Source organism: Scleropages formosus, chromosome 6, assembly GCF_900964775.1.
Source record: "Scleropages formosus chromosome 6, fSclFor1.1, whole genome shotgun sequence".
Taxonomy (NCBI): domain Eukaryota; kingdom Metazoa; phylum Chordata; class Actinopteri; order Osteoglossiformes; family Osteoglossidae; genus Scleropages; species Scleropages formosus.
In genome coordinates, this window is record NC_041811.1 from 20,197,515 (window position 1) to 20,269,603 (window position 72,089).

Here is a 72,089-nt window from a genome sequence, read left to right on the forward strand (position 1 = left end):
TACAACTGGAGCTAAGAGGGGGAGAGAAGATGAGAATGAGGGGGCCCTGACCATCAGAACATGGACTTCTGAACGCGAGTACGTTTTGAAGAAAAAATTTGCAGTTCCAGTGAAACATCTGAATACCGTTGGGCCATACCACAATGGGCAAAATGGACAGAGAAGTGAAAACAAAACATGTACCCTACATTTACTTATTTAGCACACACTTTTCTCCAAAGCGATTCCCAATGAACTCTATGTAGTGTTGCCAGCACACACACCTCATTCACCGCGGTGACTTACACTGCTAGATACGCTACTTAAACTGGGTCACTCATCCATACATCAGTGGAACACACTCTCACTCACACATTATGGGGGAACCCAAACAGCATATCTTTGGACTGTGGGAGGAAACCAGAGCACACAGAGGAAACCCACACAGACACAGGGAGCACATACAAACCACACAGACTGAACAGGGATCGAACCTGTGTCCTCTTGCATCACTCGGGTTGTGTAAGACAGCAGCGTTACTTGCTGTACTACCGTGTTGCCCCAACATCTCTGGAAAGGGCCACAGAAGAGCTGGGAAAACATGCCTGCTGATTTCCTACTCAGACTTGTTAAGCAAATACGTAAAGGACAAAGCTCTCTCTCTATATTGTGAGATGGGGCTAAAGAGAGTATGTTTGCTTTAGTTCTCCATTATGCTGACTGTCTTAAAATGGTAAACTGGCAGCTCAATACGGAAAAAATAAATTACTGCGCTCGCTTTGTGCCACCTTTTATCATAGCAGAATTTATAGGAGAGTCAATCGTGGTGATATTTATAAAGACACTATGCAGAGTGTGCAGTTTTAATTTTTTACAATTAATATTTTTTTCAGTCCTACTTATAACAGCTAAGATCACAGCTAAAGTGGCGGTGACATGAACTGCTCAGACTTTCAGAATTTAGATCAGCAAACACAAGGCATGTTAGACCCAGTGTTAGCATTTAGACCTTGTGAAGGCAAGCAGATGATGAAGCTGCTCAGCTTCTCCAAACTGCCCTGGCACTACATCAGCACAAGTTCAGGACAGCTGTCACAGACTCACAGAGCAACATGGGACAACACTTAGAGGTGAATATTTTGCATCTGACAGGGAGATTATACAGCTTTTGCAGAGTGCTATTATTACTTCCATCAGCTCATAGAAATTATTGGTCCATTTCCTTATGACGAAGATAACTTTAACTAATTTTCTGCACAATTTTATTACATCACAAGAAAAGCATCGCATTATTGAGCTTTTAGTCTGATCGAGTGTTAGAACTTATCAGACACCCTGATGGAACTGTACCAGAGGCAAACATGCTGATGTTATCATGTTGAAGATGCCACTGTTCATCAACAGAAATACCTTCCACTCCACCCCACTAGGTGGGACCCTCATCTCTTGCATGGGAATTCATCTCTGGTTACCCCTTTGTTCATGAACCCTTCTGACTTCATGCTGGTGCTCAGTGTTGCAATAGTCTGTCTCCTTTGTATTTTTTTTTTGTTTCCTGTTATTAGTAGACTTTGACTAAGCGTCTCTCTTGTGATTCAGTTGCACATAGTTCTGAAATGACAAATGTTTGACAAATATCTGAAATGTTACCTTTTTGGTCTTCCCAGCATTTGGTTTTAGTCACCTTACCGCTATACCTTGTGGAGTAAAATTGTCAGCAGACAACAAAACCACAAAGGAACAAATCAGGGAAGCATTCGAATGACACTAGTCTTCCTGCAAGTCTACATTTTGTAGGACTAACCATGATATTCTGACCAGACCAAACAGCATTACTAGAATAGGAAGGGTCTGTTAAAAAAAAACAAAACCAAAGAAAAAAACCCAAATAAACTGAGTGACTTCATAGTTGCAACATCATGTGTTGCTGTTTCTTTTTCTATATTACTGTGACCTATAGTGTTGCTGCTGTTACTAATCAAGAAGAAGAAAAAAAAAAACAAATACAATTTCCTGGTGTGGAAAAATTAATACATAGCAGGATTTAATGCTGTGTGTGCTCACCTTTAGCAAAAAATAACCACTTTTCTCACCCCAAGTCCTGCCAGTGGGCTCAGGCCACTTACACATTTAACTGACACTTTCTCCAAAGCATATTACACTGTTAATGTTACAGTTACAACCTTACGATTTCTTACCCATATATAACTGGGTAATTTTTAGGGTAAATACCTTGCTCAAGGGTACTACAGCCAGAGATGGGGATTAAACCTGCAACCTTTGGATACATAGGCAGTAACACTAACCACTACACTACCAGCTGTCCCTACTTTCCCATCTCTAAGTGTCTGTTCTTTCTGTAGAAACAGAAGAGTGACTATGCAGAACAGTGCAGCAGATAACAGTAAATCATTGTGGCCAAGAGGAAGGCAGGGGCTACAGAAACCTAAAGCAGAAGAAGCAGTCAAATCAAGTTAAAAGTGATGGTATGCGGATGTAATAGTTGATAACATATCACCAACCCCTTTATATACTTTACAAAAACCAAGTTTTCTAATTCATTCGGTCTATTTATCTCATACCATTTAAATTCACCCATGACTTACTTTTCTGCCTTTACTTTTAGGGCTAGACAGATTCTGCAAAACAAGAATAACTCCCACTGTTCATAGACTTGTACGCTGCACTACACACTTTTCTATATTGTACAGGGAAAGTGAATTATTGCAGGTTAAGAAACGGATTTCGGCCAATTCAGTACCCATTTCTAAGTGGGATGATCTGTGCAGACCTTTATAATCCATACTAGTGACAAATACTTAAAAATATCAGCCATAATATTGGAGTCAAGCCGAGCCAGTGTCAGGGCAAGACTAATGCTTTTTTCAAGGTTTCCTGTCTGTCTTAACTACTAAACACCTAATCAATTTAAATGACAGATTAGAGTTGCTATGGCAGCAAATCTGGATATGAATTTATGACCCCACTTAAACCTCCCTGGAAACCACTGTGATACCTTTGCCTTTTAAAGGATGGCTACTCAATAAGCACACTAATTTTATCAAGATCCATTTCTAGCTGCCTTTCCTTATTATATGTTCTAAAAATTTGGATTAAGTTTGGAGAAATTTCTTCACATTACAGAAATTTAAGATGCCATGAAAATATGCTTTATCTTAGACATCCAATCAATTTTTGAAATGGTGTTGCATCATGTTTTAGTCCATAATGCATAACTTCAAAGTAATACAGCCTCAAAGGTATCTTAGACCTTCTTTTAACATTACACTGCATGTATATTCACTTAAATGGAAAAAGAAAGGAAGAGGCAGAGAGCCATGAAAGAAAGCAGTTTTGAGGGAAGCTGCAGTTGAGAAAGACAATTGTAGTCACAGGGAGGAGGTTCTTGCCTTAATTTTGTGCGCACCTCTGGCTTGTTTTCCAGCAGTTTGGAGGCGATTCACATTTACTTTAGGAAATGCAGTTCTGTTTTTTTCTGTAGGTCTGCACTTAATGATATTTGTCCCCCTTTCTAGGCTGATAGCAAACATTTTGCCTCCTCTCATTGTCCAGTATGTGAAGAACTGGATCAGGACCATAAAACAATCTCCTCTTATTTCTATGCCTGATATAATTTGATAAACATCATCCAGGCACTTTATGCCTTCACATACAATCTCTTGTAATACATCATCCTTTGCAGTAAAATTAACCTATAAATGTCTCATTCATGTTTACCACTTGGAATTATCAGGAGAATATGCAAAGGACATGATTAAATAAGACAGCAAGACAAAGAAATGTTATAAATACCTGTAAATAGACTTTTTTAAAAAAATTCTAGAATGCCCTCGTGGGCAGCCCCTGGCACTTGGATCCCCAGAGGTTTTTTTTTAATTTCCTTGCCTTTCGTTTGGGAGTTTTTTGTTCCTTTCCTCAGTGGCCAGTAGGCTTAATTACAGCTTTAATAATTACATACTCATTGGAGTAATTTAATGTATAGCCAACAATTTATCTGTATTATGCCTCTAAAATCCTTTGTTCAGTGCTCTGTGCCACCGTGTGAGAAGACTACTCTATGAAAATAAATTGAAAAGGTATTTGAAATTTTTTTTTTTTTTTCTGAACCACTTATCCCATACGGGGTCACGGGGAACCGGAGCCTACCCGGCAACTCAGGGAGTAAGGCCGGAGGGGGAGGGGACACACCCAGGATGGGACGCCAGTCCGCCGCAAGGCATCCCAAGCGGGACTTGAACCCCAGACCCACCAGAGAGCAGGACCCGGTCCAACCCACTGCACCATCGCACCCCCCCTGCTATTTGAAATTCTTTGAAATTAAGTGTTAAAAATGAAACTTTTACATTGTGCTATATACAACACATAGAGCTCAAGCCTTTCTTCCAAAAAAGTATGGAGAACTTATCAGTGGATCGCTTTTTTGATTTGAAGGCTGATTATGCCAGGAGTCCTTTCTTCTACCAGATTGCATAGAACTGTGAAATAATAATACAATTAAATACTAAAATAATTAGAATTGATTTTATAATTAAGTCAACAAGTAGACAAAGATCATATATTGACATATTTATGTTAAAAACTGAGTGGCATATTGGTGTGTCATGTAACGCTGGTGTCTCACAGTTTCTACTGATTGGACTATGTTCAGAGAAGCAGCAACCTATGACCGTTACACAGACATTCATATGTAGAAACAGTGACTGCCTACATTAGGAAATGTACTGGTGATGTAACTGTCACCAAAACCATCACCACGCAGGCTAACTAGAAACAATGGCTGACAGGGAAGGTCCGCACACTACTGAAAACCTGCGGATGCTGCTTTCAGATTAGGGGACCAAGCAGCTCTAAGAACAGCCAGGACCAGCATGTCCTGTAGCATCAGGGAAGCTACATGCCGGTACACTCAAAGGATAAAAGGACACTTTAATGAACACAGAGACACATTGAGTCTGTGGCAGGGAATCCAGACCATTACTGATTATAAGCCCCTACCATAGGCCTGCGACAGGAACATCTCTCTGTCAGATCAATTCAACGATTGTTATGTGTGCTTTGAAACGCTGAACAACACACCTACACTGAAGACAGCTGAGGACCAGGTCCTGTGCCTGTCTTCAGCCAGCGTGAAGAGATTTCTACCTTGGAACAACCCCCGCAAGGCTGCTGGTGAGAATAATATACCTGGCCATGTTCTAAAGAACTGTACAGAAGAGTTTAAAGGTGTCTTCATAAGCATCTTCAACACTTCACTGGATAGAGGATCAATCCTCACTTCTGACTATAGTACCCTTGAGGAAGATGTTTACCCTAAGTATGCTCCAGTTAAATTACCCAGCTACATAAATGGGTATATAATTGTAACCTGACCATCATAAGTCCCTTTAGAGAAAAGTGCCAGCTAGATAAATAAAGGTAAATCTGATTTACAGGTGGCAGTGGCACAGCAAGTAGCACTGCTCCCTCACAGCGCCTGGGTGATGCGAGAGGACATGGGTTTGATCCCTGCTCAGTCTGTGTGGAGTTTGCATGTTCTCCCTGTTTGCATGGGTTTCCTCCCAAAGACATTTAGGTTCAGGTTCACCCAGTGTGTGTGTGATGGTGTGTCCTACTGATTGTTTGGATGAGTGACCTATTGTAAGTACTGTGCAGTACTAGCAGTGTAAGTCACCTTGGTGAATAAGGTATGTGGGCTGAAAACACTACATAGAGTTTGTTGGAACTTGCTTTGGACAAAAAGCATCTGCTAAATGTAAACGTGCAGTTAGTGATTTGTAAATAAAGTGGTGAAACACTTATTACAACTGGACAACCTTGCTTAAATAAGTTACTTTTTGAAGTGTTCTTATGAGTGATACAACATTGTTTCCATCAATTCAAAAACCTCAAAGGGTCATGACAAATATCATGTTGCTGTATTTCTTGCATTGAACATATATTACTTGAATTGCTTGCACAACATAAACAGCACGGCAACAACCTCCTGAAATAATGTAGTTTAGCCGAGAATTCATTATGGCGAGAAATAAGTTTTCAGAGGATTGTAAGTGCATGTAGCAAAAGATCTTCTTGCCAGCCTGCAGACTGTTGAGCAAAATCAGGCTGTAGGTATCATTTACAGCAACAGCCATGAGGAAGCCACTTTAATACCTTAAGCTCAACTTATCCTGAACCCTGTATTTGTACTTGCCATTACTACCTCATGTTGGACAGACAATGCAACATTCAATAGCTTGACAGCAAATAACATGTGAATGTTCAAATCACATTTGAAAACTACTTTACAAAAATGTTGCGATACTACATGAAATGAACAGAGCACAAATTGATGCCATCTTCCTTAGGCAAATGTATGATAAAGCTATGTAAAAAGATGATAAAATAATCAGGTTGTAAATCAGTGAAAAATATTTGATTGTATAAAAGATGTTAAATTTTGTTAATATCTTTTACATTTGATATTTTCACATTATGGCGTGTCACATTATTATGAAAGATGAGTAAATAGCTTTGCATGGTTTAAACTGTGTCATCTCCTCCACAGATTTTCAGCAGAACTTGGCGATAATCCCCAGAAGTTTCAGACTAAAATTAAACAGAGAAAAGTAAATTAAGATCAACAAATTTGTGGCAAAAAAATCTATATTAATGTAATGGATTAGGCTATAAGCAGTAAAACATGGCCAGTACATCGTTATTACAGTTAAAAGTTGAATGGTTACACAACCGGTAAGTATTGGATGGACCTTAAAAAAATAGTAAATGTCGATCCAACAAAACCTAAGGAAGTAAATCAAGAGATTACTTTCATTGTATCATTCATTGCATTGCTTAAACATGATTACTGAGTCATCACATTTCTCTCCCTCCTTCTTTCTTTCCCACTCACTAACAGACACACAAAGAGAAAAACAGTGTCAGAAGGTATTACGGCTGTATATTAATTTATAAACCATTAACATGAGACCTTTAAGGAGTTCCATAATTACTCATATGGTGGCTAGAGATATGATTAATGTTAAATGTATTTGAAAAAAGAAAGCATAAATGAGTATGATAAATTTTACATTTTAGGAAACCCAAGATACAATATAGGGCTATTCAGCATATGGCTTGCTCTCTGGAGTTTATCGAAAGCATTGCTACTCATCCCAGAATGTATATTCAAAATCTGAAAATAAATTAAATTGTAATTAACCTCTGTTCTATTATGTGAAGAATAAATGTTTAAAAATTTAAATATATTTTAAATAACAGGCTGTAGAGTTTGGCATTAGGAGACGGTATTTTACATTTTCTGCACATTTCATAAAGCACTGACACTGTGGAGCACCGAAGTGATGGATGTCATAGTATAATTACAATTTTCCTCTGTCATGTTTGTAAAAGCTGTAATTGCTTCTCTGTCAGAGAGGACAAATGTGACAAGACAACTGTTTCAATCAGTTTTCCCGGGGCACGGATACTCACTTCTAGGGCGGAGTGCAGTGATTGGCTATAGAGCTTTTTGAATTCAGCTCTGATGTCCAGCATGTCAATCTCAGAGCGGCTCACTATTATTCTGGCCAACATGTTCTCATTTGTTCCAAGACCCTGTGTGATGCCCACAATACCAGAAGATTAGTGTTCATTGTGGGCAAGCCCTAGACTACAGGCCATAAAGGCAAGCATGTGATAGGACACAATACCAACAGCTCACTACATCTGAGTGGTTCTGCGAATGCAGGAAGAAATGAATGCATCACTTGGCAAGAGACTTGCAAACGCAAATCCTCTGGAACAGGGATCAGTTTACAATGAGATGATGCAATGCTATGGCCTCTTGGATACATACCTTCATACCTTTGTGCAGCCTTTCAGCCAGGTAGGCTGGTGTACTCTGTACACATTTCACTGGGAGGGGTAACAATCAGCATGAAGAGGTTTTTAGTAAAACACATGATTCACACTTATCTAGCCCCCCACTGCCGAACCAAACACTTTTAGTACACATTACTTCAATAAATACTATTTCTCATTTACAATGTATATATTAATCAGACCATATAATATTAAATTTTCATGTACTGAAAAACAAGTAAATAAATTTCAAGTAAACTACTGGCCAGCTTCAGTGTCAATTCTTTAAAAACAATTAACCTGCATGAAAAAAATTCTACACAATTTTTGAATCATCAAAAGCAACTGGAAATACTGACAAGTAATATCCACTTGATATCCAAAACAGTTTAAGCAAAGAAAACTGATACCAATGGCCACCAGCAGATCTTCTAATTTGCCCGACATCTCGCTCTTAATGCTCTTCTCCAGTGTCTTCCCACTAATGTTCTTGTACTCGATCAGTACTAAAACAAATAAACAACATTAACAGCTTCCCAAATCAGGAAGCTATGAGTAAAGCACAGATCAATGACAATGTACTGATACTTCACCCTGCCTCAGCTGAGGTATGCTTCTGTGGCACAAAATGTCAATAAACTTGCTTTCATCTGTCCCCCACTTCTTCTCCCCTGCCTCATACAGCACCTGTGCAATGTAAAGCAAAGAAAATATGCCTCCCAGTGAGGCAAATTACATTACTCCATGATTTTAGGGTAGTGAAAAAGTTTTGAAATTACTGGAACACAGGAATATTGTGAAAATGTTCTGTTTCCTCAGCTTTTACTTGTACAGAATGTGTACAAAGCCACAACTGTTGTAACAGTCACTTGCCCACTGCCACACCATCACATTTACAAAAAAGCAAAATGGGCCTCAACCCAAAACTTATGTTGTTGGCCAGGGTAATAAGTCCAAAGAGTACAGCGCTGATGTATTGTGGTTACTTTACCTTAGCTTCCTCTTTAGCCTTCCCAACATCCACAGTAGTGCGTTCATCCCTCTGTCCCTTTTGATGGTTAAAAAAAGAGGCATTATATACAAAAAATACAACTGCACTATAGTAATCTTAAGCTGGAAGTCAAAGAGGGAAAAAGCATCAACAATCAATAAATTACTGAAGACTTGCACACCCATCAGGACAGACCTCGGCCAAGGCGAGCAATGCCTTCCCATAATCCCCTGAGACTTCATTATTTAGGTCATGTGTGATCTTCCTCCCAGTCTCTGTGGGGGAAATATTTTTAATGCCTCATACTGGCATTTAAATAACATCACAATAACTGCATAATACAGTAAAAACTGCACACCTGCCAAATAAGCATCAGAAAGGGCTTTAATTTGTTGGGTGGATCTTGAGGCAAAGATTTCTATCAAAGTACTGTCAGTGGTTCCAGCTCCCTATAGGACAGAAAAGAAATTGAATTCTTACAGTGTGTAGATAATTTACATTCTCATTTACAATTTGTACCGCATCCGAAAGTACAAACAACAAACGTGACAGGAAACGTATAATTTTCCATAAGGCTGAAATAGTTTTAAAATGTAAACAGAAATGCTTTAAGAATACATCTATTTTAACAGTAATAGGCTCTTTTGAAATTCAGACCACCTGTCTGTATGTGTAAATGTAGGAAACACATACTTTTATGGCACGTATCACCTCCTGACAATCATACACAGCTGGTGGTGTGATTAATGCAACAAGCAAGTCTTTAAAGTCCCCACTGGTGTCCCCTTCCAGGTCTTCTTTAAGGGTCTGCAGTAAATTGAGTTACATTTAAATCAATCAATATCAATCACATGTTTGCATAAATCAATTCTTCTTCTTATCATCATCATCCTCAGCTGATGGCTTTCTCCAAGACCACTTATGACTTTAGGTCTACTACACTAAGCTACTTACCATTATTTACCCACTTACACTACAGAGTAATTTTTACTAGATCAATTCAGGGAAAGTACCTTGCTTAAGAGTATTACAGCAACTGCAGAAATATAAACCCAGGTCTTTGGGTTAAGGAAGTGACTACAACCACTATGCTGCCTGGCTCCCACTGAAAGAAGAACAGTCTTACCCGCCCTGTTGCTTCCTGATAAGCTTTACAAATGATTTGACGCTGTTTGTTGGTCCTCCCAGTTAAGACATTAATTAGGTTCTTTTCATCAGTGCCTGAAAAAAATGATTATTTTATTTATTTATTTTTAATAAATCACTGCTTTGCTGGTGTTGTCGTGCGCTGTTCATTTGATACATGGGAAAATATCTTGAAAGAAATTGTTTTACGTTCATATTCATTAAATTATCTTTATTTAACTACACAAATCACAGGAGGGGTTCAATGAGTTTAAAAGTATAAGCAAAGATATAGGTAATTAACTACAAATCTGTATATTCATATGGGAGTAGGATTAAGATTTCAGATCACTGTTATAAAATCGGCTTCATCCTAGAACAAGAAGCCCACGTGAGTCCGAGACATGCGTACCAAGGCCCTCAATAGCCTTCCGCAGAACTGCAACATCTTCGCTTGCATTAAAGTTGGACTTGTCTTTAATGCTCCCTCGGTCTGTGGTCTGGAGAAGAGAATTATAAATACATAGGTTTTTCCTCACAAGAACACCCTCCAGATATATTTTGCATGAGAAGATCCTGACCTGCTTTGTTGAAGACGACGGAGCATCAAGAAGGAGATCCAAGTCATTCTGTAATTGTGAGTCATAGTCTTACTTCAAATAAGCTATCAAAATCAGATTCACTGAAATCTCTGACTATTTCCAAGTAAGGAAAATAAGTCTTTTCATGCACCAATGGGTAATAAAAATGAATACATTCAAAAGCGGTAGCCTGGCTTTGTCATTTTATTAAACACAAGACTGGAATATACATTACCCATGTAGATGCCATTCCAGAGCTGATGATTCTATTTCTCACCACCTTCTGCAAGTGAATTACAAAGTACATGAATAAATAAAAATGCACTGAAGGTCATCTTTCAACTCATATTTCCACAAAAACCGGTATTTCTGCCTTCTGCTTTGTTTTTGAGTGTTTTTTTTTTAAACAAGACAAACACAATGACAATGCTAAGAGAAATATGAATGTCAGGGACCATGATTCATGGCATGAATCTTGTACCTTATCCAAACGCAGTTGAAGCTTACCTTCCATTTAGAAAAAAAGTATTCCTGCCATTTGAATATAACCTTCATCTTGTGTTTTTATTGTTATGTTTTCAAATACGTACTGTGTGAAAAGAATAATGCTGCCCTCTCTACTAACGTCTCGTCACGTCTGCACCAACAAGGCTTCATTTGAAAAAGTCGAGGGAAGGAACCGTTTTTAGCTTCGTTTTCACCAACTGCCCAAGTCAAGTGCAACAGTGGACATGGAAAACGTTTCCGAAAAAAGCGCCAAACAAGTTTGAAAGACAAAACAGATATATGACAGAATACAGATTTATTGAGCTATCGTCGACGAGGAGGAGGAAAAACGCCTCAGTAGCCACACAGCCCACGCGTCACGAAGAGACGGGGCAACTTTTAAAAAACGAGCGAATGGAGACTGGACTTAATTCAACACGCACCATAACAAAGTGTCCCACACTGAAAAGGCACCTACGTTCAAAACTTTTTTGACGGCTAAAGTTCTGTTTAGTACATACACAGTTCTTACCAGGTCCGAAGTGAACACAGCAGTTGTGAGTCGGACTGGAGCCACACCTCTTTGGAGCCTTTCAGTTTCCTGAAGGGAAGTGAGCTCAAGGCTGCAATGCCGATGTGGAAAGAAGAATGGAAGTGCTGTACGGGCGCGCTATTGCATACATACACACGACACGACATACACGTTCACCTGGCACCCTAATTGCACACATTTACAAATGTAATGTTTCATGTCACGGTAATGCGATAGAAATAAAATCATGGAGAAAATTAATGCCACCACGAACATTCTCCACTAGTATACACAGTGTAATTTTGTCTTTATTTACCACAGCGCTGAGGTAAAATTGTGTAAATTAGTGTAAACAGTTGGGTGAATGTAGGTGCTTGTTTATAATTCTGTGTGTTCTTTCGTGTTCTACGGGTTGTCTCATTGTTTGCACTGGGTTCGCCAGAAGGATTCTGGGAATCTGACTGGAGGGGGGGGCAACCATTGTGGGGAATGGAGAGGAACCGGGCATCTTGAAGGGGCACACGCATATATTTCAATAGTTTTCCGCTGTACTGTTTATATACCATGAAGATAGCTATTAAGGATATTATAATGTTGAAAGTTGGTACAGAACCCTATTTCAAGAAGCGCAGAGAGGACTGCTACTCAGGAAATTATTCATTGCTGGTATTACCAGTGGTAATCTTTATTATAAGTTATGGGTTAAATTAACTGATAACCTGTTCCTATGATGCCGAGCAAGTGGAACCAGAAGTGCCCCAGTAATGTTGCAACAACACCACTGCTATTGTGTAAGATAGAGTTCCCGTAGTGCTACGTGACTGAGTCTCACCGTCTCCGTGGCACAAGTGAGAAAAACTTTTGACCGAGTTAACATCCACAAAGCTGCTGGTCCGGACGGAATTTTGCGGCAAGTTTTAAAAACATGCAGTGAGCAACTGGCTACTGTCTTCACGGACATATTTACCACCTCCTTAAAAAGCTCAACTGTACCCACCTGTTTCAAAAACACCACCATCATCCCCGTTCCTAAGAAGAACAGTGAGCTGCCTTAATGACTATCGCCCAGTGGCACTGACCCCTATTGCAATGAAATGCTGTGAGAGGCTGGTGCTGGGACACATTAAGGACACCATCCCAGACACTTTCGACCCACTGCAGTTTGGAGAACCACTGAAGACGCAAGATCACACACACTTCACACCACTCTGGCTCACCGAGATAATAAAAACTGCTATGCAAAGCTATTATTTGTGGAGTATAGCTCAGCATTTAACACCGTCATCCCAACCAAGCTGATCCACAGACTACTAGATCTGGGACTGAGTGCCACATTGTGCAACTAGATCCTAGATTTCCTCACCAACAGACCCCAGCACATATGGATTGGCAGAAATGCTTCCTCCCTACTGATCCTCAACACTGGCACTCCACAGGGAAGCGTCCTGAGCCCGGTGCTGTATTCCAACACCATTATAAAGTTTGCCGACGATACCACCATTGTGGGTCTGATCACCAACACCGATGAGATGGCCTGAAGAGAGGAGGTGAGGCCAACCAGTCTCTCAATGTCAGTAAAACTAAGGCGCTGGTGAGTGACTTCAGGAAACAGGAGATGGTTCATGCACCCATCTACATAGAAGGGGACATTGTAGAAAGGATCAACAGCTTCAAATTCCTCGGGGTCACCCTCACTGCTAAACTCACATGGACTGAGCACACAGCATCGACCATCAAAAAGGCCCATCAACGTCTCCACTTCCTCAGGCATCTGAAGAAAGCCAGGATGTCCACTACAGTCCTCACCACTTTCTACAGGTGTGCTGTGGAGTCCATCCTCACAGGGTGTATTACATCCTGGTCTGGCAGCTGCTCCATACAGGACAAAAAACCCCTACAGATGGTGGTCAAAACTGCTCAGGAAATCATGGGCACACAGCTTCCAGGAGTCCAGGACACCAACACCGCACGCTGACTCAGAAAGACAATGCGCATTATGAAAGATCATAGTCACCCCCGCATGGGCACTTTTCTCTTCTCTGACGTCTGGAAAGCGGCTCAGGTCTATTCAAACCCGCACTCCTAGGTACAGGAACAGCTTTTACCCCACTACTCTAAGGGTATACAACACTCACCAATGTGCCACCTTTTGTAACTAGAGTTAGACTGCTCCTTCCAAGCACATTGGTAGACTACATTGTCACTTTAAGCATTCTCACCTTCTGAGTTCTCTGGCTGTCTACTGTTATTTATTGTTATTGTTATTAGCATTACTCACTGTCATTGTTTTGTGCGGTATTTCTATTGTTTTTGTCCATAGTCTGGGGAGAAGCATTCAAGAAGAATTTCATGATACTTGTACACGGTACTTGTACCTATGACAATAAACTTGAAACTTAAGTAAAATGCTGATCCCCTGTCAAATTATATCTCCGCTTGGAGGATATCTAAATTAAACTGTGCTCTCCAGTGTGCTTGCTTTTTAAATCTTATTTCATCACCTTGTTTTATGACCCTTCATTGAATTACTTCTTTTTTAAGGGTATATTTTCAATGCTGCATCTTTAATCATCCAACTTAAAATGTTAGTTAAGGGTTTTGAAATTTTAAAGATATAGATTTGCAAATAGTTTAACTTGCTGTTTTGTACAGTTACAATATTATTACACTGGCACCTCAGTTTAAGTTTGGGAAGTAAAAGCTCAGAATTTGAAATGACAAATATATCACTTAATTGTAATTAATGTGCATTTAATAATATAGTGTTTCATCTGTTTGTTTATGGGTTTGCTTTTGTAACAGTCTCAGACAAAGCTATAATAAATAAAAATACATATGTTACATATTTTAGGGTGGTCCCAACACCCCTTTCAAATTTGTGCATTTTACTTACAACTGCCAACTGGAAACATAAACACAGCAGAAATTTTTGGAAATATAAACATGATGAAAATTTAATTAAACTACATAATGTTTTCAGAAATTCCTAACTGGACTTAGTAGAAACAACGAGTATACTATTTTCTTGTGGGTTTCAAGAATTACTAAGTGCCTGAAGAAATTAAACACGCGTTGGATTCAAGCATAAAAGGAAAATGTTTTATACTGAATATTGTGGGTTCTGTCACCAGTTTGTTATATGTAAGTGCACAGACACGTGTTCATATCTATCACATCATCTTTATATAGTTACAGTTTATTCCTAATAAAGTAAGAAAAAGAGTAAGTCCAATTGTACATTTGAAATCTTTATCAATTAGTATTACCTTACATTGAGCTTGCTGAAATAAAACAATACACACTGTATTAAGTAAATTCAGGCTTTGTGTTTATGTGCTAGCCCACAAATGTGAATTAATCACCACTTCAGACATGCCTTGCTGTGGAATAAAAAATAAAGTGCATGTGCAAAACTCTGTGAAAACAATACATTCTTTGTTGAAGAATTACTGAGCTAAAGTAATTTTAATTCCAGTGACAAAAACAGAGTCAAATTCTCATTTTTGACTCCTATTCTTCTTGTGGTAAAGTTACATATAATTCTTTCTGACCTACAGATAAACCATACATCACATATTGCACAATATCAATGTAACAATAATGGAAGAAGTGTTAAGAATGGAAAAATGGAGCAAGCCTTACAGAAGTATTACAATGTCGATGCTCTGTTCATATGGGATACTGACCACACATGCCTATAATAGCTTTGTCATATCATTGCAAAATGGACATGAAGTGATGTAGCAGACTGGCACTGAAAAGTAACATCTGGACACTTTGTATGAATAGTTAAAAAAAAAACCATTTAAAATAAAATGGTAATAGCTATAATAAGAGATGTATTTGCGTGATGTTACACAAGAATAAAATTACAGTCTGAGAAAAAGAAACCTAAAGCTAATTGTGGATAATCAGATTACCAAGTAATTGCACTTTATTTATAGTCTCAAGCTTTCACGAATGCTGAATATGACAGTAAATCAAATGGACAACACCAGGTCATATTCTTATTACCTTATGAGGTAGTTCATCTTTGAAATGTTCAATACAGCATGGATGGTCAGGCACCTTGTCTTCCATTTGTATAAAAATACATCAACTTCTTATTATTATAAATGACCATAGAAAAATACTCAGTTCTGCCATTAAACTTCTGTACCATCATTCAGGTTCTCGTGAAGCTTCACCTCTAGGTTGACCTGCTTGACCTTGACATTTGAAGCTTCCTGGGTGACATTGAGGATATTGACCTTCCTAACTGTGCATCGCATGCTGTGGAAGCTCTTCTCCAGACACACTTCCACTTTAGTATTGAGGGGGTACTCCTCTGCAATATACCTGGTTGCTTTTCTAGCCCCCTGTCGGCAAAGCCTCAGTAGCACACAGATGGCCAGGAGAACCAAAGCCACCAGGACAAGAGCCACCAACACTCCGCCACTGATCAATCCCCCTGTTTGCGTGTCATAGGTAGCTGCCACCTTCTCCAGTCTCAGAACTCTAATGTTTGTGCCATTCTTGACCTGGTCACCCTCATTATCATAGATGAGAGACTCATCCAGGCCAAGGTATTGGCCTGATACATCTTCAAGGTCCCTTCGGTGGCGCCGGGTCCTTCGACTGGAAACGGTCTGTGGTCTGATTATATAAATGACTTGTAAGTACCACTGATTCCCTGCTTCCACCTGTCAAAGATAACATGTCATGAACATTTCGAAACACACAACCATCAGAAAAAAGTCCACATATGAATCTAACTTTTGAAACACATACAATAAAGGCATGAAGACCTATCTAGCTTTATCTTAGAGTACTCTTACGTTTTAATCCTTCTGTCTATATTCTTCTGTATTTTACTGCTGTATACAGCTGTGTGTATATATATATATTGGAGAAATTTTGATCCAGTACCAGTGTGGAAGGCAGAAGCCTGACCATGCCCACACTCCCCTGACCTCACAACTGCACCTCATGTGGGCCCATTGGCAGGAAACAAGCTCCAGGTGCAGGCAATTTAGAGGGATCAAGGGGCACCTTAAAGTCCAAAGAGTGAACAGGAGATTATTTTTTTGGTGGTGGTAGATATTTGATGTATGCATATATGGTTAGAAGTTGGTTTGTACTTGTGGAGGGTACGAATTTCATAGCATGTGTGGGTTTCAAAATCGTGGATATCTAAGGTTTTTTCCTGCTGCCTTTGCCTTCCTAAAAATCAAAAGATGAATTTCTTTCAAATTTAAGTTTATTGTTGGGTTTAGAAAGTTCAAGTTTCTGTGCTGAGGGGGTGCGGTGGCGCAGTGGGTTGGACCACGGTCCTGCTTTCTGGTGGGTCTGGGGTTCGAGTCCCGCTTGGGGTGCCTTGCGACGGACTGACATCCTGTCCTGGGTGTGTCCCCTCTGGCCTTATGCCCTGTGTTACCGGGTAGGCTCTGGTTCCCCATGACCCTGTATGTGACAAGCGGTTCTGAAAATGTGTGTGTGAGTTTCTGTGCTTTGTAATTATGGGGGGGAAATAAAACTTCTTGCAAATCAGCTGACAAGACAACAGTTTCCTGCCTTGTTGCTCCCAAACCTTGCACACCTGTGCATGCTACAAATATTCTCAAAGGTATAACAGTAGCACTTCTCACTAGACTTTTACAGTCTTCATATAGATATTTAACCACTATAATACAGGTTACTATGTAACAGACATCTACCTTGTAAAGTGCATCCACCTTCATTGTGAATCCATCAACTCCAGGCATTGCTGTCATGGACTGCAGTTCAGGAGTTTCTGATGCAAACTTGGCGTCAAATGGCACATTATGAAAGTACTTGTTGCACACCTCTGGTTGTTTTCGATCCTATGTATGTTTAAAAAAAAAAGAAAGAAATTTTTAACCTGTTTGGTAATACAGTGAACGGTAACAAGTTTTTAAATGACATTTGTTTACAGTTAACAGAGTCAAAGCTAATCTAGTAAAATAACTAAAAGACCATTTTTCTTCCGAACTTGAAATAATATGAGCAGCAAAGAACTACTAATGTATAATGCTGTTATAGCATGGTGCTTTCCCCATGAATATTTTGCTAAATGTTTGCTTCGGTAAGTATTGATTGGCCCAATGAGTTTACACAGTGAGCAGGATGTCCTGCTGCACATACCAGGAGTAGAAATCTATGTCTCAGGTGTTTGTTGGGCTTCATGCAGCCGTACTGTGGGCCCTCGTTGTACAGGGTGCCCGTTGGATCGAAGAAGGGCACGTAGCCATCCCTTCCAGTACACAGATATACCTTCTGTAGCTGGAGCTTGTAGGCCATGTTCAAATTCTGCTCCGGGTTCCATAGCACACGACCATACAGTGTCTGGCCTACAGGACAATATATTTATACATGGGATGAGGTTACAAATTGATGTGCTGTGCATACAAAAACCACCATTAAAATATTTATTAATATTTAATCATAACAGGCTATATTTCAAGTTGCAGCATTTTGATAGCTTTCCACATTCTTCCTATTCATAGAAAGAACAGTAATGTAAGAGCTTGTACGTGACTTTTACTAATGCGAAGGGTACAGCAATGGACATGACTAAGAGAACAGAAATCAAAATAACTAATGTCCTGTAGGGGGTGTGGTAGTGCAGCGGGCCTGGCCAGGGCCTACTGTGTGGTGGGTCTGGGGTTCGAATCCTGCTTGGGGTGCCTTGCGATGGACTGGCGTCCTGTCCGGGGTGTGTCCCTTGCGCCCTGTGTTGCCGGGTTAGGCTCCGGTTTGCTGCAACCCTGCCTGGGACAAGCGATTGTAGACATTGTGTGTGTGTGTGTGTGTGTGTGTGTGTGTGTGTGTGTGTGTGTGTGTGTGTGTGTAAAACGCCCTGCAATGAAATAAAAAGGGAAACACCACCTATAGACACTTAAAAGGTGCTGGCTCTGCCAAAAAAATAAAGAAATAATAGCTAAAGATGAAGGAATGATTCAGCGCCATGGTTCCAGCCCCTGGTTACCCATGGAGAAGGATCCCCTGTAATCCATCTCAGCCATCGGGACGTCTGCAGCGCTAGGGTCCATCATGAACACCTTTTCACTGTTGCAGAGCTGGAACTCCGTGTTTAAGGAATATACAACAGGGACTGGTCTGTTGGTTCGCTGGAAAGCAATTGGAAGCAGAAACCTGTTGCAGAGCAACAATTAAGGTTAAGATGGTACTTTTATCTACTATTTAGAATCCAGAATGAATCACTTTCTATGGTTCTTTTAAAGATCAAGTTCTGTCAATACTGTTTTACTTAAGAGTCCAAAGTTTTCAGTAAATTTGCAGGAAACTAATTTTTTTAACAAGACATTTAGTTTGATCAGGAAACCACCAGCATGACTTCCCAACTCTTCTGCAGCAATCCCAGAGATGTAGAACATGTGTGGATGGCTTTGCTTTCACATTTTTGTGCAGTTTTTTCTCATACAATTATTGGCCAGGTTGCTGAGGTGTACTCAAAGTTTTGACTGGCACTGCAGTTAAAGGTGGGTACCACCCATCTCACCAAAAAAAAAAAAAAAGAAGTGCAGGTACTCTTAGAACAATTTTCAAAGGCTCTGAATGGCGGTGCTAGAGCATATAGTCATATTCCAACTGCTTAGTTATTTCTTCCTATAACACAGAAATGTAAAAACTGAATGTAAGCATAAATTGTAAAAGCAGTGGTAAGAAACAACCATCTTGCATACCTCTCAGGAGCATGTGCTATGCAGGGGAGGGGTTTGTCGCCTGGCTCAGTCCAGGTCTGGGCAACAGGCACAGTGCAGGGTATAAGGAAGATGGTGTATTCTCCAGAATAGTCCTTCCTGAAACATGCGATCAAGAGGTGAACAGTTAGAGAGCTGGAACCAAATAAGAGAAAAACCACATAGGGGCCTCAGAGAGGTCAGTGCTCACCGGCTGTAGGAACTGGTGGCTCTCCACATCTGGTAGGGTGAGTCATAGGATTGGGTGCTCCACAAAAGCTGTAGGTCAAAGCTGATTCCGCCCAGCTGATCTGGGGGATTCAGATGGGACCTCTGACCTGGAAGGGTGTGGTGTTCAACAACAAACTGACCTGAAAGCATGAGAGGACCCTGATTTAGAGGCAGAAAAAACTAATTACAAAACTTTTCTCTCCATTTCAGTTCCTTGCATGCAGCTGCCACACCTCGGAATTTTGTTTGCGTTTTGAATTCGATCACGAGCCGTCCATCTTCTCGTACACGTACTCTGCTGATCTGCAGCTTAGCTGAGAGCACGCTGTCAGTCTGTATACCTACCGGGAGGAAAGAACGCAGGCGAGGTTTAAACAAGATTATTCCTATCCTAAACCAAACAGGACTGTATTATATCATTGTGACGTATTTCAACACAAGTGCAACACAAATTGGAATGCTTCCCCGGCTCCTTCTAGATGTGTGCCCGTCAATGTGGGATCACCAAGATGTGGACATCTTAACATTCATTCAATTCAATTCAATTTATTTTTATAGATTCATGATAAAGAATGGACATCAGATCAGAACATTAGTTTTTTCAGTAAATGTAAAAAATAAATTAAAAAAAAAAATTCTTCAGTTTGGTTTATACCTGAAAAGAGTGTTTTTTATTTTTGGTTTGGAGAATGAACAGGATAGCACACTAACTTCTTGTGGTTGACCACTCTAGCAACACACATGATGACAGATGAGCCGGGGTAACTATAATTCAAAGGAATGTGAGTACTGTAATGGGAGTGACTAAATGTATATGACCCAACTACTATAAGAGACACTCTGTACAGAACTCTGTCACAGCATGTTGTCAGCTCTGCTTGGCCAACCATCATGTCATAGTACCTGTCCTCCAGAGAACAGTGTCGTAGAAGAAGGAGAACTCCATCTCTGTCTGGTGTTCCAGTGAAACCCAGCCCCGTGGTGCCGTCACATAGATGTAGGAGACGTAGAGGGGCAATCGCACGGTCAGGAAGGATTGTGCCGAGTCCCTCACCTGTTGCACATTGAGTAAATCGGTAGAAAATGGTAATATTCTGCATGTTGTTCCCTGCTAGGTATGTAAAGAGGTGAATACTATATGAGTAGCTCCAAAGATGAAAATTTAAAACACTATGTTGCAATCCCAGCTCTGTCACTGAATCACAGAATGTCCAGGATATCAGTTTATCCTCCCTTAAGAAGAAATTCTTTATGTAAACCACACCTATCATGATGTCATGTTATGAAAACATTCTATATAGCTTAACATTTCAGCAACTAGTTCTTGTCATTACTAATTATATCCCTTGCTGTGCATGTGCACATACAGGTACCTGGAAGTCAGCTGTGACGGATCCCCCGCAGATATCCACCAGCTCGGTCATGTCGTAATAGGCCTCAAAAGTCCAGGTGCATGTCTTGAGGTTGAGATGCTTGTACAGCCGAACCGTTTGGGGTTCTCGAACACTGGAGTTGAACTGGTAAGGCCGATCATAGCCTGGACCCCGGGAGGTGTTTCCATAGGTACTGTCATCGAGGAACCTGGTCTCTGAAGCAGCAGCAGCGGAACATTGTGACAGATAGCTGTACATTTACGTACTTTTTTATTTCAAGTAATGGGCTCAGATCACACAATGTTAAAATGAGCAGACAGGGAGCAGGTGGCATTCTGATTAAGGTACTATCACTGAAATACTGCAAGTGTAAGTCCACAATAGGAACGTGTTGAAATTGAACATTAGGTTAAGGCACCAGAGGTGCAATTGCATGAGTGAAATATATACTAATGTAAGTAAGTATTTTAAGATTTCTAGTATTTCACGCCCACGCCTGCACATCAACCAGCGGCTCCTGGCTCCGATTAAGCACCTGGCTTCAATCGGAGCACTCAGCTATAAACACACTTCGCAGCTTCTTCCCAGCTGCGGAATCTCACTTGAGACAACGGTCCCCTCTGCGTTCTCAAACCCGCCTTGCTTTGCATTTCCCAAGTCCAGGTCTTCTTTTTTTCCCAGTCCTATTCCACATCTTTTTGATAATGACCATCCACCTTGTCCCTCGACCACGACTTTGTTTCCTCGTCTCTGTTCAGTTTACCGATTGACCGACCATTCGCCCATTCCCGACCACAAGAACATTTCCACTGCTTTGGCTCTGAATAAACAATCCTGGACTTGGGTCCAGCCTCCTTCATGTCCTCTGTTTGCCATGACACTGTAACAGCAAAGCACCCTAATGTGAAGTGTAATGTATTAATTCTATGAGATCTAAATAGCTCTTTTACAAAAAATTAGCGAATTTCTTGTGTTGAGTTAATAAACATTAACTGAAGAGCTGGCCAAGAGCTGGAGTTGATTTTCATGCTTTATTCTTTTTATGTTTTTTGGGGTCAGGATGGCCTGACCCCCACAAAAAGCTCTGCTCACCAGTGTTGTTGTGCCCGTCTCCAAGGGCAACCATGTTGGAGCAAGAATGTTGTCGATGGTGAGAGGTTTCAGACAGCAGCAAGTGCACATTGTGCAGAGGTGCCGTGGACACTAAGGGTAGCATGCCGTCCTGGTGAGGGATCTGCACGGAGATATGGATTCTGGGGGGCAGATAAAAATGCATCAACACAGATAGTCACATATTCATTTGATAGAAAATTCAGGTATTTTAGAAATCCAAGGCTACTTCGATTAGAGCTATTCAACCATCAATACCACCAGGCTTATTTATGTCTGACAGTTAAAACTAGAAACAGCTCACATATTTGTTGTTAATCATTTTCACTGTACTCTTATCCCCTGTTATCTGGCCCAAATTTATTCCTGAAAAGGACTGAATATCAAAAAACCAACCAATTTCAACAACCGCTTGTCCCGGGTCGTGATGATCAGGAGCCTATCCCGGAGACATTGGGCGCAAGGCTGAAGGGTTGGAGGGGGGACACACACACCCTGTACGGGATACCAGTCTATCGCAGGGCCACAACATATTGCCCAGGCACACAGCCAAATGAAAGGTACTGGAGCAATTGCAGGGCAAGCACCTTGCTCAAGGGCACTACAACCGGAGGCGGAGATTGAACCGGCAACTTTTGGAGCCAAAGGCAGCTGCTCCAACCACAACGCCACCAGCCGCCCCATGTAAATAAATAAAATTAAAAAAAAACTGATAGTGAAATCTCACACACACACACACACACACACACACACACACACACACATGTTTTCAGAGCCACTTGTCCCATATGGGGTCGCAGGGAACCGGAGCCTAACCCGGTAACACAGGGCGTAAGGCCAGAGGGGGGAGGGGACACACCCAGGACAGGATGCCAGTCCATTGCAAGGCACCCCAAGCGGGACTTGAACCCCAGACCCACCGGAGAGCAAGACTGTGGTCCAACCCACTGTGCCACCGCACCCCCTACAGTGAAATCATATATTCTATTTTTTTCTTATTTGGAAAAATTACACTTTGATCCGTGCCTTTCCCAAGTTCACCCAAAAGTCAACCTAATGCTGAATACTGTAAGAAAAAACTTGTACAGTACATTAAAAGAGAATGGGTAACAGCTGATAATACACACACACATTTTCTGAACCGCTTGTCCCATACGGGGTCGCAAGGAACTGGAGCCTACCCGGCAACACAGGGCGTAAGGCCGGAGGGGGAGGGGACACACCCAGGATGGGACACCAGTCCGCCACAAGGCATCCCCAGCGGGACTCAAACCGCAGACCCACTGGAAAGCAGGACCCAGTCCAACCCACTGCACCACCGTGCCCCCCATACTGGAAGTGTGTTTAAAAAATTATTCCATAAACTAAACTTAGAATGACAGTGTGCATCACTTTACAACAGAAGCTATAAATCACATTAGAATAAGAAATTAGAAAAAAAAGAGTGCCAGACTGCAATGAAACCAAGGGTGCATGATTCCCACAATGTAGTACATCTCACAGTCTCTCTTGCACAGCTGCTTGGTGCAATTTTGAAATGCAGTTTGTCAGCTAATTTTCAAATATGGCCTTTGGGTTTAACATCATGCCGGACCGAATGTTGCAAGCCCAGAGCAGATGTCACAGCAGATAAATGGAAATCTGGACCAATTAACAATAAGCGCGTTGAAACATGACTTTTTTTTTTTTTGTCAATTCCAAGTTCTATGGAATTTCAATAATGAGGTAAAAATGAACTTGAAAATGGTTGTCTGCAGTTTTGCAAGAATGTCACCAGACATTAGCCATTGTAGACAGCCGTGCCTGCAGTCTCTCCATTGCTCCTTATATACTCCCACAATCCCCATTAACTTCTTGTCCCCATAAAACAGACCATCCAAGGCCTCCTGAAAACAGGAGTTTTGTATTACAGAAACTTCCATGACAGATAAAGGAAATAGAATGCACTAAGGATAATGGAAGGAATACAAGTAAGATATAATGGAGTAAAAAGCATTATTAGCGCTACTACCTACTGGTGAGTACCAGCCAGTTCGAGTGCAAGCTAAGACTCAAATATCAGGAGCATACTTTTTAAGGGCTCTAGAGCCTAGGAAATCATTTTAGGGTAGGTATAGTTGTAACAGACCTGTTGGGGTGCTCCTTGTGTTTCACATCCAGGTACTTCAGCGTAGCAACAAAAGACTGCGCCTGGAAGCCTCTGGTAACCCCAACAGCTATAGGTGTGTGGCAGATGGATCCCTCGCTGCTGATAGTGACGACATTGCTCCTCAGAGGGGTACCCAGGTGGCTCGACTGGTCCAGGGCCTGAACCACACAGCGCACCTGGAAACGGCGACTAAAGTAGATGCTGTCCAGTACCTGCAGTATGGACAATGCACAGGAAGTCTCTCAGTCTTTTACTGAACTGAAGCCCCTTCCTCGTGATCTACAAGCAACCTTCTAAATTGTACGTTGATAACTAATTTAACAGTTCAGCATAGTATTTTGGGGGATATATGTGTGCAAAGAGCACGAATAACATTATAACTGCAGTAATAAAACCAAGGAAATGTGCTGTAATGAAAACCTGGCCTGCCAAGAATTGCATTTGTTTCCCCTGGTTTTATTCCATTTATTTTGTAGATATAATATTCATACCCAACCCGATAGTTACCAGATATAAAATAACTTTTATGTAATATTAAGCAATTTGGAAAATATCCAGCCATTTTTCAGTAAGACATATATTGCTTGCATTACACAAATTTGTGGAGTCATCAAACACATTGTGTTCAGTTACAGGGGTCAAATAGGTATTTTTCTTTACTGCAGTTGAAACAGAGCAACAACATGGACTGACCATGTGATTGACACTCGTGAAGGGTGTGCTGTCTGTCACAGTCTCAAATGGTGCTCTGGTCCCGCTGCCATCTGTTGGTGCTGCCACCTCCCAGCTAAAGCGCACCGAGGCCTGGCTGATGCCCTCCTCCTTGCAGTGATCTCGTACCGTAGGGTACTTAGGGTGATGGAAGTCACATGGGATCACGCAGATCAGAGGGTACCCTGAGGAGGGAGACCTCGCACTACCCTCTTTAGTTGCCTCCTCCACATGGTCGTAGTCAGACAAGGAGACCACCTGTGCAAACATAGGTCCCACTCACATGAATTCCAGATGACAAATGTATCATTTCTGAGACATTCTCGTGCATCTGACCTTCCTTTAGCTTTTAATAAAATTTTTAATACGGTGTTAAAATGCTAGGAGCAATTGATCTTTCTGCACACCACTGCAACGCACTGAGTCATTCTAGGGACTTAAATACAATTCATGTCTCACAATGGGTGGTGCAGGAAGGATCAGGTTCCCTGCAGCCTCTTGAGCAAGAATAGTCACAGTTGCCACAGTGATCTCTCCAAACATTGCCCCAATGGGTTCGTCAGGGCCTAACACAACTGAGAATGTATCGTGCCATTCCCGGTCCTCATTGGGTAGAATCTCAACTTGAAAGAAGACATGATCCATACCTTCCAAAAGGAAAGGAGATTGGTCGGTTTATGTATGACAGGAAAAGAGATACTGGGGTTTACAAAACAATTAATTTTGATTCCCAAGTCTGACCGAATAGAACTGCAGTGCAGATTAAATGAGTGGGAGGAATGAAAAGAGTATGTAAAAAGAATAACTAACCAGGGTTGAACTGGAGCACCTCACTTTTGGGATTGTAATCCATGCCTGATTTAGCAGAGCCATCCCTGGTGCTGCAGTGAACCTCAGAGATCTGGTCACGGTCCCCCCTCCGGACCACCTTGATACTCAATATCTCAGTGCCCTCTGACCCAGACATATGTCGCACTTGATACATCTCATCTTCAAATTGAATTGTAGGAGCTACAAGAAACAAAAACAAGAATAATCCCTCCATCCAGTTGAGGGGCTGTTTCCTTTCTGCCACTGATTTCAGCAGTCAATAGCAACTGAATTACTCAGAGCGTAATCCTTGTTGAAGCCCTTTTACAAGGAGAGATATTAGTTATCAGTCAAATGTGCCATGTCCCAACAGAACACTGTGTATGTAATTACTTTGCCTTTAATATGTTTTATTGCCTTAGAATGTGCTCGGCAATGGAAATAAAGAGAAATGCTCCATTAAAAGTTCATCAGCTGGGCCCACAGAGCCCATCTACTTACCATCCTCTCCGTTGGTGATGGTGATGGTAGCCATGCTAGTCTTGCCCACCATTGCTCCAGACCAGTGGTCCCCCACAGGGCTCCCCAGGTGTACCCAGAATTCCTCTTTGGGCTCAAACACTGAGTCGTCACGGATCTGGATGGTGCAGTTTTTCACCTTGGAGGCAACAAAGTGGATGTAGGAAATCATTTGGAACTAAATAAGCCATAAACATTGGGGGGCATTTAGAAAATCTGCTTCAACATTACCTGAATTGTGCCATATCATATTTTAACTGAACATATGCCTCCATCTATTCATAGCTGTTTAAACTGTGAAATTTAAAAATTTGTCAATTTATTCAGCTGACTCAGTCCACTTAATAAAACTACATTCAGTAAATTTCACAAAGATGCAACAGCACAGTCCTTCCTGGGACTCTAAGTATTATCTTATTTGCCATTGTCTGCTGCACTGAGAACTGTGGTCTGGACATGGTTCAAATGCATGCAGAGTTTGAATATTCTCTGCCTGCTTATGTAAGTTTCCTCCAAGCACTCCAGTTTTCTCTCACAGTCCAAAGATTGTTTCAGGTGAATTGATCACTGTGTTGCCCTTGGTGTGTATGAGTGAATGACTTTGATTTCCCTGGAATGAACTAGCATCCCATCCACCATGTACCCTGCCTCAAACCTAGTTCTTCTGGGACCACCGTGACTCTGTACTGGAAAAGAGGTCATTGATAATGGATGGATGAATGGATGGATACTGCACTGCGGACTGTAACTTCACCCAATTAGCTTTAATAATGCTGGAGGTGGCTGTATAGCAGTTAGGGCTACAGAAATTGATATTTACCAATTTTTCCTACTTTGAAAACACCAGTTGGCATGTGTGTGAGATCAGAGCTGTACCTTTTCTCTACTGAAGAAGGTGATTCGGGATTCCTCAGCATTTCTCCTCTCTTCAAAGTCTACCCCTGCCCGTGCAGACAGAGTCTCTGTGTAGCAGCTGACAGATGATGGGAAAGTCAGGTCCCCAGTTCGGACAACAGGGATGTTCAGGACTCTGTCTGTCTCCTTCACCACATACACATCATTCTCAAACTGCATTCTGGGAACTAAGATGACATGGAAAAAACTGCTGTTTGACTTTCTTTAGAAAAGTAACAAAATTATGGTTGTAGGGGAAGTGTGGGTTTGCAACGTACTGTCTTGAAAGGTGTCTTCAATGATAACAGTTGCTTCAAAGGGCTCAGTGAGCTCTGCTCCTCGTGCCGAACTGAGGAAGACCACAAAGGACTCCTTGCCTTCAATGGAAGGTCGCTCTGGATCATCCAGAATTGTCACACTACAGGTCTGCAAACGACAAACAAAACATAGTATCAGATGCTTATATTCCAATATAAACCACACCAACAAAAACATCTCACATTTTTCTTTTGCCAGCTCCGCTTCTACTCCAGCATTTTACATTTAAATTTACATTTATTCATTTAACTGAAACTTTTTCCAAAGAAGCTTACAATGTTAAGTTGCTTAAAATTATTTACCTATTTAAACAGCTGCACAAATCCGACTGGAATAATTTTGGATGTTCTTTGCTCAAGGGTACTACAGTAGGAGGTGGGATCCAAACTTATAACTTCCACATACAAAGGCGACAGCTGTAACCACTGCTACACGCTGCCACTTCATTGCCACACTCTCTTAATAAAACAGCTTATATCTTTAGTTTGGAGAGGTTAACTTCAGTAATAGGGGGCTAACCTTTTGTGGGTTTCAGAATAGCCTTCCACTGCTAGGAGCAGACTAATATATGGACCACCAAGTGTTGAGATGCCTTATCCAAATACCAGAGTTGCCTGCTTCCTCTTGGAATATTATGAAGATGAACCCCCTAACCTGTTCCGTCTCCCCTGGCTTGAACTCCACCTTCTTGGAACTGGGGATATAGTCTGCTCCAGGCATGGCTGACCAGGGGTCTGAGGGTCTTGTAGCACACCACACAGAGGTCACTGAGGAGAGGTCGGTGCCCTGCCTCAAGACCGAAATCTCAATAGTGCCTGAGTGGAACAAATGTACAGTACTTAAGCCACAAAGTCTACTGTATGTATTATTCCATTGCTGATGACAGTCAAGGCATGCCAGAGAGAACTCTACCTGCATCCTCGCTGTATGAAAACGAGGCATTGGCCAGGAAAACAGTGGAGTCATCGTTAGGTCCGTCAATCACCACCCTGGCAACAGTCATCTCCCCAAGCCGTGCATTGTCTGAGGGATCCGACAGGACCAGCTGGAACTCCTCAGGGGGTTCCTTTTCCTCATCATCCACCAGCTCCACAGTACAGGTGGATGCCTTCACAGCTGGTCCAAACAACAACCGGTTCTCAGCACTCATTTCTCGAGGAAAGAAGTCTTGTGAGTTGTTTCCCTGGGCCGATCCGGGGACGGTGTGGCAGAGCACAGACACGGTGATGCTTGGGTCACCTGTAGAGCACATTTACATTATATTTACATTTACTCATTTAGCAGAATGTTTTCTCCAAAGCAACGTACATCTCAGAGAACAATACAAAGAGTGTATTACATAAACAGAAGGAAAGGTTTGGATGCAGACACGTGATTCTAGAGTACAGTTAGTTTGTCACAATCCACCTTATGAACCAGTATACATCACATGATTACCTGGATAAAGGTTTAGACATGAGATACAGGCCTGTCATGTCATGAAAATAAAGAGTTATTAAAAGTTGTTTTTATCAGTATCCATTTATACAACTACAAAGCTTCTAGAGCAGCAGGGAGCACAGCTGTTAAGAATGTGGAGGAGTAAACTGAAGGTTGCTGGTTCAAGCCCCTTTTCTCATCACAAGTGCAGTACACACACATTTTCAGAACCGCTTGCCCCATACAGGGTTGCAGGGAACAGGAGCCTACCCGGCAACACAGGGTGTAAGGCCGGAGGGGGAGGGGACACACCCAGGACGGGACGCCAGTCCGTCGCAAGGCACCCCAAGCGGGACTCAAACCCCAGACCCACCAGAGAGCAGGACTGCGGTCCAACCCACTGCGCCACCGCACCCCTTCCTGACAAGTGCAGTATTCTTAGGCAAAATAATCACTCCGAATTGCTGTAGTGAAATACCCACCTCTATAAAACTGTTAAATGCAAAGAAGGAACAGATTTCTCAAGGGACAAATAATTCTGCAAAGCTCAGACATAGCAAGTATATGACAACCACACCAGGGAACCAGAAAATAAACGAGTAACCTACTTACTTAAAAGTTACCCAGCTGTATAAAAGGCTAAATCATTGTAAGCTGCTTTGGAGAAAAGTGTCAACTAAAAGAATAAAGGCAATGTACATGGCATCTTATACCAACAGCAATGCGTAAGCAAATGTATTCAGAACATACACAAAACATTAAAGAGACTGTGTCCTCTTCTCATTGTACTGAAGCACCGTGAAAGAGCTCTGACTGCAATCCAGATAATGTTTGGAGTATTACCAAAGCAAAGGCAAAGGCTCTGATACCCTGGGCCACCAAACGGTATTAGAACAACACAGCATGAACTATGTTCTAACTCCTGTTCACCCTAGAACACTTACCCTTCCTCTCAACAGGTGCAAACAGGAAACCAGCTTTTTCGCTGATATGGTAAATGGCCTTGTCAAACTGCAGCATGGGTACATCCTCTGCGTCAACCACGTGGACCTTTGCACGAGTCGCTTCACCCAGCAAGGCATGGACAGGCTTGTCGAGCACCACGTAGAAGCTCTCAGTGTTCTCCAACATCTCATCATCCTTGATCGCTATAGTGCACACCATGGTATCCTCTCCTTCTTCAAACTGAAGCTGAAATAAGAGGGAAAATAAATTGCTCAACAGGCTGTTTGTCACCAGACACCATTTAATTGGTTTCTTTCCCAAAGGAAATGCAGCTTTTCTGTAGCCGGTTTCAGTAAAACTATTTCCTATTTATTAGGTTTGTGAGAAATAAGGAAACAATTAATGGTGACACAGTTGTTGTTTTGTTCTCCACTAACACTTTTGGAAATAACACTTTAGGGTGTCATCCACATGTCAAGTTATGAAATGAAGATATATAAATGATTTATGTGCTTTCTGCTGTCAGGCTAATTGGCTCATATGTCTTTGAGTGTCGCTCAGCTAAAAATGAGCTGAAGTTTGGTCGATATGCAGCTGGTGACAGCTATCTGGGCTAGGTCTTAAATTCAGAATTTCAAATGCTTTGCTGCTTGGATGCACCGATCGATATCGGAAATGATATAAGAGTAAATGAAGTGAAGTAGAGGGACAGCAGCACAGATGAAACAATATGGCTGTCACTCCAGAGGCCAGACGCTGATTGTTATTTACGATGAATAACCCGCATCTCTTCAGTGTCACACAATTCCATCAAGGGCTTTCTGAATTGATCTCAGTTGTTCAGAGTCATGAAGAGACCAGCTCAAATACGGCCTGACAGTCCAGCTGACCTCGAGGACAGCACCATTTTGGAAAAATTACCCGGTTTGGTATACTGCTACTTGTGTTTTTCTCCTCTGTGTTTGAAAAAGGGAGAAAAAAGGGGAATACACAGCATATGCGTGCATACGGATTCCTTCACAGCTGAACCATGCGCATGAGCAGAAGGCAAACATCACTATTCCACTGATGGCCTGTGGGTGGCAGAGAGACAGCACATCACACCTGCTCTGCGTATTCCACGTAATCCTGCTGCCCTGGGCTGATGTCCCCCTCAGAAGTGGAGGTGGCAGTACCCTGTTCCGTGTGGCACAGCACGGCAGCTCGGTGGTTAAGGTTCCCAGTTCTTCTCACTGTCACTGCCGCAATGCCCCCCAACTCACTCACATCGTAGCTACGGACATATGCCATCTCATATGAAGACATAATCACAGGCACAGTCATACAATCAATAAGCACACCATGTGAGCATCACAGTTCCAGGTATAATTTCTCCAAAGCAATATATTGTTAAATATTATTATATTAAGTTCTTATGTTACTTTTATTTATGTGAGCTTCTTACCCACAGTGAAATAAGTCCAAATTAAAGTAGCTAATATTTTAAATTCTCAGTGTTTAGAAAGTATCACACAGGCCAGAATCATAGGAATGACGCTTCTGTTCTAGCAATAACTGTACAGGTACCTTGTGTGCTCAAAGAAGATCAAAGACCACTGAATATGAAACACGTTGTCATTCACCATGTTGGACTGGTTGTCCCTAACGGAGAATGTAAAGCTGTCCATAGTCTCGTGGATAGCCTTCTCATTAAGGACGTAAGAAATCAGCCCGAGGTTGATATCATCTGCAAGGAGCACATTGTTAATGTGATGCCTGTAAAAGTATTACTGTAAAAAGTGTCTGAATAAGTTCTACAGCTGTATTCATTCGGGAATATTGGTTTAATCCAGAATTAATAATTCATAATAATGTATAATAATCATTAATAATGAACAATAAATTAATATTTCATGGCTTTTGCATGCAGGACTAGGAGACTAACTGGGACTTCAACCAGCAACCTTGAGATTACAGTACTTTTCCCAAAATTGTTATAGAATCTAATGCCTAATATAAATGGCTATAACACAATGACAACTGTTTAACTTTTTTTAGTTCATTTTTTGCAAATGATGTAATTGTAATAATTGTAATTGTGTTAATTGTAACCTTAACATTGTAAGTTGCTTTGGAGAGAAGTGTCAGCTAAATGAATATATGTAAATATAAATGTAATTGTTCCTGTGTAATTAAACAATCCAAGTGTACATATGTAAGGGTACGATAAAAGCTGCTCCCTAAGAAAGGTAAACCTACCTTGTGTGAAAGTACGAATACGAATGCTGGCACTCAGTCTGGATTCCAGGGAGCCATGCACTGGCTCAGCACTGACCTCATACACAATTTCTCTGTCTTCAGGATCTACTGAGAGGAGCTCCTTCTTCGAGATTACACTGGTGACCTTGGCACAAGAACTCATGTTACCATCATGCCAAGCACAGGGCTGTTTTATCAGGGTCCAAACTTAATGACCTTGTTGATATCCAGTTAGGGAGTATGTGTAGCACTGTCTAGTATCCTTGCTCTCAGTCACAGTCCCCATGGTCCCATCTCTAAGCACCACAGCACTTGATTTACCAACTAGGTGCTTATCCTTCTTGGTTCAAATGGTGAGGTCATTATTTATATAATCAGATAATGCCATGGGATGGTGGGATGGGGGGCCAAATATGAATATGTACAGCACATGTTCCCCATAAGTATTGTAACATGGCGCTCCTGCTCTAAATTTTCTTTGAAAGCAACATTTGGGAGTATGTTCTTCAGTCAGTTAAAGAAGCATAACATTTTGGCAGTTTTCCTTTAAAGGAACTTTGTTGGGGATGATGTACTCACTGTTTGCAATGGCAACGTTCAAATTAATGAATAGTTTCTACCACTCTGGGTGGCATGTAATAAATAATATAGCAATCCCGTGGGTACCTTATTATCTGTGTACTCCAGCCATTGCAAGCCCAAGTTGGCGACCACCCGTGGGGTACAATCCATCTCTGGAGCAGCATCAGCATCCTGGGAGGCAGCAGTATGCATCTAAAGCACAGGATGGAGAAAACTGATGGCAGGCAACCTCAGTGGGCCTGTGTATTTATATTAATTTTGACTTGAGATTGACTGCCAACCGCAGGTCCACAAATTGCACAAAAGACACCTTATTACATGGGTGTGATGTAATGCATCTTCATACTACAAAACTTCTAACACCATAAAGTGAGTTCCAGCGACCCTGACTGGCTAAAAGGAAGACATCGGAGATGCTCATTCTGCAGGATGATTTGTGACTAAGGTGCAATGGCCAGTAATGCCTAGTGGTTAGTATCCTGAGAGACTGGTATGTCATAACTCGACGACACTGCAAAGACACATTAATCCCACACACCATAAAAAACAGAGCAGAAACACCCTGGTAGAAAACAAATCACAAACTCATCTGAGTCATGCTTCTTGTGAAGAAGAAACTAATGACACTCAGGTCTGCAATGTATCTGCTATATGTCCATGTTTACAGTAACTGTTTAAGATCTGTGATTTGTCTTAGGTCAGAAAACATTGAATTAAATGTGTGCAGATAATGATTTCATACAAACGTATCTTACACCCCCCCCACCATTTCTCACACCTCCCTTGCTTTATACAATGCCATATCCAGGAGGCAGGAGGTTCAATGGTCACCATCATGATCATGGTGGATGTGATTCTGGGTAGGGTTACCCAGGTTGTTGAAACTTTCTTGCCCAACGGTGGCATTGTGAGGTTCCTTCAGTCATGATGGATTGACAAATACTAAAGTTTCTTTCTCAGGTAGGGATGCAGCTTCTTAAGCCTTTTTGCTACTAATTTACTTAACATTCATTTAGCTGATGCTTTTCTCTAAAGCAATTTACAATGTTAAGGTATTTACAGTTATTCACCCCTTTATACAGCTGGGTAATTTTACTGGAGCAATTTAGGGTAAGCACCTTGCTCAAGGGTACTGCAGCCAGAGATGGGAATTGAAGCTGTAATCTTTAGCTCCAAAGGCAGTAGCACTAACCACTATGCTACCAGCTCTCCCTACTTCTACTTTTCTATTGTATGCAAAGACTCTACCTCTGTTTCTTCACGCGTGGCTTTGAGCACAAGCTCTGGGGCAGTCTTCTTCACTCGTCTCCGGAGCTGTGTTTCTGAAATTGCATGCAGTGGTGCAGGGCCTTCTCTGGGCTGGGTGGTAACGTAAAACATCTAGATGACATGGGAAACGCAATGGAAACTGATGCTGTGCTTTCATTCTCACACCTTGGTCTTGGAGCTGACAGATCAGAAGACCCATTTTAGAAAAACCATCCTGTGGTGATCGGTCCACATCAGCAGAGAATACACATGCCTTGTATTTAGACTATATAATAAAAAAACGTAATGACAGAAATGTTATTGGCCTTAACACGTGCATGTGCTAAATGAATGTAATTGCTAACTTTCATTTTATAGCTCAGAGTAAAAAGACTGTAAAAGAAATGCACAGTTGCTATCATCAAGTAGAAGACTTTTGGATTAGGTGTAATTTTATTAACCCAAGCAGATAGTTCTCTAATGTTTTGCACATGCAGCCTTACCTCACTATGCCTGTCCCACAAGGTGTCCTTGTCATCTTGAGTGAAAGTAGGAATGTGTCTCCCTGAAATTAAGTCATAAATTACAGTATGAATGAAACTGTAAGACCGCATATAAGCTGCAGGAGATATATATACATACACACACACAACATATTTTAAATTTTATTTTATAGTTTTTATTTTAAAGCAAGGATGTGATTCATTTCAAAGTTTTAATTTTTAATATTGCTCAAAGCAAAAAATAAATTGAAATAAAAATTCTTACTAAGTATTTTTAATTTATTATAGCAATATCCAAGACCTTTACAGAAGCTAATGCTTAAATAAAGTAACTTTATATTGCTTTTATTGATTGCCACTTTGTAGTAAAAGTTTCCTTGGATTTATGAACAAATTGATTTACAAAACTGATGTCTAGTGGAAATTGTGGTCATAAGATGAAAAGCCAGTGCTCACATGAACAATTTAATAAATGACCTCATTAAAAATAGCAGTGAAATTTGTATTATTATTTTCCTGAATTCATAGCTGAAAAGTGGGAAACAATGTCTGTTAGTAACTGTCAAATCAAATTTTCACATTAATGCCAGTTTTCCTGTATATTTCTTGTTTTATTATGCATTACATTTTATAGTCTCTGTGACTTGAATAAATTAGTAACACATACAAGACATCTGGTAAAACTCGAGGGGTAGCATTTCATTTTAGAATACTGTTGGATGTTCTTGATGGAAGCAGTCTGAAAATATAAAGGCTCTTTATTTAGAAAAGTAAAAAGCTTCCTGTGAATACTGGAAGGTAAATACTGAAAAGAAGCGAAATGGAAAACCGATATAGACACAGCATGCAAACCAGGTAATAAACACACAGGTATTTGTTCTCAGAAAATAACAGCTGCTGAATAACGTGTCATTATAAAGAGAGGAACAATAGAGAAAGAGCTACAGAACTCATGTCCCCCGGGTACTTTTTTAACTTTACATCTGTCTTAAAGACTGCAGCAGATAGCAATGTAATTATGAAAAAACACACGTGGTCCTTCAGAACATGATGACCAAAAGAGCTCAAGGAAGCAAAATGCAATTAGAAGGAAAATGTATTGAATCCTGCTCTGCTTACAAGGAGGACTGGTTTACAGTCACAGATGTTTCTTCACACACACACACACACACACACACACACACACACACACACACACAGTGTATTTGCAATGATTGCTGCTGCAGCACTTAGTGGAACTTCCACTTTTCTCGTCAAGATAAATTATTTTGGGAGAGAGAATGTTAAAGTATGAAAGGAGACGTCACAAACTGGGCCTGTGAGAGATTTATTCATTTTACATTTGTGCAGATTAATTCTTAATGGAGTGTTCTGTGGAGTATAGTAGGTTAAAAATACTTTGAGAGTTACAGAGATTATCCTTTCCTGCAAGACTTTCAGAATACATTAAATAGACTATTTTACGCCTTTATACAGTTTTCTGCAAAACTGCAGAATCTTATTGTATTGGGGAATCCAAACAAGAAATGAACTCAGTGTAGATTGAAAAAAAAAAATACATGGGAGTCTCACGTGCTGCCATGTTATATATAGTTAAGAGAGATATGGATGTGGCATCAGTTTGTATCTTTTTTGGGCTTTTTACTAGCATGTAAAATAATAAACTTCACTTTAAAAGAATACTGACGTGATTAAAAGTGAACTGTGCTCATTTATGTAGCTGTGTCTGAGTTCTGGACAGATGCTGTTGCACAGCTCCATGGTTCTTAAAAAAGGTCAACTTTATTGCCACACCAGTAAATTAAAAATAAAATGATTTGCACGTTTGTGTTGCACTCTCCCTTTCAGTTGGTCTCTTTCTGCATTTTTGTTACTGTGCTGGTGCTAATAGCTCTCAGTACAATTGCAGACCCACCACCATAAGAGATCAAGGAGGGTTGAAGGCATCTTGTGGCTTTCTCCAAAAATAAACCGATCCAGAAGCAGAAAAATTAATAAAAGATAAATCAGCAGACCACATTGCTTTCGTCCATTGCTTAGGACTCTACGTTTTGTGCTTATTACTCAATTCTGCACACTGGCCTTGATATAGGTGATATAAATGATTTCAGATCAAACAAACAAAGAAACAAACAAACACAACAATGCTGGTATGTAGAACATTCTGCTTTTGTTATAACTGGGCCGCATAAGTTTGACTGCAGTTCTTTGGTGCTTTTCAAACACTTCGTCTGGTGGTTTTTGGCAACACTCTTCTGAAGCGTCTATGCTTTTCACTGAGATTAAGTTTCAAATAATGGTTCTGCCACTAACTGTGTGGTCTCCTCCAGTCTCTGTTAACTTTATTCTGTTTTTACAAAGTCACATCTTGAAATGTTAACTTCTAGAACTCTTATATCAGAGACATACTAGTAAGTGATACTCAAAAGGTTTTTCCTTTAGCTGTCTTTGTAGTTACATTTTAGTCACATCAAAATATGAGTTATTTACATGTGGTGTTTTTAATAATTTGTCCACCCCATGTAAGCGTCTTTCGCCATACTGAAATACAACTGACCCTTGAACAACGCACAGTGAAAAATCTGCATACAGTATAACTTCTGACTCCTCAAAAACTTAACTACTAAGCCGACTGTTGACCGGAAGCCTTACCGATAACATAAACACTTGATTAACATATATTCTGTATATGTGTTATATACTGTATTCTTACAATAAAGTAAGCTAGAGAAAAGAAAATGTTAAGAAAATCATAAGGAAGAGAAAGTACATTTATAGTGCTGTACTGTACGAACTGCTCATGCAGAGATTGTTAGCATCATCCTACAAACCGTGCAGAACCGCAGTTCTTTTGTGGACTGTAACTTCTTAAAACATTAACTTTTTCTAATAGATTTGTGTAATATTTATGTTAGTTAATGAGAAAATAGATCAAATATGTCAATATTTTATGTATTTTTGATGCACTGTATACTGTACTAGATATCATTTTTTTCTTTGGATTCTTGCCGAAAATCTCCAAAAAATCTTCCAGTACATTTATTGAAGAAAAAAAAAAAACGTATATAAGTGGACCCGCGCAGTTCAAACCTGTGCTGTTCAAGGGTCAACTGTACATATTTGCATGTCCATTTTTCCACACCTTTCTCATTCTGTATATTGTATACAAAAATGTTTTTCTAATAAATGTTCATATATTTTAAAATTTTGTTTTGACTGAGTTGCATTTAAGAAAATATTATTTCTGTTAGGCATCATTTCAAGTCTCCACAGTGATACATATTGTAATCTGTCTATATACAGCATGAGTGTGAGAGAAAAAGCAACACCTGGTGAGTCTATTCTGTGGAGGAGGCCCAGTTGGGTTTTCCTGACCACACGGTACACAAGCTCTTCTAGCAGGCTGTCCTGGTCAGTGGAAGACAGCTTCAGGTTTGTGGTCTTTCTCATCGACCACTTTTCCAGCATCAGCATTCCTTCATTCATCATCACGACGGTGAAGCTTGGGCTTTGAGCACAAATATTTGTGAGATGTGTCTGAACCTCCAGTAACCAAAAACTCAATCATGCTGACAGGACCTTACCCTGTAGCAATGTGCTTAGGATGAAAATCAAAATGAAATACATCCAATGCTTCTTCAAGTTATTCAGCAGCTACTACCAATTTTTCAGAGTGATGATGTGTGAGTTAATGTTTGCATATGGGAAAACTAGAACAGACAATTTTTAAAGATGTTCCACTGTTAAGACGGATCTGTATCTATTGGCTGAAAAAGAAGTATTTACCTACAATGTTCACTGATGGAGAGTTACTGGTCAATCCCTTTTTTGCATTCAGATTTGAATGTAGGATTTACCCCTTTTTTTCCCTTTTATGCTCATGTTCTACAAATCCTGAGAAAAATCCCAGTATCAAGCCATCATCATGCAAATGAACTGAACACTGTTAAATTTCTCTGTGATGAAAAGAGTTAAAACCAAACAAAATTCAGGTTAAAACTGTGTTACACAGATGAAGACAATGACCTATATGTTTGAGAACTGCTTAAGAGGATCTGGGGAGACGTGTCAGATAATTTCCTACATAAGCATTTTAGGCCAATTTATTGTGGAAAACGTGATTTCCAGCAGAAGCACTCAAACGTTTGACCGGTAGTGTAGTTCGGATTTTTATTCACACCTTTCACATGTTAATATATTATTTTTGACAGGGATTTTGCAGATCACAAACTGTCAGCTGAGTTGAGGTTATTAAGAAAGAAAAAACTGTTTTTGGATGATCTATGTGTGAACATATTTTAGTAGTACTAGAGAAGATGGTTATTGAACCTGCAGAAAGCTGAAGATTTCGGTTGACCTCCATTTCAGGGCTGTTGCTCTCTCTTGCTTGCGATGTGGTGCTGTTGTACAAGACATGACCCTCCTGCAGTGGCTTGGAGGAAAACCATCGTCTATGCTCCTTGCCTGCGTAAAACCAAAGGCAAAGTGTGAAACTCTAATTTCTGAATGATTCAAAATGTTGCTGACTTATTATTTAGGTAGCTTTAACTGAGTTGTTCATTCATATAACTGTAACAGAAGCCATTCATTGAACTTTTCAGCTGTAGATTAAATGGAACTTTTGTTGACAAATATCTTTCATACTGAGAATATTAAAAAAAGAGGCAGGTGTGGTAATGCTAATTAATTATTACCCCATTATTTGACTGCTGAGAAGGAGCAAATGAATTAATGTTGAGCTTAAATAAAGGATTGATTAAATTCCTTACTTGATCAAAGCCTAAAATTAATTACCCTAAAATTAATTGAAATCATAACTACTCTTTTCAATACTTATGAGGCAAAGAAAATATTGATTTCTCACTTTTTCATTTTATTCGCAATTATGAGCATTTTATGATGAAACCAAATTATGGTAAGTCCCGAAATAACACTTTATGTTAACATTGCTGTAACATGTAATTGTCCTTGACTGTGCTAGTGATTCAATCACTAGTACAATCAAGGACAATTAATTACAAGCTCTTTTGAACAAAAATTTTCACACAGGGATCTGCAAGAACCAGGACTGAGAGTTGCTGCAAAAGACCTTCCCACAAAATAAGTTATGAACCTCTTTCATGTTATTGATCCATGTCATGCTTGTGTATGGAAACCCTATGCATTTTCCAAGCTTCTGCTGGTTTGTAATATAACAAATCAATACGTTCCACATTCATTTAAAATTTAAAGAATGTGTACTAAACTCAGGAATTACAAAGGCGAAAAATAGAGCACTCTTGAAACACTTAATTAAAGAGCATATGTGACAATAAGATTAATGGCAAAGCAATGGCACAACTTAACACTCATGAGTTCCACCGTAAGATGAACTTGCAGCCTTATTAGAGCAGAAAATAGATACTCTGTGTTGGCAGACACGCTTAGGTAGGACAGTGACACATCTTTAGGGCACACCGGAAGATGACTGCTTGGCAACAGTGAAGATGAGATCTTTCCCTTTAGAATCCAGGTCCAGTGTGCTCAGGGAGGAGTTGGTGGTGACCTGCTTATGGTTCTTTTTCAAAAGCATGTTCTTCATGGAAATAACTGGGCCTCTGTCTTCCGTGGTCTGATTTAAATAAGTAAAGTAAAATAAAATAGCATGAAATTAAATACTGCAGTTTCTTAATGCTGACAAGTAATCAGAATGAAAGTGCAAATGCTGAAAATGAGAGTGTGGAGAACTTCTCTAAACACAGCCAAAGGCACGTGCATACCAAGGGTACACTTTCTTCAAGAATGACGTTTAGTTTTTCCGGATAGTGAGAAATTCTAGCATTGTAAAATTGTAAAAGACAGCCATTTCAGAAATAGACAAGCTAAGTATTTATTCTAAATTTTATAAGACGCTAATTGTCTGGAAGTAATGTTCTTGTTCAGTGAAAATAATTACAACATTTTAACTGCTCCATTACCCAGTGCTTAACCCTCACACTACATAAATATAAAAGAAATAACTCATATAAATTATTTCATAATTGTAAGGGGCATAATATGCATAGAAGGCATTCTGGAAACTTGCATTAGAATTAGGTTTTATAATTCATAAAAGCCATTATAATATAATCTAAAGGCATTGTTAATTTACTTATACCGATAAACTAGTACTGACTGTCTACCAAGATTAAAATTCATAAAGTACAGTTTGATTCATTTTCTGTGCCATGAGACCTTGGACAAAAACTCCAGCCAAGAAAAGTTTCAAGTCTGCATAAACTGTGCCTACTGTAGGCACTCATACTTCCAGTCATGGCAATGTACTGAGCAATTGTACTGAGGTTAAAAGAAAAGAACAGACTAGTAGATCAGTGCCTACCTGGATTTCACTGCGTATGGTATTCTCAGGAGGTTGCCTCTTTACAGATGTGACTGTGATAATGCACATCTGGTTGTAAAGGCAGTTGTTGTCCTCATCACAGACTGTGAAGTGGAATGCGTCACTTATAGGAAAACTGCTGGTCTCAGATGAAACAGTGTACCTACAGTGACACACAATATAACGTGCTGATTTCTTTGATTAGCAAGTGAGAAAAGCCATGGCAATAATCAGTGGATATGCATGTCAGTACTGAGCTGGTTTTGATGATGATGATGATGATGTCAGAGTTTTACATATATAAATGGCCTTTGATCCAAGGCAGTCAAAGCGCTTTACAGAGTGGGATTAACTCATCCTTTCTAAATCATTAAGCAGAAGCCATTTTTTATCAGTTGCTACCTTCTGGTAATCAACATTTGGGGATTAGAAAGAATGCTCTAGACAGATGTCAAAGCATTCAGTGACGCGGTAAGAATATGCTTTGTCAGTAAACGTAGCCATTTCAGACAAGATATTCAAACTGTGCCTTCTTTGTTTTGCTGAGATATCGAATATGTGTTTATGATTAGATATGTCATGATTCTTTCTAGACTCAATCCCTTCCCTTTTCTTTTCTTAGAAATTGAACTGTGGGAGGTAACAAAGCACACAAACAGCACACGATAAAAAAATTGTCTCAACACTCAGTTTTAATATAAACAATATGAATGCACCATTGTGTATGTATTTGAATAAAAGTACCCCCCAGCCCAAATATGGCCAATCCATAACATTTGCAGTCAGCAAATGTTCCACTTTTGAAAAAATATTGGATAAGCCTCGAAAGCTTTTTATTCATAAGTACAGCTGAGTAGCAACAGAAAACATTGAAATGACTTGAAAACTCACAATGAAGTCCAAATTCAAACAGCTTGGTATAAAAATCAATAATATCAATTAAAGAAAAAAAGACAGAGAATTTAGATAGTACCATATTCTGTTGTTGTTGACATCCTCCATGGTGAAGGAGGAGTTCTCTCTCAGTTCCCCGTGGCCTGACACACAGTCATTATTGGTAAGGAAGCCATGCTTGGGCAACAAGACCAGCTGGAAAATGATCTTGTCATCTGGAGAGTTGTCATCCTTAAATTTGCAAAATTTGTATTGTCAACATAGCTGTCCGTTCTTAAACTGAATTGCATCACTAGGCTCTTTTGCTATAAATTTGACTGAATGAGGACTGTTACATATGTTTCTGGCTCAGGAGACATTAGACATGGGATGCCATTTATATACTATTTCCTCAAAGGCATAAGGCACAAACAGACAAAATCCTTGTTGGATATTTTGCCTTGGTCTAACGCAGGAAAAAAAGAAGAAACAAGTGCTCTTTTTATCCTCCCTACTTTTTTTTAGCTATTGGTGTCACTGTAGCTGCATACTGCACAATCCACTTTATATATTCCTTCCTGTAAAAAAAATGTATGTTGCCTTCAGTAAAGGTATTATCTAAATAACAATAATTGTGCAAACTCACCATATAGGCCAGGTGTGTGTGATTTAATGGGGTGCTGCTTTTCTCTGAGACATCCACGGACAGCAACATGCTGGGGTCCGGCTGGGGTCTACCACTGCCTTTTTCCAACAGAACTTTGATCTTCACCGTGGTCAAAGCCACATATGAGCCATAGGTCATGATGAAGGTCATGATGTCATCCTCAGTGCTCGCTCCTGCATGTTGGTACTGCACAATGTTCTGCTTGATGTCGTAAAATGTGAATGTGTCATCTGTGACATAAATAAAATAGCAGATGATGCTGCATGCGTCTTCCGAGTTTTACATTAGTTTTAATATAGCTTTTGTTCATATACTGTAGATGTTTACTAATTTGTAGTGCTGGGCAGTTTGGATACCTTACACGAGGTTTCATCAGCAGTTGTCCTGCTGGGATTGATATCTTCAGCTACTGGTCAGGTTCACATTCACCCTGAGACAACTACACTACCTGCTGCCTCTATTCCATATAAATTACCAAATTCTGTGTCTCTGGGATATGTAACTTGCTCAATTGCTTACTGCTGGCTCCTTCTGTCTGGCCATCAGAGCAAACTCTCAGAAGGGTTCCATGAAATGGAGCTTCAACCACCTCAAACTGAAGTCTGCCTGGGGCTACTTCCAGACCGGTCCTAGCCAGCTCTGGAACACCTGCATAATAGACAAAGTACACTTTGGCATTTTCTGTGGCTTTGAGATCATTGTACATATTTAAGGTCTTAAGTACTTTACAGATTAGACCATGGTCAGGAATGTTCCAGATCTGCAAACTCAGTGTATATCAGATACTAGACAACAGCAAATAATCCACAAGTAATCCAGCATCTAATATTATTTTTCCCTTGGAATGACAGCATATGGGTTATAGTATACATATCAAAGGCAAGTATGGGGGATAGAGATCTTGAAAGAATGTTTTTTTTTTTTTTTTTTTTTAAATAATGGAGTTTAGAAGGAACCACATTACATATTCATTTATGATTTCCACACCAATGGCTTGGGAAAATAAAACACACAACAACAGAAAATGAAGACTCGCATCAAAGACAATCCTGGACTCATCTGACCTGGTGGTCTTACCTAAAGGAGCTGTGTCACCCAGGTTCACCTCCAGCACTGGGTCCAAGACCTGAAGGACTGGAGGCCTTGGGTCACTGGCCAGCAAGTGGATAATCAAGTCCATCTCCGGTGTGGTGTTATTTCCATTAGACACTGAAACAGCCATAATATTCTTGATGATCATATTTGATAATAAAATAATTTGTCATAGTTTCATTGAAATTGCAAAAACATATAACTTGTACTAAATCTTTAAAAAAGTTTGGTGATGTAAGCAGAAGAGGAAAGTAGTATTTTTAATGACTCCTCACAGAGTTTGAAAAAAGAAAATCTATATTGTAGAAAAATTGTAAAGTTAAAATCAGCTTACTTATCACACAACTCTAAAACTCATAAAATACAACTTCTTTTACGAAGACAAAGATAATCTTGAGGAATAGACCACCCACACACCGTAAGAACTGACAAGCATCCACCTTTGAAAGAACTACTTCCATAAATTAAGAAGCTTGCAGAAAGCCAGCAATTCCAGTGAAGCTGTCAGTGTGTATTCTGAATCTAAGTGTCCCTTTTCTCATTAAATGTTAAGCATCAGCACAACAGATTTAATTAAAATTGAGCCCTGTACTGAAAACACAACTTTTGTCTTCATGTTGTAATTATTCGGAATTTATGACTTCATCCATATTGGATCAATAATTAAATGTTCTATAATCTAGAATAGGCCCATCTTGAATATAATTCTTTTAAACCAATGTTGGGGGCGCGGTGGCGCAGCAGGTTTGAGTGGGTCCTGCTCGCAGGTATGGCTGGGGTTTGAGTCCCGCTTGGGGTGCCTTGTGATGGACTGGCGTCCCATCCTGGGTGTGTCCCCTCCCCCCTCCAGCTTTGTGCCCTGTGTTGCCGGGTTAGGCTCTGGTTTGCCGTGGGACAAGCGGTTTCAGACTGTGTGTGTAAACCAATATTTAGAAGGTATCCATGGCTTCCCCCAAGTGCTCTAGGTAATAGTAATTTCACGATAGGAACTTCCTGATGTCTCACCTGAAAATGAACACCTATGGAGTTTTGACAGACTGGATTGTCCAGGTGGGGGACGGTAGAGAACCCTACCATTGTTGACATCTGCTTGAGTGAAAGTGTACACGGGGATATAGGGTTTATCTTTATGTTCAATGGTACCTGAAATGAAGGAGAGAAAAACAAAACATCACCACAGCAGTGGTGAACTAATGAGATGGATGCTTGTCGGATTACACTGCACCGTGCATTCACGAGCCTGGAGATACAGGGGTATTTTATGGCATTTTATGGTATTTTATGTAGGTGCACTGAATGTAAATCAATGACATTTGAAGGTAGTTTTGAGAATTAGGAGACTAATCATCTCCAGAGAGATTTTACATGCAATTCCTCTGATATTCAACTGATCTTCAGGCAACTGATAAAACCCTAACCTGACTAACAAATTATAACTGATGACTTCTCAACTGCTGCTTAGTCAGACAAGTTCATTTTTTGGAAGCTGTAAAAGGACTTGCAATCTAATTAGCCCTTTCCCTGAGGAACTGAACCTTTTGGGCAATGCTCCCAGTGCTGAGGAGATGAGGAAAAGATATTTGGAAATTTGGGGGCTTGGGTGCTAAAATGTCCCTGGACGATTTCTGAAGAAAAAGTGCTTTGTTACTGATGGGAACAATTAATATACATCCAATACACATCCAATTTTCGCACTTTTATCTATTTATATAGCTGATCTCATTTTTCCAAGCAGCTTACAATAGTAGGTCTCTAGCTACTTTTTGGCCATTTATACAATTGAAGCAATTCAGTTTGCTCAAGGTTACTACACCAGTAGGTGGGATTCAAACCTGGGTCCTTTCAGTTCAAGGAGATTGCATCAGTTGAAATTGACTCAATGCACTTAGAAAGAGAGTCCTCATCATATATTTTCTTACCTTGTTCTTGTGCTAGAGGCTTGGTGATGCTGTAGATCAGTTTTTCAAAGGGAACATCTGAGTTTATGAAGAAGAGTGCAGAGGGCAGGATCTCTGTGACACTGTCACTAAGGGCCTGCAGGGGCAAAATGGGAAAGACAGGAAACAAACATTTTACACAAGGGTTTAGATATGTTAATGTTATGTTCATGTAGAGTACTGTAAGTACAAATACAATGTAAAATACTATGGGATCCTAGCTTTCAGGATGATATTAAAGCTCTCTTACTAACACACGTTCAGTAACTGTTTGTCCTGGTAAGGGTCACAGCAATCTGAAGCTTATTCAAAAATCACTGGGCACAAAGCTGAGGATATACTCTGGATAGGATGCAAGTCAATTACAGTGTAGCCCGACACATATACAGTCATGCATTACAAAGCAATTTAGAGCATCTATATTCACCTGAACTACATTTCTTTGGAGCACACGAAGAAACCACACAGACGGGGAGAACATATAAACTTGACACAGAATCAGCTGGATTCAAATCTACACCTAAGCAGTCCACGCACATTTTCAGAACCGCTTGTCCCATACGGGGTTGCAGGGAACCGGAGCCTACCCGGTAACACAGGGTGTAAGGCCAGAGGGGGAGGGGACACACCCAGGACAGGACGTCAGTCCGCCGCAAGGCACCCCAAGCGAGACTTGAACCCCAGACCCACTGGAGAGCAGGACCCGGTCCAACCCACTGCGCCCCCGCGCCCCCCCAAGCAGTCCAGGCACTGCTATTATTATTATTCTGGCATCCTGTCCAGGGTGTACCCCCCTAGTCTTGCCCACAGTGTTTCTGAGATAGGTTCCAGTTCAAAGCAGCCCTTCTCAGGACAAGTGGTTATTAAACCTGGAGGGATGAATTTTTATTACATTTATTCATTTAGCTGTTGCTTTTATCCAAAGCTACTTACAATGCTACATTATTGAGTCATTTATACAGCTGGGTAATTTTACAGGAGCAATTTAGGGTAAGTACCTTTCTCAGGAGTACTAGAGGAGAGTTGAACCTGAAACCTATGGGCTTAAAGGAAAAAAAAGCACTAACCACTACACTACAAGTTGCTCAGTACAGAATGGAGTTTCTGCAACTACCCAAATCTGATGCAACATACGAATACTGAATGTAATGTACAGCAAAATACAAAAGAAAAATGAACAGAATAAAATACAGAATACAGAACAATAGCAGCAAATGTCAGTATAGATGAACTATTATTATATGTTATGGTCCGTGCTTACTGTGATCAGCATGCTGCAGTCTTGAGAAGGCTGTGGGACCCCTGGAGACAATGGGAGGACTCTGATGGTGATTGTGTGAGACAGAGCCAAGCTTTCTGGGGAATCCTCACTTGAAACCTGCAACCATCAACATTATTTAACATCTAAGGCACAGCAAGAACTAGCTATATCATTACACTAGAAGGTTTTGCTTCGAAAGCAGAATTTCAGTGCAATGTCCCTCTGCACGGCCACTTCGCGTATACCTGTTTTTTACTAGAGGGAGACAGATAAGGGGATATAAACTTGAAAAAAGTTTCTTATACTGTATAATCTGTTTGCAACAGATGCTTGTTCCCTCATTATGTTCCTCAAGGGAATATTGCTCAATTGGTGTCTTGGTTTTAAAATCAGTTTACGAGAAAATGGACAATTTAGATGAGCAACTGTTTCTCATTTCCAGGGCTTATAAATCTAACAGAAAATGTCTGGTCGTGACCTCAAAATCATTTTCTTTGCCATGAACGTGTTAATGTTCACTGGCTTCACCTACTGTGGGTACCATTGCTTTAAATTGGAATCAACAATGTATCACTTTTCAAGATGCCATGAAATCCAAGAAACCTTTAGTTGATACATATTAAGGTGATATCATTCTGTTGAGCTATCACGCTTATCCTAGACTATATGCTTAAGAAAACAGGGAAGACACTTTACTTGCAGGAGTAAATTGCCTATGTGATTTGGGATTTCAGCACTTCATATCAAAGAATGTATGGCTTTTTCAAAAAACCTGAATGCTTTTGCTTTTCAGAGGATACCTCAAATGACTAGAACTTTAAAATTAGTAATTTGAAGTATGTATATTAACAAGGCCCAAAATGCTTTGCAGTTAACAGTGACTGCACTCAAGATACATGTAGGCTGTGGCAGGGAATCCAAACATTAATGGATTATAAACCACAAAGGCGGTCATTGACAGGTGCCGCTGCGTCTCTCCCAGACGAACTGAATGCGTTTTATGGCTGCTTCGAGTTCAAGAACAAAGACCCCCCACTACGCATCCCCACAGTACATGATAACGGCAGTCTCACCGTCTCTGTGGCACAGGTGAGAAGAACTTTTAGCCGAGTCAACATCTGCAAAGCTGCTGGACCGGACGGAATTTCAGGGCGAGTTTTAAAAACATGCAATGAGCAACTGGCTACTGTCTTCATGGACATATTTACCACCTCCTTAAAAAGCTCAACTGTACCCACCTGTTTCAAAAACACCACCATCATCCCCGTTCCTAAGAAGAACAGTGAGCTGCCTTAATGACTATCACCCAGTGGCACTGACCCCCATTGCAATGAAATGCTTTGAGAGGCTGGTGCTGGGACACATTAAGGACACCATCCCAGACACTCTGGACCCACTGCAGTTTGCCTAACGCCACAACAGATCCACTGAAGATGCAATATCACACACACTTCACACCATTCTGTCTTACCTGGATAATAAAAACTGCTATGCAAGGCTATTGTTTGTAGACTATAGCTCAGCATTTAACACTGTCATCCCAACCAAGCTGATCCAGAAACTTCTAGGGCTGGGAGTGAGTGCTGCATTGTGCAATTTGATCCTAGATTTCCTCACCAACAGACCCCAGCGGGTGCGGATTGGCAGTAATACCTCCTCCCCACTGATCCTCAACACTGGCACTCCACAGGGAAGTGTCCTGAGCCCAGTGCTATACTCCCTGTTCACACATGACTGTGTAGCCAGTCACAGCTCCGACACCATCATAAAGTTTGCTGACGATAGCACCATTGTGGGTCTGCTCACCAACAACGATGAGACGGCCTACAGAGAGGAAGTGAGGCTCCTGGCAAAGTGGTGCCAGGACAACAACCTATCTCTAAATGTCAGTAAAACTAAGGAACTGGTGATTGACTTCAGGAAACAGGATACAGTTCAGGCACCCATCTACATAGGAGGGGACATGGTAGAGAGGGTCAACAGCTTCAAATTCCTCGGGGTCACCCTCACTGCTAAACTCACATGGACTGAGCACACAGCATCGACCATCAAAAAGGCCCATCAACGTCTCCACTTCCTCAGGCATCTGAAGAAAGCCAGGATGCCCACTACAGTCCTCACCACTTTCTACAGGTGTGCTGTGGAGTCTGTCCTCACAGGATGTATTACATCCTGGAGTGGCAACTGCTCCATACAGGACAAAAAAGGTCTACAGAGGGTGGTCAAAACAGCTGAGGAAATCATCGGCACACAGCTTCCAGCAGTCGAGGACACCTACACCACACGCTGCCTCAGAAAGACAATGCGCATCATGAGAGATCATAGTCACCCCACAAGGGCACTTTTCTCTTCCCTAACATCTGCAAAACGGCTTAGGTCTATTCGAACCTGCACAGCTAGGTACAGGAACAGCTTTTACCCCACTGCTGTAAGAATATACAACACTAACCAACGTGCCACCGTTAGTAAATAGAGTTGGACTGCTCCACCCAAGCGCATTGGTAAATTACACTATCACTTCAAGCATTCTCATTCTCTCGTTCTGAGTTCTCTGACTGTTACCATTATTGTTACTACTGTTAACATTATTTATTGTTATTGCTGTCACTGCTGCTATTGTTATTTTTTTACTGTCATTGACATTGTTTTGTTCGTCATTGTTTTGTTTGTGCAGTATTCCTATTGTCCTTGCCCATAGTCTGTGGAGAAGCATTCAGGAAGATTTTCATGATACATGTACATGGTACTTGTATCTATGACAATAAACTTGAAACTTGAAAATAAAACTTTCACTGCCTCTGTTTGCAGTTACTGCTTGTTTTTTTTTGGGGGGGGGGGGGGATTAGGAAATTGTCACTAGTTAGTTACAGTAAAAGGTGAAAACACTGGTAGGTGATAATAAAAACCTTCGAACTGAGTGTGATACCATTCTTGACACTAAATAGTATTTTTGTGCTTGACACCTCGATTAAGTACTTTGGATGGATGGGCAATGTACAGATAAATGTTTCTGAGAATTACCAACAAGATCTATTTAGTTGTAATGTGAGACTGGGAGGAAGAGCAACCTAGTTATTTTTGCATGCAGACTTGAAAGGGGATAGCAGGTGCTTCACTGCCTGCAGCGGTGCTATTGCTTGGCATCAGCCTTTCATGCAGCAATTCGTTCTTCCAACACATGCTCTCGCCTGGAACTGAACTACGTCATCCTCCGTGCCCAGGCCAGAGTGTCGGTACCACACATGGCCGTCATCAATGTCCTGCTGAGTGAAGGACATAGTTGTCATTGCTGCAGTGACAGCCTGCCCATCCGGCAGGTGCTGCTGTCCATGTGAGGGTCCATTGTCTGGGTGCGGCAACAGGAAGACCATATCACCTATAAGACACAGATCCCTAAATAAGTCCATAAATGTGTATGGTATACTGTATATTCCCATGCAAGTGCTAATATACAAATAACTTACATACAGAAAATACAGAAAATGTGATGGGGGTGAAAATTGCCTGCTGCCTGGCAACTGACAAACTTCAGCATCTCTGTAAACTTATTTAAATGCAATAAATACTGTTTGTTAAAATCCAATAGAATTTTAGACATCCATATTCACCCTCTTTCTGTTGGTGTTCTAACAATATGGGCTTTGTCTGAAACTTGGTCTATTAAAAGAACTGCACTTGACTGATTCTGTTAATTCAGCTAAATTTCTAAATGTAACCATATGGGGACACAAATGTGCTTCAAAGAAGAGAATCTCAGAGGAGTATATACCATATCTTGGGTTGTCCTTCAAGGCAACAATGGAGTAGAGAATCTCGGAGTTGCTGGAACCCCTGAATTCTGCTTTTAGGTGGTAGCTGGTGATCTGCGCCATCCCTCCTTCAGTCACCCAGGCGGGGAGGAATGACAATAAGCGTGGAGAGTCTGAACCCTGTGGAAGAGACAAAGACTCAACCCTGAAAACATCTAAAGGAGAGCATCATGATTTGCACATGGACTATTACAAGCTAATAGAATTAAGACTTAAAACCATTACAACAATAATTCTGAAGAAAATAAAATATTTTGAATATAAATAAAATATTTCCAGAGTGACTGGTGGCATCGTAGTTGGAGCGGCTGCTTTTGGCTCCGAGAGTTGCTGGTTTAATCCCTGCCTTTGGCTGTAGTGCTCTTTAGCAAGGTGCTTGCCCTGCAATTGCTCCAGTACCTTCACCCGGTTGTGTCCTGTCCAGGGTGTGCCCCCAACCCCTTCAGCCTTGTGCCCAATGTCTGCAGGATAGGCTCCAGCTCGCCACCACCCCGGTTATTAAAATTGGTTGGTTGGTAAAATATTTCCACTATAGACTGACAAGGTGTGTATATGTGGGAGAGGGTTAAGAACAACAAAAGAGTCTCAGCCATGCATGTGCATCTCTTTATCACCTTCTGATGTTAAGGCAAGAAACAGCAGCTGGTCGAGAGCCATAAGATCATTCTCAAGAGGAATCTGCCTCCTTGTATTCTGACATGACAGAGTTCATGGGCTTAATGAAACTGCTGCCCTAACAAAACACCCACTTATTGTTCAGTAAAGATAAAGCGCTGTGTCACAGCAAGGGTGTGATGAGCAAGGATGACCAGTATCATGAGTTGAAATACGCATCCGTGACAAAACACACTGGGCTCTCCCCATACACAGACAGAGTTCTTTGGAGCCGGGAGATATCTCTGAGAAATATCCTCTATGGCTCTGCTGCAGTGCGACTGCCAGCTGCACAATTTTCCTTATGAACAAGAAAAACACATTAAAAAAGCAATAAAGAGTTGCACATAATCTGATGGCCTTGTAATCACAGCAATGCTTTACAGGTTGAGAGTTCTTCACTTTTCACTTTTAAATTAATGGCTTTCGTGAGTGTAATTTTGAACTTTTGGGAGAAAACAAACGTTTACTGTTACATGCAAGCCAAAAAAACTGGCCCTTTCAGAACAACACAGTCAGCATTTTATTCCTGGGATGGAAACTCTTGCTTATTTCAGTACTTTTCATTGCCCATACAGATCCTACATATCACACATACACATACATACAGAATTATACTGTATAATGAAACACAGCCCCTGAAAAACGTGTATTATCTGGGGAGAATGGAACAAAATTAACAATTCCTGCAGACTTTTAGTGTCAAAACTTGTGATTTTCTCTCAAAACATCACAAGTGTATGAATGAGTAGCTGAGCTGTTCAGCCTGGAGGCCAGTCTAAATCTTGGATTAATCACCACCAGGAAATTTGAAAGGATGTCATCTCAATGGTGACCACAAAGGTTTCACGGAAACACCCTGACCGTTGCAAAAAGAAAAAAGTCAGTCACTGCATCATTAAAGCACAGTTACTGAGGGGTTCAGTCTAATAGGAATCTTTGAAGATGACTTTCATGAGGCAGGAGATGACACAGAAATGACAGTAAAGCTCAATAAAGAGGTCCTTATGCTGGAGTAATTGTGCAAAGTCCACATGTGAGCATTCTCTTTGTGAGACCCCATAAATTTATGTGTATGTATTTTTGAGTTATGACTTAAAAACTTGAGAAAAGCTCATCAGCGAAATCCCGGCAACCCTATGAAAGCCAGTGAGGCTAGTTTAAGTACAAGCACCGAAATCTCCCTCAAGACCTTCCATCTAGTGAGAGGACTTAAGATAATATCAGGCTGTAATATTTTTATAGCAGGCTGTAGATATTTTGGTAATGTCTGGACTGTGGCAAAGTTTTATTTTTATTGTTTACTGACTGATTGATTGTGTGATTAATGGGGCTGTTATCCATAACAGCTCCACAGTACCATGAAGAAGAAATGTTACTAGCATCAATAGTGCTGGACCCAGAGTTCATGATATCAATAAAATATGCAAAGGAGAGCCATTAATTATTCCTACAAAAACCACAGAAAGTAACTGTTTACACTGTTACTTACACTATAGCCTCCTTTCCTCATACCTGCTTTACCACGCTGATGCTGAAGAACACGTTGAGGTAGCTATGCCCATCATTGACCTGCAACAATGTCTGGTCCTGTAGCCCGTTAGAGCCATGGTGGACATACAGCAGCTGCCCCTGTCCCAACTCTGCAAGCTTGAAATGCCGGAGTTCCTGGTCACCATGGAGATGTGTCAGGTAGCCATGTCGAGGTGGGTCCAGCACCAGGACCATGACATCTTCAGGGTTGTCATTGTCCTCAATTCGCAGCACTGACTGCGTGATGACTGCTGCATCCCCATGATTGACCACTAAAGGATGGTTGCTCGACATGTACGGAGGCTGAACAAGAAAAAGACTCCTTAACAAACTCTGCCAGCGATCACGCTTTCACAAGTTATAATACTGGTTTTCATTTCTCAAACAGCAGGGGATATACTGTAAGAAACCAGATTAATTATATAAATTAACTGCAGTATCTAATGAATTTACATAACATACAACAGAGATTAAGAGAGAGCCTATTAGCCAAATACAGGAAGTGCTTTTCAGACTAATTTCTTTTTTATTTTTATTTGTGCTTTTAGTCTATGTGCACTGAAGAGAATTGTATTCAGCCACATAGCACTGGTTTTCAAGGCCCTGAGCCAGAAGACCCAGTTTCTGGGTTTTCTCCGCAACTCAGTGCCACACAGCGCTGGTGGCCCCTGCTGCATGCAGCCGACCTTCCTAGGGCTTGTCATGTGCAACCCTAAAATTGGAGCCAATACTCTCACCTCCTTCAACCCGCAATGTTTTAGGAAGGAATATTTAATGTCTGTATTAAATGTCTCTGCACACATTAAATAGGTGAGGTCACAGACACAGTCAGATGACACCACTGAGGCCTAACAGTGACTGAAGCTGTACAGAGTAGAGAATATCTCTTGAGATTATTATTTTTACACACACCCCTCAATACAGCGATGCTTAATGGCTGTCAGATACGCACTGTTAACTGTGTCTGGTTCATATAAAGAGGATACTCTCGCACAAGTTCCCAGCTACGCTCGCTGTGCACAACAGCTTCCCTGCACACATCTGACTCCTCGCAGATGAATTCAAAGAGCAGAGCATAATGCTTTAAAAGTATATGTTCTGCTAGGTTGCCTTTAAAAGCACTACATTTAGCAGCATGGCAATAAGAGGTGGGGTTCACGTGCATGGGACTGTACCTGCAGGGACACAGCCAAGATGATGACAGTCACTGGCTGGGACAGGAACTGCAGGTCCAGGAAGCGCAGGACCAGCTTTCCACTCCTGCAAAATGTGCAGAAGATCACCAGGTCATTCATCAACAGCTTCTGAAGTACGGCTATGTAGAATTAGACAGGTCAGGTGAGAACGTGAAATAAAGCGAAAAAATTAATCAAAATGGACATTGAACATTACACAGAAACAGGAGAATGATTCCTGCAATATACTGGTAAGTGTAGTTCAGATGTAGGTGTGTACACACATAAATATACACTATGGAACATAATCTTAGTCAATGATTTTCAGTCTTTAGCCTTCAATGCTGGCACTCACTTAGAGCTGAAACTAATTATCCTCAACTGACCTGATCAACAGGATGAACTGGAGCATTGTAATAATTAAGTTGAGGCTTAAAATTTTAATTCCTCCATGATTTATGCAGTCTCACTTAAGGGTTTATTTGCCAAATCACCGAACGGACACCACTGAGGGCTTACCTTAACAAAGATGGGATTTATCAGTAAGGTATCTTAAGCAATTATTTTTCTAATTACCTTTCAGCAAAAAAACTGTTGCCAATATGACAAAGAAAAAAGAAAATACCAAGTCTCAAATAAAACATCTTAATTAACGGATTAGACAAAATCCAGCATCACAGGGGTACGAGGTGGGGGTGTCATCAGAACCAAGACTAACACAACATTTTTGTAATTTAGCTTTTTATTGGTGATTACATTCATAGTAGTTTCCTTATGTTTATTTATTATTGTCCTGTTTTACCCAATGACAGTTGCCTTTATTCATTTAGCTGATGCTGTTTTTCAAAAAGACCTACGATGTTAATGTAATTTTAATAATAATAACAATTTAATATTAGCAATGTTAGTAATAATTTTAGTTTGGAGAAAAGTAGCTGCTAGGAAAATACATGTATATACTCCTGCTGATTCAAGTCCTACAAGGGACATTTGCACATATTAATTTAGCATACACTTTTCTCCAAAGCAACAATTCCTGTGTGGTTTTTAAACTGACACTGTGCAGCCTAATGCAACTGCTTGTCAAAGTGAAGGAGAACAATGTTCTCACCATCCCAAGATATTGTGTAATGTAATATACACTACACCCCATACAATCATTCACTGATCTATACAAAGAGAGAAATGTAACACATATACATATACACTATGGATAATTTAGAGCAACCATTTCACAGTTTTGGACAGTAGGAGGAAACCACATGGATCACAGGGAGAACACACAAACTCAGGGACAGACTGAACAAGGATCAAACTAATACCCAATAGCACAGCCAAGGTGCTGTGAGACACCAGCATTATCTGTTGCACTACAATGTCACCCAAGATACTGTAATTTCTTTGAGGAAAGTAATCTGGCCTGAACTGGTATGGTAAAATATTCAGAAAAGATGCCTTCAAATTTCAAATTGGTTTAGATAACAGAATCAGCTAAGCTATGATATAACAATATATCATATTTTCCACAATCTGTTTTTTTTCATTCATGGGCAAGAAATTAATTTTCTGTAAAGCAGGACATCACTAATGGGACCCATTATAGAAAAAAATGTAGCTCCCATGGAGAGCTCAAAAGGCCTCGATTGGAATGCAGTGCTGAATAATCAACAGAAGCTCATCCCTGCCCTTTTAATGTTAATTATAACCTGAGCCTTAATGTTTATGACTTCAATTGAGCTTCCAGGGTGTAAAGTAGGGGATTGGGATTCCAGGGTGGACAGCAGGGGATTTTCTACCCTCTCACCTTTGCCGACACCATTCCACTGGCCAGATCAAGAGATCTCCCTTAAGTGTTTTGTGGGTTAATTTAAATTTCCAAGTCCAAATGAATATGCACAGACATGAAAATTTGCTGATGAGAGTCACAGGAAAAAGGCTGATTAATGAAACCCATCTATAGAGTTATTTGATATTTGATCAACATAAGATTGGTGTGGGAGACAAAAGAAAGGATTCTACTGCAAGAAAGCAGTTTTGTTAAAATGTATTCTAAGCTGCTCCTTAATGCCTTACTGATTTTTCAGAGGCAGTTACATTTTCATGAAATGTACTTTAAAAATAAACAAAGAAAACATATACAGTTTCCACCATTTGTCCAGTTGTGGCATTTGTCTGAAAGCTCACATTTTCAAGTCTGAAGCAGGTGTCAGAGGATGACCTCAAAAGCATTCAAAACCAGACACATCTGACAATTACTGAATCACCCCACATCTGACACCATGAGTACACGACTCACCTTGATTTGTCTTTGTCATGTGTGAAATGCACAGCTTTGCTCTTAAGGTCCAAGAGGGTGAACAGATCTCCTCTATTCAGAATTTCCTCCTTCCCAATGGTGAGCCTCATCAGCTTGCCGTTGCTGGGGAGCTGGAGCACCTGAAGCACTAGCTCTTCCTCTTTGTTGTCCAGATCCTTGAAGGCCGTAAGCGACAAATCCAGATGTCCAGTTCCTCCAATAGGCACCAACAAGGACTCTTTCATGTCTGGCACTGCAGTCTGGGAATTCACTGCAAAGAGGCAAATTCCAAGATCTTCCCATCCATTCCCAAAAGACCAATAGTACAATTTATTTTCAAAAAGAATTGTACTATTGTCATGATTTGAATTCTTCATTAGTCTTCCAAATGGAACATTTTTAAACAACATAATCAAAACATGAGTCAGTAGAGCTTGCCAACTGAGAATGACAACGAATCCCATTACAATCTGCATTTAAGTTAGAAGGAACTCAAGACCAAAAAAGAGTGCATACATTAGGAAGGCATCTTGCAGAAACACAGTGAACTGCCAGGCCCTCTCACACTCCACAGATCCATCAGGAAAAGCTGATGACTGAAGTACAGTCACTGAAGCATGGAATAACCAAGTGAAAACAAGAGTTCACTTGAAAGATGGGACTTAGAGGTGCTCTGATATGTGTCTGTATCCAACAAGCAGCACTCTGAACTGTTCTGCATGCGCACGTCCTATTTCAGAGCGAAAGCCTTCCAGCTCTGCTCCTCACAGCCTGATATTTCCGAGAGTCCAGCAGCAATAAGACTCAACACCTGTCACCTCACTGTAACGAATCCCTGCTGTGCCAAAATAGCGACTTGTGCCCAGGAAGCACAAACTGGCCCATATTCTCCTGGTTGGGTGTAATAGCTAGGTTTCTTTCCCTATCTCTGACAATGCAACCTACGGTTAGGAGGGTGTCTACATGGCTATAGGTGGAATCCCACAAATACACTCTCCTTAGGAGTATTACGTCACCCAATGAAGAATTACAGACTAAAGAATTGCAAATCTGCAGGAAACACTGAAGGCTTAGATATAGCACATTAAAAAGGTGGGACTGTGTTCAAATCTCCCATGTTGGTGTGAAGGTCAATATGTACAAATAAAAATTGCAGTAATGGCAATGTTTAACTTAGGACAGAGAACTAGAAGAAGTGGGCAGTAAGCATTAGGGATTCTCTTCAATTTGGTAGGATCTGAGGAAACACAACTGAGTATATATCCCACCCTGAAGCAGCCAGCCCTCGATGCTCTGCTAGTAGTGTTGGTGGAGCAGACCCTCGCCATTGCTGCAGTTCCGGTGGCAGTCTGTGAGGATGGATATGTACTGCAATCTCAGCTGCCCACAAGGATTTAAGCATATCATTATAGCTCTCCAGCTTCATTGCCATCCTTAAACTCTCAGAGGGAAAAGTATGGGTTATAAAGGATGCAATCTGTTGGAAAAACTAGCCAATTAGCAAAGAGCGAGGCCTTGACTTAGAGGTCAATGGGGAAAACTGGGGCCAGGTTGCTCCAGGTTGTTGCCCAACCTTCATCACAAGCAGTCTGTCATGTCTCTGTAAGGTAATGATGCTGTCAGGCCTCCCAGTGTATCACTGAGGCTGGCTGCATCTATTCTGTGGGGTAAATGCATTTTCCATTAGAACATTTTCACCAGTGCCGGCGCCTGCAGTACCGCAGGGTAACTATGCGTCCCATTAAACATCAGTGTGGCATGTCCACTATTTATACCCATTAAGTGCCGCCATCTCATTCCTCATCCAATGGTCTGGGCCACCCTGTCTTGTTACTTGTTTCAGTGGGGACAGTGACAATTTCCCAATTCGCTTCACCTCACCGACGGAATGTTTTCCAGACGACCTTTGCCGCTGGAGGCGACGAATATTGCATTTCAAATTCCCTGCTCAGGCACCTGCTGAAACAGCACTTGGGCTGTTCCCAGCTCTTGCAGTGAGAGAGTTTATATTCACTTTCCAAGAGCAAACACTGCTTTTTTCTGGCCGGGATGGGAACACAGGAGCAATCCGTTCCTAGCTCGCGCTTCTTGTGTTTCAGCAAACAGTGAGGAAGCAACCATCCATCTTACATGAAGCTGTTGATTGTGAGGTATTGGATAGAATCTCATGCACCCTAGGCCACCTTCCTTTCCTCTGTTTTTAAACAAACATTTTTCATCAAAGAAAAGGAGAATAGATGACCAGCTGAATAAAGAAACTACTCAGAAGCAACACAGTCAAACCCACACTACTTACATTTTAACTGATAAAAAAAACTATTAACATTATTAACTATTTTTGAAAGCATGCTTACTTTACAGCAGTTTTTCACATCTGCCTAAAACGTTTGCACAGTACTGTAAATGCACCAAATTCAGAAACCGAGTGTGGTGTAAATGAATACATCCTTGAATGATTTAGAAAGGTGATCCAAACTGAGGTCACAGCAGTTACAGATGACTTTCACAAGCCATACTAAAATCCAGGATCAAATATAGCAGTTTGGTTGAACAAAGCATATACTCAAATCAGAAGGATATTCACAGAGCTGGAATTTATTGTATTTTTCAGCAGAGATGCCAAAGCACAGGGCATATATTGACCCACCTCTCAAAGGTACTGTGGAATCTCATTGATCCTCTTGCATTGATTCTCCAGTTGAAAACACAAGAGAAGATTCTATGTAATGTTTTAATAACCTTCTTGCTTATTAAGTTTACAAAAAAGACAAGGGTAAGGGCATTATTGTACATCTGCAGGTGCAGGTAGAGAAATCTGCAAAGTATCAATGAAGACACCTTTCATACTGACACCTCTAAAAAACATGTCTTTGCTCAGGTGCCTGGAGGACATGCACTGTCTGGCCATGTCACACATCACATCAACATCTGCATGGTACAAGTTTCCAGTGTCTTCCTGGAGACACAATGATCAGTGGCTTACACAACCTTGCGAATGGGATACTAAGTACAAGAGGAAGGCTCCCCCAACTACAGCTCTTGTTGGAAGGAGGGCATTCTGCCAGCACAAAACCAGAACATTCCCACATTTTACCCTCTGAATGATATCCTTTAATTTTAGTCTGTATGTTCACACCCTTTATCCTCTGAAGCACAAGACAGAATTTTCAATCAGTATTCAGACTTAAGGGTGTCAAAGCATTTTTCCAAAACCTGACACACTGTAATGGGAACATCTTGACAATTTAGATGGAAATCAGGAATACAAAACCTGATCTGCATATAAACCCTCCTGGTGTTGGCAAAGTTTTGATTAAGAAAGATCAAATGTGTAATTCTGTGGGTGGAATTTGAACAAGCTCACACTTTGTTCCTTGGCACATATTTGTACAACATCTGAACATGCAGTAAATGCTCAAATATTTTGGCACTTTTTAATTTGGACATTTTAACACAGTTCCACATACTGGGGACAGCCCATGTGCTGTGGACAGTAACCCTGGGGACAATTAGTGACACAGCGGTCCCTCAGAACCAGGCCACTTACACTGTAAATGTATTCAGCCTCTAAACAGGGGCTCTGCCACACACTGCTGGCAGTTCACATAGCAACTCTGAGGAAGACATCAGCCCAAGGAAGGTCAAGCTATGTTCATGAGCATGATGTGGCCTTAGTCTAATTATGCTCTGTCAGACAGACCACGATGCAGTGCTCCAATTGCATGGGCACCCAAGCACATATTACATTGTTTTTAGAATCTCATTTCTAAGCAACAGTAAATCTGAATATAAGGAACACTATTAAAGCTATAATGGAACTAACAGGGCTTTAAAGGGATACCAAGGCTTTTCCACTGGAAATAACAATTTTGAGACTCGGATCCATTCTTCACATCCACAGCGAGACAGAACGTCCACAGCAAGGAGTTGAACACAGGTAGCCAAGACAGTGTCTAACGAAAGAATGGAGTCACTTTTCGATGTAAGTTCCATCCTAAACATATCATCACATAGCACACCTATGTGTTGTGTATCATGTAATATGCATTGCTTAATTGCACTTGCTGAAACTGTGGAACATTTAATTTGCTCGAAATGACGTTACAAATAATGACTTGCTGCAAAAAGTCTGCGGTTTAGAAGAGCGCATTAAGAATTTGATTTGTATTTGAGAAATGGAGAGTTGGCTAGACTCAGTGTGTCTCAGTGCCTCCGTAATGTCAAACTCAGAATCGAAACTTACAGGCCCCAGTACAGTTTATTGACAAGCCGGGTACCCCAGACTGCTGTCATGGCGATTGGGTTGCTGTTCAGAGTAATTTGAATAAGTGAAGCCTAAGACATGGGTTCCTGGTTCAAGTTCTCCTGTCCAAACCCAAAATAGGTATTCAGCTCTAAGCAGTTTGTCTAATAATGATAATAATAATAATAAGAATAATAATAAGAAGAATGTGCTTATTTTTGGAGATTCAGCTATCTGAAATATTAAGGTTCAGGGGCCTGGGAATCGAAATGTGAAAGTGATTTGTTTCCCACACGCACATGTGTTCAACATCAAGGCTCGTGTCAGTTCCCTGGCCAACAATGCCATGTCAGCTATTATTGTGTATGTTGGTAGTAATGATATTTATTACCAGCAGTCTGAGGTGTTAAAGAGCTGCTTTATTTCAATGTGTAATAAAGCCAGAAAGAAATGTCGGAATCTAATAGTGTCTGGTCCTTTACCTAGACTCTTCATAGAGGACATAGTCTACTGTAGACTGGTGTTCTTTAACAGGTGATTGAAGACGTGGTGCCGCTCTAATCGCATATCATTCATTAATAACTGGGATGATTTATGGGATTACTTATGAGACTGGGATTACTATGTCTATCTTTCTCCTAATGTAATGCACAAATTGTATTTCTCTGAGATGTCGCTTTGGAGAAAAGCGTCTGCTAAATGAATAAATGTAAATGTAAATGCAATGACTTCTGGGAAAGGCTCAGGTTTTTCATGCGTGGTGGTGTACACCTCCACTGGAGGGGATCGTTTGTTGTGTCCCAGAACTTGGCTTGCAAACTGCAGGACTGATTCAGCCATGGGTCATCTCCTTCAGGAGCTGTGTGTATTGATGGGTCTGTTACTCGTTCTGGTACCAGTGGTCATTTCTCATGTGATAGGATTTCTTGTGCAGTTTCCAGTGCAGGCCTCAAAACTTTAAATGAAAGTGTTAATTGCAGCCAAAAAACTACAAACAATTATAAGGCCACGACGTTTAACTAGACTTAGTGATAGGGATGCTTGCAACAGAAACCTAAAACACATTAAACTAAATACTCTCAACTGACCACCGAAGCCAAACTGTAGTATATAACACTATCTCTTAAATATTTGCTCACTAACAAGTAAAGCTGCTCAAGTAAATGATTTAATACTAAGTTACATGTCCGATCTCTTCTTTCTTACCGAAACCTGGCTCGGTAAGTTCGACACAGATCCGCTAATAGAAGCTGCTTCAGACGGATGTAGTTATTTCCATAAATCTCATTCTGTATGTCATGGAGGTAGACTTGATGTTCTTTTCAATAACAGATTACAAATAACCTTCAGGAATCATGACAATTTTGCCTTGGTTGAAGTTCTAAAGCTAGATTTAAAGCCAAAATCCAATACAATTATGTGTCTTATCTATCATTCACCTGGACCATACTCTTCTTTTCTCTAAGAATTTAGTAACTTTATAACAGATTTAGTCATTACTCATGACAAAATTAACTTGATGGGTGATTTCAATATTCATATAGACGTGTCATTGGATCCTCTCGCGAATAGTTTTGTGTCTCTCTTAAACTCTGTCGGTTTTACTTAAGTTGTTAAAGGTCCTGCTCATTCCCGTAACCATATGCTCGATCTCGTCATAACCTACAGCATAGATCTTCATCATGTAAATATTATTCCTTTATCTGAGATTATGTACGATCATTATTTATGAACCTTTGATCTATACCTGCCGGTGCTGTCTGACAGCAGGAAGACCAAAATCGTGCGACATGTTGATGTAAATACTACTGCTAAAATTATCGATTACATTAGAAAATCTGATTTTGGAACAAGCGTGGATGTAGATCAAATGATTTTGAGTATAATTCAGTGGTGAAGTTCGCCTTCAATTCTGCAGCTCCAGCAAAAACTAAAGTTATTTGAACTGTAAAAAACTTGCTATAGATCAACGAATCAACTCGTGCAATAAAGTTAGTAGTCACTGTGTTCCAGTTTTTCCCATCTCTGTATCAAAAAAAATTAAACTTATTTCTGTAAGTTATAAATTACTAAACATTTCTTCTTGTTGAGCATTGTTTCCCTACAATAAGACTCGAGGAGGCTAGCTGACCATTACAGAAGCACCCCATGCTGACTGAAGATGATGGCTAACCGCCGTGATGGATGAGATGTACCTTGCTGAATTGGGAAATCAACCTACCATACAACAATAATGCTATTGTTACCTGTTATCAGACTTAGAAGTCCTATTTAATCAAGAATGCCTAGGAAGGGTTGGCAGCCACTGGCACTTGGACCCCCAGAGTTTTTTTTTTCTCTTTTTTTGTTCCTTTCCTCTGTGGCCAGTAGGCATACTTATAGGTTTATAAAAGCATTGATAATAAATGACCCTAGTTCTGTAGTTTCTTTGTTTTCTTGTCTGATGTATTTGTTTCTTTGCTCTATGCCTGTGTTCAAGAGTTCTATGTCATTGTGTGAGAAGAGTGCTCTATAAAAATTAATTGAATTGAATTCAGCTATTTATCACATAATGTACACAGGAAAAGACAATTTAGAAAATTATAAAAAGAGTCACGCTTAAGAATTCTTTTATTACACACCAAATAATGTTGTGATTCCCTTGGCAGAAAACAGTTTAAACAGCAACTGAATTAAGTTTTAAGTCATGATCACTGCACACGAACAACATCTCTGCTTTCCTAATGATACTAAGTATTGGCATCTAGCATTCTGAAGTAAAACACTGAACTTGGAGAAGACAAAATAAATAAAGCAAAAATATGAATGTTAATAAGCCCTATAATACATTACTACTTTTGGTTATTTAATATTCTCTGATCCAAATAAACATCTGTCATTATCAAAAATAGAACATGTGCCAGTTTGAAAGTGTGTGGTATCTTTATTAAGACTTTCTGTGTTGTTAAGTCAGGTTATTCTGATTGATGGTCTAAGATCTGAGTGATTCTCAGGATGTCTAACCAAAGATTGAGCCACTCAGAAAAATTAAAAAAAAAAAAAAAAAATCTAGCTGGGTGCAAACCCTTCTTTCAAGATCTGTCCATGATCACTTGACTGCATAGACCACACTGTGGTCTTATCAACCTTAAGATATTTACACTTTTGGATTCGCTATAGAATATTATTTTCTAAACAGGAGCAGACAGACTCAGAATCTATGTACACCACAACCAGTGTGTGTATATTTATCTAAGACTTATTTGTAGGTTCTATGAAAGTGCATGCCATTTACAAATTCGTCTACGGCCCATGTTTTCAATAGCATTTCCATGTGTAAAGTTACTTATGCTTACTCTCACTCATGTCACGTACTCATTAGGGCCTAAATGTTCTAATGGCACTTTAGGTTCTCTTTTCCCTTTTTCTATTTCATGTCTCATATTTATGCTCTATTTCAGTGTGCAAATTGTTTATTACTATGTATAATGCTGTGCACACTTGTGATATAAAGTAAACGTGTAATCAGAAGAAAAGAAAGACAGATGGGTTCTTCAGCCCGTGAAATTATTCAGGGCTCTGATGGGTCAGGCTAGCTGTTAACCTGAATGTCCCCTTGTTTTTGATGGAAATTGGAAATGTGGCTTTGTTTTAGTTTTACTGCAGTGTGCCAAGCACAAGTGAAGTGCTGAACCTCAGAACTGAAGAGCATCACCCAGGCCTGAAGAACACACAGTCTCAAGCTGCATGTGCTTTTTTTGATGTTATGCACATGTTGACACACTCAGCTATTACATAACGGAGTTGCGAACAATGAAAATTTGCTGCTTATAAAAATATATTCATGATAAGCATATTTTTTTCGCAGTCATGTAGTATTTAACCTCCAAAAAAGTATCTAATTCACTGCCAAACAACATCTTTCTCTCTTCAAAGCACTATGTTGCTAATTAAAACCAAATAATGTATAGACATCCTACTGCCTATTATATTGACAGTCTCAACCAATCACAACCCTCGATTAAGTGACAATATCACAACTGAAATAGCATTCAGTATTTTTATTAATTTAGCTGATTCTCACCTGTAATTCAGCTTACAGTACAATACTTGAAATGGATCTCTCATTAATATTTATTCATTTACACTTTTCTCTAAAGTGACTTACAGTATTAAGCTCCTAACAACTATTTACCCATTTATACAGCTGAGTAATTTTACTGGAGAAATTTAGTGTAAATAACTTAAGCAAGGGTATTGCTGCAGTAGGTGAAACTCAAACCAGCAATCTTTGGATCCAAAAGCTGGAACAGCAGCACTAGCCACTACACCATCAGCTACCCCATTTATACAGCAGGGTAATTTTTACTGGAGCTATTCTGGCTTAATGAAATGTGTTTGTGCACAGCGCATAGCTTGGAGGGAGCATAGCTCTGGACTACCACAACTTGGAATTGGTTATTGAGAAAGAAAGAAAGAAAGAAAGAAAGAAAGAAAGAAAGAAAGAAAGAGAAAGAAATTATGCAGCATTAAATGATAAGCTAGAAATGACTCGCTACAAATATAAAATATAGGGGTTTTATTGTCATGATAAAATATAGGGGTTTTATTGTCATGCATAAAAACATCTTTTATATAAAATTACAAAAACACAAAACACATTTTATTTTGATATATACATTAATTGATATTTTTTTACTATTTTTTTGGGACTAATTGTTTTTTTTTTTTCCCTATAAGGCATAATGGTTATTTGACCCCCTCACAATGTGTTTTATTGTGAGTGCTAGGTGTTGAAAATGAGCAGTATGTAAATGAACAGACTGCAGTGAAAATGAAGTGAGGTCAAGAAAATTTTGAGTGGGAAAAAAATCAGCATAAAATGTGTTATTATGTAAATATTTCAATGTCTTTTGTACCTGTGAAGGTATTGTGATAGTGGCTAAAACTAAAACAAATTTAAATGTATAAACCTGTAAAAATTACACTTTCACTATGTATCACTTTTTTTAGATATTTATCACCATTTAATGGAATGTTGACATTTCACTCCATATTTTTATTCATTGTAAAATACAGCACAACTCAAAACTTCCAGTGACCTTTTTTAAAATGCACACCATATTTTGACCAAAATGTTTGTGTTAATTAACTGCAAAGACAAGTTAAAATCAACCCCCAATGGAATAGTCTCGTTGTAACCTGAAAATGTCAGTTTATGTACAAGCAGTAACAGGCACATTATTTTGATCAAAATCTTATCAGAGTGACCCATTGCCCCTGTGTATAACCATTAAAGCTTTCATGCTTGTTGATACAGATATGTTGCTAATAAATTCAGATTCTTTTCCTGGCAGAAAATTGGACTGGAAAATCCACCGGGCTTTTAATTTTAACAATCTGTCACGAACACACCTGCATCTTTACCAGAAGCACCCGGCTCTAATTAGAGCACCGGGCCTTAATTTGAGCACCTGGCTATAAAAACAACCACTCCACCATTGCCCAGTTGTGGAATCTCACTTGAGACATCTGTCCCCTCTGTGCCCTGAAACTACCTTGCTTTGCTCATCCCAAGTCCTGTTCCTCATCGTCCCCTAGTCTTGTTCCACGTCTCCTTGGTTACGACCGCCCGTCTTGTCCCTCGACCACGACATCAGATCCTCGCCTCTGCCCAGCTCGCCGATCGACTGACCATTCGCCTGTCCCCGACCACGAGAACAACCCTAGACCTTTGGTACAGAATAAGCGATCCTGCACTTGGGTCCAGCCTCCTCCGTGTAATCTGTTTGCCATGACACTGTCAAAGTACAGTGATTTTGTAGAAATAATGTTCTTAAACAACACAGTGAAATGGAGGCAGATGCTGTAGAATTTCACTTTCCCATAAGATCAGCAACTATATTAATGTGAATACAGTTGCTGGTGTTTCAGATGAAACACAGCAAACCAATCTTGCAGATGTATCCAGAAAGCATCTGGTCACAGTGAACAACTGAATCAAACTGCTTCTCAAACTGGTTATGTACCATTGTCAAAATATAATTTCACCAGTTAGGCAAATACAGACTGGTGTAAAAAAGAAATGCTTGACATTAGAGATAGAAGGAGAATCATATGTGCTCAGTCACAAAGACAATCCCAGGATAGCTGCAGATGGCTTTCCTTGTAGTCAGTGTGAGTTCCACACATTTTGACGTTTTGACAAGTCTTGCAAAATCCCTGGAGTTAAATAAACGCAAGGCCAGCATTTAAGAGCATACAAATATAAGTCTTCTGTGGACCTATAGGCAGTTTATCCATATCATGAAAAAGTCTTTCTCAAAAAAGGATAAGACCACAGTGTCTCAATAAAAGCTCAGATAACCAAATCAAATTCAAGACCCTGGATGTTGTCTACAAATGCATCAATAGAACTGCTCCCAGCTATTTACAGGTCTTGATCAACCGCTATACACCAGCAAGACCCCTTCGCTTGTCTACTTCTACTCGCTTGGTGGTCCCCCGTACGAAAGGTAAAGCACTGAGGTTCTCAATTCTGGCTCCGTTGTGGTGGAATGACCTCCCCCTCTCACTCAGAACTGCGGAAACTGTGTCTACATTCAAGAAGGGTCTGAAAACTCACCTTTTCTGGACCTATTTCACACAAGATTGCTCCAGCTCATGTACGGTGTAAATGTTCATGCACCGTAACTTCATAAGCATCACCAGATAAAGCCTTTATTCAGCCACTACTCCAGCATTGTTTTTGCCTGCTTGTGTATCTTATAATATTATTAAAAAAAATAAAAAATAAAAAATTGGTAAGAGGGTATCAGGATTTGTTTATCCTGTGTTTTATGCACCTACTTGAATGATGAACCTCGGTGCAGCAAGTGGTAGGCAACAAACTAGGTTTATTTGAGTCACATGTCTGCACCTATGTCTCTTTCTCTTAATGTAATGCACAAATTGTATTTTTGCTGAGATGTACGTCGCTTTTGTCCAAACGTAAGTCTGCTAAATAAATAAATGTAAATGTAAATGTAAATGTAAACATCTGGACCCAAACTCAGCTCCTTTTATTACTCGCCTGTAAACTCTATACTTTTAACCAAAATGGTGTACAGGTTTAACTATTTTATAGTGGTATTGATTTTATGGGAGCAATTAGCGTTCAGTGGGGAACGATGGTGCTGCAGGTATTGCTGGAATTTCACAGATCTTGCGTTGTGAACTGTGAACTCAGACGTGGGTCTGAATCTGGCCTGTAGAACCTTAGGTAGAACTGCTCATTTCTGTATGTGTGTCAGTGAATTCAATGTACATGTATGATTGCACTGCGATTAACTGGCCTCCTATCCAGGATGTACCCTGCCTCACACCTATGCTTCCAGGATAGGAACCACACCACTGCGACCATGTTCAAGGATAGTACAGCAGAGCAACTAACTGGATTGGCAAACATCGGGCTGTAAACTCATGTCCTTGGGGCAACTGGGTCTGCAGTGGTCACTGACAAGGATGCTGTTACAGAAAGAGTTCAAGCAGTCTGACTCTGAAGGGTGGTGGGCTGCAGGGCCATGAAATGGGGCAGAAAACAGGCAAGAGGGTAAGCTCATGAGCAGAAGCAGGCTACTACCCATCACCCACTGCAACAGTGGAAGTCTGATAAGCTATAAGTGTGAAGATTCAAACACAGTGCCATTAATAAATTCAGCAAACACAAGTTTTAAAATAGGGCCTGTTGTTTTATTCATTAAACCCAGAAGCCTGTCATGAGATAGACTGTCAGTGCTGAACTCAACATAATGGGGAAAACAGTGAAAGACCAGCTTAAGGGAAAAGAGTAAGGGTGTGCGGGTCACAAAACTTTGTTTTAGGGGTCATTTGCAGAAGTCTGCTGAGCATAACAAGTCCCGTTCCCTTTGCTTCTGGGAACATTTGGCCTTGCTGAAGTGTCATTTTTAAACATATGAGCTAATTTAAGGCAATGGAACTGAAGCGCTCCCTTTCTGATAAATCAAGGCAACTGCTGCTAATATCTTCTACCTTCTGAAGCCTTGATCTATTCTTAATATCCCACATTAACAAAACACATTTTAGGGTATGCTCAAATTACATGGGAGGAAAATATTTAAACTGCAATAACACAAATGGCTGAACATTTCTAAAGCTGTGTACAGGATCCCGGTATGCGGTGCCTGTTAATGTGGACTGTAATCTAGATCATTCCTGTTAATCTGGGGCAGGTGTTCTGTAGCAGGTAGTGAAGGGTTGGAAGTTGAATGTAAGTTCTCATCATAAGCTGGATGAATCTAAGTTCTCATCGATGTAGAACCCGTCCTGCTGGTGATAACCCTGGAAGGGCATGAGGAGTCACTGTCCCCATTGCAGATTGTTCGCAGATGGACAAGAGGTGATGTCTACAGCGAGGAGCGATGACTGCCTGAAGGATGCAATTTGGGTCTTACATATTGCATGTATCCTCCTGCTACTCCTTTAAAGGCACAGGAAAACACACATATAAATTTGCTTCCCTGTCTTTGAGGTGTTTCACATTAACTGGCACTTTGATGCAATAAATGAATCTATCAATCCATTGTCAACAACCACTTTTACCAAGCCAGAGCCTCACCTGACAACCCAGAGCACAAGGCAAAGATAACACATCCAGCCCCTTCCAAGGTACCCCTAGCAGGGCTTGAACCCCAGACCCCCAACATAGCAGGCAGCAGCTGAGCCTGCCATGCCACAATGCTCTGTACCCCCCCCCCAAATATTGCTATCTTAAATTCTTAAGAATTTAATTGCTTGTCCAATGCAGGGTTGCAATTATCTGAAGCATATCCTGGAATTTAAGGAGTTTCCCTTCATGGGGACATCCCTGTATGGTATATTTTTAATCAGAAAATGTCCCCAGGAAGAAAAGCACAAGCATGTGCAGAATGACACCAGTTATCTCCTGCTTTAATTGACGTTTTGGTGTGAATTGAAACACTACATAACCTCAGCCTCTCTTTCTTCACCTTGCTAGTCTCCCAATCAAGCAAGAAGTTAAACCAATTACCTTTCAACACTTCCCTGTATTGATACTTCACTCAGCCAGCGAATCCAAAGTCTCAGACAGAATGAAGAACCAAGTACCCTTTACCTCTAAAGAACTGAGGTCATGTTCTCTAAGAGTAATCGAGTCGAACAAATGAGGGCTCTGCTGTAAGCAATGTGCTCTTTCTTTAGATCCCTCCGAACAAGTTGAACCCCTCCTCTTGTCCCATACCCAGAGGCTTGATGGGGATCAGTTGCCTGAGGTGACGGATTTCCATTAAACACTCAGAGGCTGTTTGCTGGGAAAATGGAAATGGACTCCAACTGGGACAAAGGTGTCAGCCTGGAGATGGGGGGATATTCTTCACAGGGACTCTGCCATACCCACGCTCCAGAGCTTAAGTTGTCACCAAGCAGAAAAGGCTATCTATTTCAGTAATTCCCCTTTTATTCCCCTCTGGAGCAGTGGAAGCACACGGAAACACCGTGACTGCCTCCGGGCTTTACTGCTACCACGAGACAGCTGAGCAAATGTGTCTTTTCGTTTTCTTTTATTTCTTTTTTAAAATCTAATCCAGAATGTAAAACCATGGCTTCCAATATATTTCCATGCAGTACAGGCCAAATAGTAGAGGCAAACTCTACAGAATATGGGAGAGAGCATAAAGCCACAGCTGCGTCCCCTGACACCGAATTTGTCAGTTTTCTACCATGGTCCATTAAGAGCAGAGGGTGGGGGCGGAGGGACTGGGTCACGCTACACAGCAGGTGGTCATCCCTTTCCTTCACATAATGTTGAGCTGCACCTATGGGATGCAGGGTCTAATGTAAGCAGGTTTTACAAACCTCAAGCAGTCCCCTGCTCTCCACAGCCCATCCGTCAGCCAGCACATTTAATCTAAATGCTCCTCACACAGGTGGCAGACCGCTACCTCTGAAAAGCCCTAGAGTCTGCACACTATGTCGCTATTATAAACAGCACCATGACATCAAGAACTTTAACTTCAGCCACTTTTAATGGAGCCAAAGTTGGCTTTTATCCATCCTGCACCCAAGCACAGATATAGCAAAGAGGATTTGTTCTGCAGCTTTGTGATTTGTAACCTAAAACAAATTACACAAATGGTAATTTCTAGTTTGGAAGTTTAAGATAATGGAAAGTCACACTGTGGACTTAAGGGATCTTTGCAAGAAGTTTTTGTGACTTACTTGAAAAAATAAAAAATAAACACAAAAAGAACAAAAACAACACATTGCAAAGGAGTTTCCCATTCTGATTTTAGGGAAAGAAATGAAAATGTATGAGGAGGGGAAAAAAGCATGAAATTGCCTACATTTTTTCTCCATGGAGCAATAAATCAGAAAATGTCATTCCAAGGTTTGGGATGTCATCAGCACTTATAATTAGTTTTCTGCAAATTGTGGTGACAAATGCATCTGTCGACAGATTGTCAGCAGACTTAGTGCAGAGCACCATTTATCTAAAACAGGAATACACTATTAAAAAAAACGGTGCTATCAAGATGGTAATTTGTTTGCTTTAAAGGGGAAAGTGTACACTGAATGTAAAAAAGTTAATTACAGATTAGGGGGGCAACACTGGGTCATGGTAGTAAAGGCCTTATTTCATATAAACAAAAATAAATACTATCGACTTGACCATCATTGCCTTGTAAAATCTAGTATGAAATTAAGATATGTGTGAACATATAAGTACTTTGATGTGTCCTCATGCTTGCAGATAAAAAATTAGGTACTCTTGGTAGCAAGGTTATTTTTAGCCATCTGAAACCTTTCAATAATGATAACTTCAGGGAAGTTTCAGCTGAAATGTACATATGCTAAAATACTGCTGCTGGCGACACACACTCGAGAAAGAAAGAACAAATACTTGCTAGTGTTGAAAGCCATAGAAGCTTTCTGCTATTAACATGGAAATGAGGTGACTCCAAGACTCGGGTCTGACAGAGAAACCGTACAACACATGGCAACCTGGAGGAGACCACACTGCCATAGACACATCCCAAGATTTCTGTCCTAATCCCCACTCTTACTAACCTTAAGCATATACTACCTTAAGTGGTGAATTAGTGTCTGTAAGCAGAAATGTTCAAGCGACAGGGGGAGCCCTACTGTTGTACCCTTCAGAAAGGTCAGCACTTCTGTCCAACTCACTCCTGCACTGGCAACAGTCACCCTTGTAATGCTGTTCAGGACAACATAAGAGACACTTCCCATGATGCAGAGCAGTATCTGGGGGACAGCATACACAACTTGGGTTGTCCAGATTGCAGGCTGCACAGGATTTATCACAGGCTGGAGAAATAAAATCCATAAGAACCGCTAGAGAAGCTGACATTGACAGTAAAAGGCTGGTTTGTGTTTGGGGTTAGATCAATACTTCTGGTATCAAATTCAACCGCCTCATTGGAAATTCAGTATTTGGCTCCTTCAAGTCCAGTCCAGTCACAGCATTCAAAATTATTTAGTTGTATATTTCACCATATATCCTTTTGTCTAATTGCTGACTTAGTCTCCATAATGCAGTGGAAGCAAGGTTTCTCTAAATACCATTTTGGAAATCATTATACTCATTTATTAAATATACTGCTGCTCCAGAAATTCCTTCCAGTCACAGCTGTCTTGCAGAATATTGCAAGAAGATACAGCGTGTTACTGAACTAAGTGTCCATTTAGTCAGAAACCTGAGATGAAAAATATCTCAGTATGGCATTCTATAATTTAGTTTAGATGATTGGGTTTGACACATGTTGTACAAGAAGGTTTAGACAATTAAGATACGCAAACAGAGTGCTAAGACGACTGCTTCTTGGATGAATTCAGTTCATTTGGTTAAAGCAAAACACTACATCTAATT

The 72,089-nt window shown here is 40.4% G+C and overlaps 2 protein-coding genes and 2 long non-coding RNA genes across 7 annotated transcripts; all 4 read right to left on the bottom strand.

Moving 5' to 3' along the window:
- Positions 1-6,023: 6,023 nt before the first annotated feature.
- Positions 6,024-11,618, bottom strand: LOC108925012 (annexin A3-like). Of its 4 annotated transcripts, none has more exons than XM_018736708.1 (14): positions 11,555-11,618; positions 10,772-10,819; positions 10,537-10,584; positions 10,368-10,455; positions 9,957-10,051; positions 9,524-9,637; positions 9,189-9,279; positions 9,026-9,105; positions 8,831-8,887; positions 8,433-8,526; positions 8,250-8,345; positions 7,835-7,893; positions 7,471-7,593; positions 6,024-6,585 (listed from the first exon to the last, which is right to left on the bottom strand). In XM_018736708.1, exons 2-14 carry the CDS (start codon positions 10,784-10,786, stop codon positions 6,520-6,522), a joined length of 1,026 nt encoding a protein of 341 aa, XP_018592224.1. In that variant the 5' UTR covers positions 10,787-10,819; positions 11,555-11,618; the 3' UTR covers positions 6,024-6,519. The 4 variants fall into 4 exon arrangements, with proteins under 4 accessions (XP_018592224.1, XP_018592225.1, XP_018592226.1 ...); XM_018736709.2 differs by lacking the exon at positions 11,555-11,618 and adding an exon at positions 11,193-11,240 and having other exon boundaries at positions 10,772-10,823; XM_018736710.1 differs by lacking the exon at positions 10,537-10,584.
- A 4,081-nt stretch (positions 11,619-15,699) lies between these two features.
- On the bottom strand, positions 15,700-56,207 carry LOC108925001 (extracellular matrix protein FRAS1-like). The gene is made up of 41 exons (XM_018736695.2): positions 55,963-56,207; positions 53,667-53,751; positions 52,474-52,794; positions 50,265-50,424; positions 49,684-49,871; positions 46,496-46,612; positions 45,217-45,331; positions 44,372-44,440; positions 43,283-43,414; positions 42,725-42,853; positions 42,185-42,435; positions 41,639-41,790; positions 40,666-40,828; positions 39,765-39,918; positions 38,637-38,771; positions 34,308-34,369; positions 33,805-33,936; positions 32,641-32,748; positions 31,975-32,119; positions 31,303-31,462; positions 30,841-31,009; positions 29,736-29,982; positions 28,285-28,611; positions 28,027-28,187; positions 27,333-27,480; positions 27,037-27,242; positions 26,143-26,299; positions 25,642-25,842; positions 25,291-25,478; positions 24,814-25,089; positions 24,100-24,332; positions 21,954-22,114; positions 20,862-21,076; positions 20,392-20,542; positions 19,722-19,829; positions 19,469-19,628; positions 19,261-19,377; positions 18,543-18,709; positions 17,699-17,904; positions 17,251-17,397; positions 15,700-16,236 (listed from the first exon to the last, which is right to left on the bottom strand). The coding sequence occupies exons 1-41, from the start codon at positions 56,205-56,207 to the stop codon at positions 15,700-15,702; spliced, it is 7,305 nt and encodes a 2,434-aa protein (XP_018592211.2).
- On the bottom strand, positions 42,798-44,392 carry LOC108925018 (uncharacterized). Its single transcript, XR_001965369.1, has 3 exons — positions 44,303-44,392; positions 43,283-43,414; positions 42,798-42,853 (listed from the first exon to the last, which is right to left on the bottom strand). It is a non-coding gene; the product is annotated as an uncharacterized LOC108925018 (long non-coding RNA).
- LOC108925017 (uncharacterized) lies at positions 44,392-46,613 on the bottom strand. Its single transcript, XR_001965368.1, has 3 exons — positions 46,496-46,613; positions 45,217-45,331; positions 44,392-44,440 (listed from the first exon to the last, which is right to left on the bottom strand). It is a non-coding gene; the product is annotated as an uncharacterized LOC108925017 (long non-coding RNA).
- Positions 56,208-72,089: the final 15,882 nt, after the last annotated feature.

Bases quoted from the DNA above. Each gene is read 5' to 3' on its own strand.
- LOC108925012 (XM_018736708.1), bottom strand. The intron at 10,456-10,536 runs GTCAGGATCTTC...TCTCTTCTCCAG, and splicing joins CGTCGTCTTCAACAAAGCAG to ACCACAGACCGAGGGAGCAT. The intron at 6,586-7,470 runs GTGAGTATCCGT...GTTTAATTTTAG, and splicing joins CACTGCACTCCGCCCTAGAA to TCTGAAACTTCTGGGGATTA.
- LOC108925001 (XM_018736695.2), bottom strand. From the start codon at position 56,207: ATGAAAGAGTCCTTGTTGGTGCCTATTGGAGGAACTGGACATCTGGAT. The intron at 28,188-28,284 runs GTAGAGTTCTCT...TGTTCCACTCAG, and splicing joins TTCATACAGCGAGGATGCAG to GCACTATTGAGATTTCGGTC. The intron at 27,481-28,026 runs GTTAGGGGGTTC...TGTCGTTTGCAG, and splicing joins AGCCAGGGGAGACGGAACAG to ACCTGTAGTGTGACAATTCT.